Raw genomic sequence first — 71481 nt, forward strand, 5'->3', positions numbered from 1 at the left:
CAACTGTTCCCAAGCCTTTTTTCAGCTTCTTAACAATTCTGTGAATTCCTGATAGGCTTCTGGTAAATGCTCCTTTGCTGAAGTTAGCTGTAATGAACTTTTTTCATTGATCTCCAAACATACAGCCAGAATATATACACCAGGCACCATACAAAAGATTTTATTCCAAATAGTTTTAAGGTAGGTAATCAAATGAATACATTTTCAAATAGTTTGGGGGTAGTATGATGTTCATGCCTACTAATTAAATGTTCATGCCTACTAATTAAATGCGTCAAAAGTGACCCCCCCCCCTACGCTTTTCAACAAGTGTTTTCTCTTTGCATATGAACTGAATATTGGGCTAACCCTTCACCCCAAACTGCTCTTCCTTTTTATTGTGTGCCTTATGGTCAATCGCTTCGAGTACATTATATGAATAGAACACATTGGAATTCAGTTGCCAGGGGACGCACGGCAAGAACCTGAACCACTGGCTCACGCTGTGAATAACTTTGCTCCAGCACCACAAAATCGTTAGAACCAGATTTCACCTTCAATAAGAGAACAAGAACCAGATTGCACCTTGAATAAGAGAATAAGGAAAATTAGGAGACAGGATGAATGAGAGAGCACCAGGGTGGGGACTCATTAAGTAGATAATTGAAAGAGGAGACTCAATGACTACCATGTGAAGGTGTACATTTGGCATCTTGTCATTAATCTTTGCGACAACGGTGATAAAGGTGGTATTTCCATTTTACAGATGAGGGGGAATACGCGTGGAGGGTTTGTGCCTAGATGGAATCCAAGGGCACTTTTTTTTTTCTCCAAATGTCACTATGGTCATGATGTGGGAAACAAAGGCAAGTGAAAAATTAAATTTCCTTACTGTCTACAGCCCGTTGACAAGTCCTTGAAACAGGCAGAGTGACCTCCCTCTAGGAGCTTGATGATGACACTTTGCTGAGGGCAAAAGGCAATCTTAGCTTAACATTATCCTGACCTCAAGATCCTTTAGTCTACTTTAACATATAAAAATTCCTTTCCAAACTTCCTTTATTTCTACCCGCCCCCCGTTATGTTAGCAATCATCCTCCAAGCTTATGGCCTACTGATATACATCTGAAGGGTCTCATGACTGAGTTTTGACTAAATAGTAATAAATGAACTTTTCCTAACGATAGCTAGCCCCCTCCAGGTCCTGGAAACCTTGCTTCCAAAAATCCATAGAGACTTATGCTATTCCTAACCCCCTCATAATTTGAAGGTATATAATTAGTCACCCATCACAACCCTAGGGCAGCCTTTTCTGCCCACAGGTCCGTTCCCAAGGTTTTAATAAAACCACCTTTTTGCACTGAAGACATCTCAAGAATTCTTTCTTGGCCATGGGCTCTGAACTCCAACACTTCCACATCAGTCTTAATGGGAATCCAGTACGAAGAGGCCTTCCCCGTACATTACCCAGGATTGCAGCAGAATGTAAATGGGTAAGGCAAAGCTTTGATTCCTTCAGCGCAGGAATATACTACTTTTTGCCTATCCAGGCACTTTGAAATAGAGGCCAATTCTATCACCCTTTATGCTTTGTTTGTATCAAGTTATTAAATTCCAGTTAGTTAACATATAGCGTAATATTAGTTTCAGGAGTAGAATTTAGTGATACATCACTTACATATCACTCTTTATGCTTTTTCTTTTAATGTTTATTTTATGTACTTATTTTTTTAATATTTATTTATTTTGGGGAGCTAGAGAGACAGAGTGCAAGCAGGGGAGGGTTTGAGAGAGAGGAAGAAACAGAATCTGAAGCAGGCTCCAGGCTCCGAACTGTCAGCATACAGCCCTACGCGGGGCCTGGACCCACAAAGCTCAGGATCATGACCTGGGCGGAAGTCGGATGCTTAACCCACTGAGCCACCCAGGTGCCCCTTTTAATGTTTATTTTTGAGAGAGAGAGCCAGAGAAGGAGAGACTGAGCCAGCAGGGGAGGGGCAGAGAGAGAGAGAGGGAGTCAGAGGATCCGAAACCGGCTCAAACTTACAACCCAGGAGATCATGCCCTGAGCCAAAGTCCAATGCTTAACCAACTGAGCCACCCAGGCACCCCGCTCTTTATGGTTTCTAAGGCGAGTGATCTTTTTCTCCTTAATAGGGAAAAATACCAAGTTCAAGAAAAACAAAGAGCCATTACAGAAAACAATATCAAGAAGTGTAGGGGGTTTACGCTACAATTCAAACAAGATGAGTTGAGTGAGACTGGCAGGGACCCCGGAGGTGGAGGGGAGAGCCTGCATGTCTGAATTCAGGGTCCAGGTTCCTTCTCAGTCCCGGCCTCCTGAGAATACCAGGAAATGACCGCACATTTCTCTAGACTATCAATACAAGCCAAGTTTCCCTCTAGGATAACCTGGCGCCTGGCCCACGCCCACAAATGCCAGTCAGGCAAAGCGGCAGCGTCGCCACACCGCTAAACCTACCGGCCCCGCCCCTGCCCCGCCCCCTCAGCCCTGCCCGGCTCAGCCCGGTCCCGTCAGACGCCTTCGCACTGAAGCACAACCTTCGCGCCTGCGCAGACCGGACCTGCGGCAGTAAGGCGGAAGTCGTCGCGCGTGCGCTCAAGGGGAAAGGTGTTTCTTCCTCCCTCCCCTTTTTTTCTAAGACAGCTTAGCTAGGACTTGCTTCCGGGTCGAAGGATTTGCTTCCGGAGAGCGGGAAGGCTGAAACGCGGTGGTTAAGCTGGAGTCGAGTTGGCGAGCTTCTCGGTGGAGAAGGCTGTGGCCATGGACAGGTCAGTTGAGGTGGTGGTAATGGTTAAGCTAGGACACTTGCCCTTCCTGCTTGTAGGGCTGAACTAAATAGTCGAAGCCCGACTCCCACAGGAAGCCAGGAAGGCCCGGGTGCTAACCCCAGGACTCCTTCCCCGGGCTGGGAGTCTCTGCAGATGATGGAAGAAAGGCAGCTTGGGTCGGGAATGGATACGGACAGTGATCATCCCTTGCGTTTTCGCGGCAGCTGTGCCACCTGTTCTGCGTTTTGGGGCAACGTTTTTCATTGCTGGGGTGGGCGGAATAGGAGGTGGTCTGGCTTTCGACATGCCGACTGACTTGACCGAGATCACAAAGCCAGACAGTGACGGAACTGGGATCTCAGCCCAGACTTTCTGATACAAGTTCCAGCATCAGGTAGTTACAGAATTAAAGTCTTTCTATGACCCTGGCACTATGCTAGCCTCCTGCTATACAGGTGAGTTTTTCCTGTTCTTGGCCTCTGGGAATTAGTTGTAGTGGAGGAGACAATGGAGCAGTGCAAAATGATGTGTTTTAACTTTTCTGTGGGAAGAGAAAATGAGGATGCGATAAAAGTCTCTCTGCCACGGGATCTATCAGGAAGACTTCTCAAAGGAGGTAACTCTCTAGTTGGCCTGAATAATAGCTAACATTGAGTGCCTTAAATGCTTTGTTATTACCATATATATTGTATTAGCTAATTTAGTCTTCCTACAATCCTATGAGGATAGGTACTCTGATCCTCTTTTCATAGATTACACTGGGGCTAAAAGAGTTTAAGAACTTGGTGACAGTTAGGAAGCTAATAAGTAGAAGAACCAAGTTGCCCACCTGATATATGTGTCTCCAGACTCCAGGAGGCTCTTTGGTGAGTAAGTGTTCACCAGGTGGATGAGAGGGGCAAATGTAGGCTTCTGTAGAAGAAACATCTACAGGGTGCAAGAATATGAAAAGGAAGGCATTGTGTAGCTAAATGGTCACATGCAATGTATGTTTGTATGAGGATGTTTGTGGTTGAATATAAGACTGAACTGGTAAGTCGGGGGTTAGATTGTAAAAATAAAGGAAATTTGGACTTGATTCTATAGGCTTCAGAGCTATCTTAAGATTTTGAGTGGAGGAAAAAGCATGTTAGATTCTTGTCTCAAAATACAGGTCTTTTTTTTTGTTTTTAATGTTTATTCTTTTGTTAGAGAGAGAGACAGAGCATGAGTGGGGGAGGGTCAGAGAGAGAGGGAGACACAGAATCTGAAGCAGGCTTCTAGCTCTGAGCTGTCAGCGCAGAGCTGGACACAGGGCTCAAACTCACGAACCATGAGACTGTGACCTGAGCCGAAGTCAGATGCTTAATCGACTGAGCCACCGGGCGCCCCTCAAAATATAGGTTTTTTAATTCACACGATTTATTTTCTAGACCTTGAGCTGAGAACAACGGGAGATCAGGGCAACTGCAATAGTACTGAGACAGGAGATGCCATTAGTGTACTCTGGGGAGAAATAACTTGAAGAGTCATTTCTCCAATTTATTAGAATTCTTTTTTATTAATTTTTTTTTTCAATGTTTATTTATTTTTGGGACAGAGAGAGACAGAGCATGAACAGGGGAGGGGCAGAGAGAGAGGGAGACACAGAATCGGAAACAGGCTCCAGGCTCCGAGCCATCAGCCCAGAGCCCGATGCGGGGCTCGAACTCACAGACCGCGAGATCGTGACCTGGCTGAAGTCGGACGCTTAACCGACTGCGCCACCCAGGTGCCCCTAGAATTCTTTTTTAATTAGCTTCCCATCTCACCAGTCCCAACAACAGATTTTATTTTTCGTAGTACCCATGGTTTGAAGAATTTTGGGAACTGCGGAATATTCTTTTAAGAGATGGTTCCTGCAATTTCAGGGAACTCCTCAATTCAACCAAGGAAAGACCTGCCTTCATGAAGCAATTATGTAAAACAGTGCTATGATATAGATGCCAAGTGTTGAAATCATTCCATAGGTGAGAATAACATAGTGAGTGCTAGAAACTCAAAGATGCCTGTGCAGGAAAAATTTGAGAAGTGGACTTTGAGGGATAAGCAGGGTTTGGAATCAAAGAGCGCTGTTAACCAAAAGGTCAAAGACTTGGCTACTGGGATGATGTATGCTTTGACTGACCCAGGGTCTTTTGCTCCAGTCATGATAGAGTTCTTTGCAAATGGTACATTATCATTTCACTCACATGAACTTAATTATACTGTTTTAGGAGCGGCTATGGAGAGATGTCATCTCCTGTGATCCGAGAGGCAGAAGTGACTCGGACTGCACGGAAACAGAGTGCTCAAAAAAGAGTTTTAAGTATCCTTTACGTTGTAAGCATCATTATTCAAATTACAGCATGCTTGGAATCAGACTTATAGAATTTTCTTTTTATGAGAGATATTAGACATTCAGTATTATAATAAAATGATAGGGAAATTGTTAAAATTTGTGTTACCCTGAAAATAAGGACGTTCTTGCTATCCTGTTGTAGCTAGCTTCTGCTGAGATGAGATATCCTTTTTTTATTTGAAATCTAAGTACTCTTAGTTCAGTGTGTAGTAATATAAGACTGATATCTGAGAAATTAAGCGGTAGAGGGAGTGATTTACTCTTTGCATAGAAAAAGTGGTAGCCATCAAAATCTTGTTGAAAAGTGTATTCAAATATTTTATATAGGGTAAATATGGTTGATTCTAACTTTAATGGTGTTTTTTTTGTATGGAAAACTTTTCTTAACTCTTCCTATAGTTCGGCCATCCCAAGATGAAATTTTTGCTAATACTACACCAAGAAACCAGGTTATCCCTCGAACTCCCAGTTCGTTTCGACCACCTTGTAAGATTTTTTTTTGATTTTTTTTTTTTTTTTTTTTTTTTTTTTACTGTTTTATTTATTTTCAAGAGACAGTGTGAGCCGGGGAAGGGCAGAAAGAAAGGGAGATAAAGGATCCAAATTGGGCTCTGTGCTGACAGCAGCAAGCCTGATGCGGGGCTCTAACTCATGAACTGTGAGATCATGACCTGAGCTGAAGTGTGATGCTCAACTGACTGAGCCACCCAGGTGCCTCATAAGAATTTTTGCTTTTAAAGCATTTAATAATATAGTAATATATATTAATATGTACAAATATATAACAAGTATTTGTTATATATATAAATATTATGTACAATATATAATATATAGTTATATATATATAACAAGTATTTGTCATATATATTTATATATGTTAAATATACATAGTATTTAATAACATTAATATAATATTTAATAATAGTAATAGCTATATGTTAAAGCTTACAGTACACGTGATAATCTTTGGTTACAATATCAATAGTTAAGAACAAATAATAATGATTGCATTACTATTTGTTGAACCCTTACCATGTGTGAGGCACTATACTTTACATAAATACACAATAACTGTGATGTAGGTATTCTATCTCTATTTTACCAAAACTGAAATCGAGACGTGGAGAAGTTATTCAATGAGGATAGCATGGCTAAGCATATATGTAAGTGATGGAACCAAAATTCAGACAATGATCTGTTTACTTCAAAGCCTGTGCCCTTTACACTAAACTACCTCTTCAGTATTTGTAAAATTGGAATATGAATAATCCATGGACCCATTAGTGTCTTTCTTTTTTTACTACTTAGTCATGTTATAATGAAAGCATCGCTGTTTGCAGTAAAAGATTTTCCTGCTGGGCTCACTAGTACCAAAAGATCAAGTTTACAAAAATAAGTTAAATCTTCATATCATGGAAATGTTAATATTTAAAGGATTTACTTGGTTAGAATCTAAATAATTAGAAACAAAGTTATTTATTGGTGGTTTGATTGTTTTGTTTTCATGATCAATGTTCATGCACTTTGGATTCTTTTTCTAACCTCTTGTTTGTAGTTACTCCACCCAGCCGAAGCTTACTGAGGCATCCAGATGTTTCCTGCATTCTTGGAACAGGAGGGAGGTCTCCCCGGCTTACACAGTCTTCAGGGTTCTTGGGAAATCTGTCTATGGTATGTGGAAAAATGGGGTAAAAATTTCCCCCTTTTCATATAAGTAAGATATTGAGCTTAAAAGCCTTTAGTGAGGTTTGAAGTCATAGTCCTCAAAAGAGTTAACTAGGTAGGTTACGTAGATTGAAATTGTATTTTGGTTAGGCTTTCAGAAAACTGAAAACCTTAAGCATCTCCTGTCATAGTTGGAAACTGTAATACCAGCAACATTTGGGTGCAGATAGAATGTGTTAATCTGACAGTCTGCTCCTCTGAAGAAATACTTGATTGGTTGCTGACGAGCCCTGTTTTGAAGCATAGAAGAGTAGGAAGCCAAGAGAAATGGATGAAGAGTATCATAAGGAAGAGAGACAATGCATTAAAGGAAAGAAAAGAGAAAATGTTGGAAAAAGTAGATGAGACACTCTTTAGAAATCACTGTGTGGTACAGTATTGAAAATAGAAGAAATGTCATATAAACATACAGAATGACTAGGTGTTCAAAATACCCTATAAAAAAGAAAGGATTCAATCTAATAAGAGAAGGAAACAGAAGAGTTCTGTTGGAATAGTAGAGGATGATGGAAAATTTAGTGCTAAAAACAAAATAAAAACAGTTCTGTGTTTGGCTCTGTGCTTATTAAAAGGGCACAGCGATTTTTTTTTTAAGTTTATTTACATTGAGAGAGCAAGCAGAGGAGGGGCAGAGAAAGAATCCCAAGCAGGCTCCACACTTGTGAGTGCAGAGCCCGACATGGGCTCCATCTCACAAACTGCAGATCATGACCTGAGCCGAAATCAAGTCAAACACTTAATTGACTGAGCCACCCAGGCGCCCCAGAAAAGTCACAGGGATTTTTGCACACATTTGAAATTGTCCAGATTAGGTGTTTTCTGAAGAATGGTTTAGCTTGTTAAACCTCTCCTTAAAAGGATAAATTGATTTGTTAAATACTTCTTATTGTTTTACGGATTTTTAGAATGTTAATGTCTAACAATGATATAGTCATTGAATAATTTTACGCTGCTTTTGAATCTGGTTATGTTAGCAGCATTTATCTTATTTTGCTTAAAAACATGAGTGAATTGACTGCATCTGGGGTTAAACAAAAGAAGATGACTTATTATTTATTGCTTCAGAACTGCAAGATTAATAGTAAGATTTCTAGTCTCTTAAAGCCCAGGACAGAGTAAATTATTAATAATATGGGCATTATAAAATGTTTGGGTTTAAATAAACATTTTTATTGTTGCTTGTGCCTGGATTTTAATAAAGACAAATTTTTAAGCCTTCAGATAGCTTTCTCTGGCTTTCAGAAGATCTTAAATAAAGGTGATTTTAAATAAAGGTGAATTTAAAAAAATGTGGGGGCGCCTGGGTGGCTCAGTCGGTTGTGCGACTGACCGGCTCGGGTCATGATCTCACGGTTTGTGAGTTCGAGCCCCACGTCGGGCTCTGCTGACAGCTCAGAGCCTGGAGCCTGCTTCGGATTCTGTGTCTCCCTCTCTCTCTGCCCCTCCCCCCCTTCATGCTCTGTCTCTCTCTGTCTCAGAAATAAATAAACATAAAAAAAAATTTTTTTTAAATGTGTTTGCACACACTTCAGACACGTCCGGAAATAGAATAAGCCCTCATGTGCTCTTTGCCCAGTTATTAATATATGGCTGATCCTATTTCATCTACGCCCACAAGTGTTTCCCCTTTGTTACTTTACACCTCCCAGATTTCATACCATTTTACCCATAAATATTTTTGTGCATATCTCTGAGACATAAGACAATTCTTTCTTTAACACAATGCCATTAACACGTCTAACTTTCCACACACGCACATACGTACACACAGAGTAATTTGTTTATCATCTTAAATATCCATTTTGTGTATATATATGTTTTCATTATTGTATATATTTTACTAAGTGTTCACATTTCCTCGGCTGTGTCAAATTTTAAGTTGGTTTGTTTAAAATTTCCTCAGTTGTGTCATGTTTTCTCAAGTCGGTTTGTCTAAATCAGGATTCAGATAAGGTAAACACACTGCATTTGCTTGATGTGGCTCATCTTTTAATCTGTAAGTTCTTCCATCACCCTTTTTGTTAGCGTTTATATGTTGAAAAAACTGGATCATTTGTCCTGTACGTTTTCCCAATAGTGAAAAACCGATGTGAACTTAGAGCAGTATGACCGCTCTAAGAGCCTTAGAGACTTAGAGCCTTATTTTACATGTTAATATCAGCTTAAATGTTACAAAATGCAGTATTTATTGCCTTTAAAAAAAAGATATGGAGGGGCGCCTGGGTGGCGCAGTCGGTTAAGCGTCCGACTTCAGCCAGGTCATGATCTCGCGGTCCGTGAGTTCGAGCCCCGCGTCAGGCTCTGGGCTGATGGCTCGGAGCCTGGAGCCTGTTTCCGATTCTGTGTCTCCCTCTCTCTCTGCCCCTCCCCCGTTCATGCTCTGTGTCTCTCTCTGTCCCAAAAATAAATAAACGTTGAAAAAAAAAATTAAAAAAAAAAAAAAGATATGGAGTGGTACAGAGAAGAAAACAGTTTATACTGTTTTTGTTTCATAAGCTGTGATTTCCTTAACAAAATAGCCATTAATGTCTTTTTTTGTACTCAGTGGCAATAGCTCATTACTTTTCTGTATCTTCCTTTTTTTTTATAGGTAACTAATCTGGATGACAGTAATTGGGCTGCTGCATTCACATCACAGCGTTCAGGACTCCTCACAAGTACAGAGTCCCACAGTGTAACAGAGGATGTAACTCTCAGTGCCGTTATGTTACGTGAGGATGATCCTGGCGAAGCTGGTAAAATGGCGTTAACTCTTTAACAGTGTAGCCTGTTGGCTTTACTAAGACCCAGGAAACTATCTCCTATTCCTGAGTGTCATTATAAAATATTTTTCATTAAGCTGATTAGTTATGGTTATGGCTGAGCCATTTGATGTAGTAGCTCTGGAAGGTTGAGAATCTCACCTTCGTTCTCAGTTGGAGCGGCATCTTGCCACTTCGTTTTTCAGTTCAAATACCTTGTTAGGTTATTAGATAAGTCTCATATCTTCATTCTTTTCGTATTTCTGTTGAAAGGGCATCTCTTTTTCTCTAGGTTTAGTTTTTATCTAATATTGACATGTTTTCACCTGGATGCTAATGCTGTCTTTTTTTCAAATAGTATGAAGACCTTTCTAGTTTCAGGTTGGTTATTACCATTCCCCTTTGGAAAGAAAAGTTTGCTTTTCATGTGCCTGTATGTATTCATTACCACATGGGATCTTCATTTTATCATCATCGTCAGCTAACGTGCCAGAGTCCGTGTGCTTACCCCTGGGTGAACATTATCTTCTGTAGGGGTCCATTGAAGAGTTACAGTAGCTATTACCGTTAGAGGGGAAAGGGAACTGCTGCTCAGAATGGGTAGCTTGCGTAAGCTCACCTGGCTGGAAAGTGATGGCACCAGGATTTGAAACTAAGCAGTTTGATTATACAGCCCTTCTCTTAACACTGTGGTAACCACTGCTTCCTTATAGTATCTGCCAGTAATAAGTACTCAGATTTTGAGTGATTTAGATATCCTTTTTACTAAATAGATAAAATAGAAAGAAAAAAAGTTCATTTTTAGTGTGAACACTGGATGAGACCTTCAATATGATACAGTACTGTAGTGGAGTGTGTATGTTTTCCCTGAGTAGAATATATCATCTTAGTATCTGTTACAACTTTCTCAGCGACTTTGTTATATGTTTAAAATACAAATCAGATATTTTAAAATTTGGCTTATATTTTTGTAGTAATTGTTGACAGATTAATAGCCAACACATCCGTGTGCTCTTAAAAGACTTGTAGGTAACAAGAGAAAAAAATACATTGAACTACATCAAAATCTAAAATTTTCATGCATCAAAAGATACAGTAAGTAGAGTGAAAAGGCAGCCCACAGAATGGGAGAATGTATTTGCAAATCCTATGTCTGATAAAAGGGTAATATCTAGAATGTAGAAAGAACTATAACGTGGGGTGCCTGGGTGGCTCAGTGGGTTAAGCGTCTGACTTCAACTCAGGTCATGATCTCACAGTTCTTGAGTTTGAGTCAGACTTTTTGACTTTTGCTTTTCTTTCTTGTGCTTTTGGTGTCATATCCAAAAAGTTGTTACCAAGACCAATGTCAAGGAGCTCTTTGCCTATATCTTTTTCTAGGAGTTTTATGGTTTCAGGTCTTAAGTTTAAGTCTCCATTCCATTTCAAGTTAATTTTTTTTTAACATTTATTCATTTTTGAGAGACAGAGTACGTGAGCTGGGGAGGGGCAGAGAGAGAGGGATACACAGGATTTGAAGCAGGCTCCAGGCTCTGAGATGTCAGCACAGAGCCCGACGTGGGGCTTGAACCCATGAACTGTGAGATCATGACCTGAGCCAAAGTCGGATGCTTAACCAACTGAGCCACTCAGTCGCCCCTTTAAAAAAATTTTTTTAATGTTTATTTATTTTTGAGAGAAGCGGAGCACAAGTTGGGGAGAGGCAGAGAGAGAGGGAGACACCGAATCCAAAGCAGGCTCCAGGCTCTGAGCTGTCAGCACAGAGTCCGACACGGGAGTTTAAACCCACAAACCGTGAGATTATGACCTGAACCAAAGTCATATGCTTAACCGACTGAGCCACCCAGGTACCCCACAAGTTAATTTTTATGAGTGGTGTAATCTAGGGGGTCCAATTTCATTTTTCCATATATGATCATCAGTTTTTCTAGCACCATTTATTGAAAAGGCTGTTCTTTCCCCAGTGAGTATTCTTGGCTCCCCTGTCAAATATTAGTTGACTATACATGTGGGAGTTTGTTTCTGGACCCTATTCTGTTCCTTGATCTATGTGTCTGTTTTTATGCCTTATCATACTGTTTTTTTTTTTTTTTTAACTTTATTTATTTTGAGAGAGAGCATGTGCACATGAGAGTGGGGGAGGGGGCGGGGAAGAGGGAGGGGGAGAGAGAATCTTAAGCAGGCTCTGTGCTGCTTGATCTCAAGAACTGTGAGATCATGACCTGAGCCGTAATCAAGGGTTGGACACTTAACAAGCTGAGCCACCCCAGGCGCCTCTCATACTGTTTTAATTACTCAAGCTTTGTAGTATAGTTTGAAATCAGGAAGTATAGTACCTCCAGCTTTGTTCTTTCTTAGGATCGCTTTGGCTATCCTGAGTTGTAGTTTTGCAAGATGAAAAGAATTCTGTGGATGGATGGTAGCCCAGCATTGTGAATGTACTTAATGCCACTAACCTGTACACTTAAAAATGGTTAAGATGGTAAATTTTGTTATGTTTATCTTACCACAGTTACAATTTTTTTTAAGTTTAATTTATTTTGTTGGGGGGGTGGGGGAAGGACGGGGAGAGAGAGGGAGAGACAGAATTCCAAGCAGACTCCACACCACCAGCACGGAGCCTGATGTAGGGCTCCAACTCATGAACTGTGAGATCATGACCTGAGCCAAGATCAAGAGTCAGACACTTAACTGACTGAGCCACGCAGGCACCCCACCACTGTTGTAATTTTTTAGAAAATACAGCAGAAAAAAAAGAGATACGTAGCTGTGTTTTTAAGTTTTCATAGAAACATAATTACCTAGGAGTATGTCACTTAACTTTCTTGTTCCTTTTCTTTTTAATGTGTTCTAGCATCCATGAGTATGTTTTCTGATTTCCTGCAGTCTTACTTGAAGCACTCTTCAAATACGGTTTTTGACCTTGTAGAAGAATATGAAAACATCTGTAGTAGTCAGGTAAGTTACTTTCACTCCATTGTTGGTCAAACTTCAGTACTCTTAGTTTTTTGAACAGCATCAACCTGTGAATTTCCATACTGTATTTAAGGGGGGAGATGTCTTAAGGGTGTAGTGGCAGGGGTAGCATGGTTGGGAGGTAAGCCAGGGCAGCTCTGCTTTTTGCTTATTGAAGGTCCATATGAGTTTTCTTTGGGAAACTGAAGGATTCTGCTACTTAAAAAAAAGGAGAATCTAGAATATACAAAGAACTCTTTATTTAAAAAAAATTTTTTTTTAAACGTTTATTTATTTTTGAGATAGAGAGAGATAGAGCATGAACTGGGGAGGGTCAGAGAGAGAGGGAGACACAGAATCGGAAACAGGCTCCAGGCTCTGAGCTGTCAGCACAGAGCCCGACGCAGGGCTTGAACCCACGAACTGTGAGATCATGACCTGAGCTGAAGTCGGACGCTTAACCGACTGAGCCACCCAGGTGCCCCTACAAAGAACTCTTTAAACCCAATAATTAGAAAATGAACATCCAATTAAAAAAACAGACAAAACACATTAACAGACACCTCACCAGAGAAAATCTACAGATGGCAAAAAAGCATGTGAAAAGGTGTTCAACATCATATGTCATCGTGGAATTGCAAATTAAAATCATGAGATGTCATACGCCTAGTAGAATGGCAAAGGTCCCCAACACCTATCAATACCACACGCTGGCAAGGATGTGGAGCAGCAGTCAGTCTCATTCGTTGTTGGTGGGAATGCAAAACGGTAGAGTCACTTTGCAAGACACTTTCTCAGTTTCTTAGAAACCTGAACATAGTCTTATCATATGATTCCACAACATTCATACTGTGGTATTTACCAAAACGAGTTAAAAACTTAGGCCCACACAAAAACCTACATATAAATGTATGTAGCTTTTTTACATATAGCAGCTTTATTTGTCATTGCCTAAATTCAGAAGCAACCTGGTTGTCTTTTAGTAAGCGAATGGATAAATCAACTGTGTGTATCTAGACAATGGAATATTGTTTAATGCTAAAAAGAAATGAGCCATCAAGCCATGAAAAGACAAGGATGAACCCTAAGTGCATATCAGTAAGCTAAAGAAACCAATTCAAAAAGGCTACATATTACATGAATCCAACTAAACAATATTCTGGAAAAGGCAAAACTTTGGAGAGAGTGAAAAGATCAGTGGTTCCCAGAGGGTGGGGGAATATAAGGATGAAAAGTAGAACCTGGTAGATGTTTAGGGGAGTGAAACTGTATGAGATAATGGTGGTGGATACATGTCATTTATGTCAAAACCTGTAGAATATACAACACCAAGAATGAACCCTTATGTAAACTATGGACTTTGGATGATAATGACATGTCAGTGTAGGTTCATGGTTGTAACAAATGTTCCACTCTGGTGCTGGATCCTGATAGGCAGAAAGCGATGGGAACCTGTACTTTCCACTCAGTTTTGCTGTAAACCTAAATCTGCTCTAAAACATTAAGTCTGTTTTTTTAAAAAGGAAGAAGGAAGAGGAAGAGCATTTGGCTGGCTCAGTTGGAAAAGCATGTGACTCTTGATCCTTAGGGTCATGAGTTCAAGCCTCATGTTGGGTGTAGGGATTACTAAAAAAATAAGCAAATAAATAAATGGACTTTATTACATTCAAGAATGATTACAATATAATAGCCAACATTTCTTGATCGTTTAATATTGTTTCAATAACCAATCTCTGAATTGTTCCATTATAAAAGCAGTAACTTCATTAAATAACTGAAGCAGTAACGGTCACTTAGTGAATTACTAGAGTTAGGGTTCCAATAGAAAATAATGAGAAGTACTGATAACACTTTTATTAAACACTGGCCTTAAGACAAAAGTAACATTATTTTGTGAGTACTTTTTAAAGAGAGGGAAAAGGTGTTGTGGTGGTAATGATTCTTCATGTTCTGAATGAGAGCAATTCTGTGTCTGAATTTCACTTCAGAAGATTAAGAGGTACTGTTCAAAACCTTTGAGAAAGGTTTCCTTTACCCTGGATTCTTAAACCTTCTGATAAATAATTTTGTGTGTGTTTTTGGGGAGAACATCCGTGCTGTTCGTTAGATTTTCACATAATGCCTCAACCTGAAAAAGGTTAAGAACTCTGGTTTTAGAACAAGGAGGGGACTTCGGTTAAGTTGTGGTTAGCAATGACAGTGTTTTAGTACCAATCTTAAAATATTTTTCTTGATTTGATATATGTTATAAATTTTTCAGGCATAAATTGAAGATAACTTTATTTTCAATTTTCATTGCTATGCTGTTAGTCCATGTTATCATTTTGTCAGGAATAGGTTAGATTTGGTTTATCTTGTGGTTAGATATAGGTTAGATTTGTCAGGAATAGGTTAGATTTAGCTTATAAAAGAAGAAAAAAATGTGTCCATGGCTGTTCTTGTTTAATCTGAAATTTGGAGTATATTAAACTTTTACATATATACTCACATAAACACACCTTACTTCAAATTAAGACCATTTTGAGTGGGAATGTTATATTTCCATTCAATTTAAAAAAGGCAATAGATAGGAAAAATTCATACTCTAAATGTGTGTGTGTGTATATGTTTAGTTTTAGAGCTGTGCATTTGAAGAATACGCAGTTATGGCTCAGAATGATAGAAAACCTCTTTACATCTGTGTCTTTACGTTAGGTGAATATACTGAGTAAAATAGTGAGCCGAGCAACACCTGGACTTCAGAAGTTCTCAAAAACAGCCAGTATGCTCTGGCTTCTTCAACAGGAGATGGTCACATGGAGGCTGCTGGCTTCTCTGTATAGGTAAAGTTGTGTAGGCCTCATAAGTGAAATAAACACAAGGTAACCAATAGGCAAATTAATTTAAACATGGTTTGTCTTTTTAATGTTTATTTATTTTACAGGGGGAGAGAGAGAGAGAGAGAGAGAGAGAGAGAGAGAGAGAGAAATCCCAAGCAGGCTCCACGCTGTCAGCACAGAGCCTGACATGGGGCTCAGTCCTAAGAACTGTGAGATCATGACCTGAGCCACCCAGGCCCCCAAATAGGCAAATTAATTTAAAAGTTAGAGTAGGATGTGTGGAAATAGGTTCTACTATCTTTGGTACTTACTGTTTCTAACGCCTCATCATTAGATGATTATCAGGAGTGAGTTAGGAGGGAAGAGGGGAATATTAGATCAAAAAGCTGGTAGCTCCCAAAAATAAGATCAGGAAACTACTGAAAATACTGCAGTACTTAGGATAGACAAGAAAAAGAACTCTGCTTTGGATTCTGTGTCTCCCTCCCTCTCTGCCCCTCCCCTGCTCATTCTCTCTCTCTCTCTCAAAAATAAATTAACAGTAAACAATTTTAAAGAAAAGGAACTGAAAAATAGACTTCATATAAAGTGGCAGTTTGAAAGAAGTTAACCAAATATTCCTTCTCTCAGATGCTCAGTGGTTTTGCCTCTCATTCTGCTGCTTTCTCACTGTGATGAGAAAATCCCGAAAGAAAATTAGATTGTATAATTTTTGCCATGTGAAAACAATTATATTAGAAAGTTCAGTGTGTGCCTTAGCAGGTAGCCAGGAAAGACTTTGCAGTGTCTGTTTTTAGTAAATATCAGATTTGCTCAGATGTCAATATCCGATCCAGAAGGTACTTACTACTTGTATCTTTGTTTCAAAAGAATGATTAAGTTTATTGGAAGCTCAACTTGTTTATGCTGGAGAGAATGTAGGTTTGTGTATATATATAGTTTAAAAGGTGATTTCATATATTTATGCAATTTAAGCCTTTTTCATTTTGTTATTTTTCCTCAGAGACAGAATACAGTCTGCATTAGAAGATGAAAATATGTTTGTACTTAGTGTAAGTTTAAGATTAATTTTTTTCCTTTATAAATGTTTAAAACTTAAAATGGTTTTTAATAATAGGATTTGATTTCTGACCCTCCATCTTGAGTTTCTTCATTTAAAAAATTTTACAAGTAAAAGATACAATCTCATAAAGTAATCAAATATTAATTTATATTATAGGGTAAAAGGTAAAAGTCCTCTTTTATCCCTTACTGTTCTAACAATTTGCGACCAGACACTTTTCTGTGCATCTTTATATGTATATATACACACGGTTGTGTGTGTGTGTGTGTGTTTTAATGTTTACTTATTTTGAGAGAGTGTGTGCACACGAGAGGGAGAGAGTATGTGTGTGACAGGGGGGAGAGAGTATCTCAAGCATGCTGTCAGCACAGAGTTCCAGTTTGGGGCTCAAAATCAAGAGTCAGAGGCTTATCTGACTGAGCCACACAGGCGCCCCATGGGTTTGTTTTATTTTTTTAACATATAGTATGATTTCATTTATACATTATACTAAGAGTTTCTTTTTTAATCACCAATATTTGTTTTTTCTGTCAGTTCATGTAGGTTTACCTTATTTTTTCATAATATGCCAGAACTGAAATTTTTTTAGACATTCTGATAGACATATTTAGGTTGTTTCCACTATTTCTGCTGTAGCAATCAGTAAGGCAGTGAACATTCTAAATCGTATTTATCTATGTATTTCAATATTTCCTACATTTCTGGAAGTGAAATTGGGTCAAAATTTGATAGATTGTCATCTTGCCTTCCTAATGCAGTGTACTAACAATGGGTGAAAATGCTTCCTCTAACTCATTTGATGGTGCCAATTGGAGATTAGGTGTGTCACTTTAATGTGTATGTTATCGATTATTAGCAAGGTGGAGTGTTCTTCATTTTTAAAAAAACATTTTTTTTTTTAACGTTTATTTATTTTTGAGAGACCGAGTGCTAACAGGGGAGGGTCAGAGAGAGAGGGAGACACAGAATCTGAAGCAGGCTCCAGGCTCTGAACTGTCAGCACAGAGCCCGACACGGGGCTCAAACCCACGAACCATAAGATCTAGACCTGAGCTGAAGTCGGACGCTTCACCGACTGAGCCACCCAGGCACCCCTAGTATTCTTCATTCTTTAGCCTTAATATTCTTTTTTTTTTTTTTTCAACGTTTATTTATTTTTGGGACAGAGAGAGACAGAGCATGAACGGGGGAGGGGCAGAGAGAGAGGGAGACACAGAATCGGAAACAGGCTCCAGGCTCCGAGCCATCAGCCCAGAGCCCGACGCCGGGCTCGAACTCACGGACCGCGAGATCGTGACCTGGCTGAAGTCGGACGCTCAACCGACTGCGCCACCCAGGCGCCCCAAGCCTTAATATTCTTACATGAATTCTGTAATCATACACTTTGCTCATTTTCCAATTATTGTTTTCTCTTGTATGTGTTAAAGATAGTCCTCCTTTTACTTGTTCAGTTTTGTTTAAGGGGTCTTTGTCAAGTAGACATTCCCATTTTTATATGATCACATCTGTGAAGTTTTCCTTGATCATTCATTATCTTGTGTCTTGTTAAGGAAAGCCCTTGGATTGTAAAATTTTATTACCTATCAACTTCTGGTATGTAGAATGAAAGAGTTTCAAGTTTTTATTATTTTTTTCAAATTTTTATTTCAATTCTCCTTAGTTAACATATGGTGTAATAATTGTTTTCAGGAGTAGAATTGAGTGATTCATCACTTATGTATAATACCCAGTGCTCCACACAGTTTTGTCCTTAATGGCCAGCACCCATTTAGCCCAGCCCCACCCAAGAGTTTAGAAGTTTTTAAATGTTCACTTTCTGATAATGTCACATGATTGCATCCTGCCGTTTACTATGATTTTTTTTGCTTGTTTCATTTTGTTCTGTGTTTTGTTTTCCCTAAACATCTCTGAGGAAGTAGAGTTTTAAAATTCCACGAATAGCTAAAGAATGAAAGTATCAAGAACAGCTGCAGATTGATCTAGCAGTTTGAAATTCGCTTAAGAAAAATTTTCACACATGAATGTACAGATCTGCTGTGTGGTTAAATGTTTATGGGTAATTGAATACATGTCAGGTTCACCTTTTCCTTTCTATTAAAATAATATCCTTAGAACATCTTTTTTTTTTCTTTCTTTAAATAATTTTTTTAATAGGCTCTTAATGCCAGTGAGAAAGTGGTGGTGGAAACATTATTTCAGAGAGATCCACTTGTCCGACAAAGTCAGGTAAGATTAGAATTTTAAAATATTTTTTTATGAAGCATGGAGAAAAGGTAAATGACACACAAAGAACTGAAACCTTTTTAAATTTAAAACTTAAAAAAACTGTTTTTCTTTTTGATGTTTTTGCTTACAGTTAAAAGGAGTTAAGAACCTTGTTCTTCAGTTTTCAAATGAATAGCCCTAGCATTTCCAGGAATAGCTTTTTAAGAACTGTATTATTCCTATAGAACATTTCATTCTTTTGCTATACTTATGTATCTTAAAAAAGCAAAAATAGTGGTTGAAAAAATTGTTAGTTGGTATTTTTTAATCAGAAACATTTTGAATTAAGGATGGAAGTACCATTTCAAGTAAAACAGTAACAGATTTTATAGTTAATGGTCTTTTTTTTTTTTTTCCCTTTCCTAGCTGGTGGTGGATTGGCTAGAGAGCATTGCCAAAGATGAAATTGGAGATTTTTCTGATAACATTGAGTTTTATGCAAAATCAGTTTATTGGTAAGTTACTAAACACTTTTTCTTGAAGTCACTCAGTGTTGGTTTTGTTTGTTTATCTTTCAGCAAATATTTAAATTCAGTCTGTCAGCAAAGCAGACAAAAACCCTGCCTTTATGGGAGGGAGTTAGACCACAAATATTTAGACCACTCCTATTTAAGGGAGTTAGACCACAAATAAATATTTAGCCTGTTGGGCAATTAGAGCTTTGAAAAAAAGAGAGTTGATGGGTAGAAGATGACAGTGGGTACAACTTTAAATAGAAGAGTAATCAGAACAGGCCTCTTCTAAGGAAGTAACAGGTAATGAGTGAGAGGAGGCAAAACATGCAAAAATTTGGGAGACAAGTTGTTCCAGACAGGAACAGAAACTGCAAAGATCCTGAAAACAAACTATTTATGCAAGGAGGCCAGTCTGAACACAGCAAAGGAAAGTATGGTAGGAAATGAGATTGAAGAGAGTCAACTCATATGGGACTTTTATAGGCAGGCTAGGGTAAGGCTGTGGGACCTTATTTTAAATGTAATTTGATTATCAAGAAGATACTTCTGTTATGTTTCTAGCTACTTGGGCTTTTTTGAAAAACTTTGGTCACTACATCCTTTAATACTTCTAAATTATTTTAGGACCTTGAAACCAAAAAGCATCCCTAAGTTAAAGGGACAGTTTATATTAAGACTTGAAGAAACTGTTCAGATTGCATTTGAATTCAGTAACATTATGCCTGTACAAAGTCTGCAAGTCAATTCTTATATCTTTTCTGTGCTTAACTAGGAAATTAGTGCTATTTCAGTGGTTGTCAAAAATTAAATCTTGAGTAGTTGTGATTTTTCTGGGAGAAAGAAATTTTCATTTAAAATTGAAAAAGTTAAGGTAAATGTCTTCGCACATTTTTGATGAGTTAGTCTTTTCTTACTGATCAGTGTAACAGAATAGAACTGTAAAACAGACCCACACTTAGATGGTCAGTTAGTGTTCAATAAAGGCATCTAAGCAATCCAATGAGGGAATGAATGTCTTTTCAACAAACCTTGCAGAAAAATGAGATATCATGCAAAAAACACCTCCCTCACACCATACCCAATATTTAATTCAAGATGGATCATAAAAGCTAAAACCACAGAGCTTTTAGAGGAAAACATAGGATATCTTTGTGACTTGTGGATAGGCAAGAGTAAGAAAGATCATAGGAAGCAATAATTGGGAAAGATTGATTCGATTTCATAAAATGAAAAACTACTCATTAAAGACATCATTAAGAAATGAGAGAGGGCGAGCCACAGACTAGAAGAAAAGTGTAAGACTTGTAGCTGATAAGAGAACAACAACTCAATAATAAAAATATAATGTAGTAAAAGAAAAAAGGGCGGGGGACAAAGATTTGAACAGATAAGCTCACAAAAGCAGACAGATGAGTGGCCAATAAAGACATGAAAACATGTTTAGCATCGTTAGTCATCTGAGCTAAAATGCCTCTTAAAAAAATTTTTTTTAGGGGCGCCTGGGTGGCGCAGTCGGTTAAGCGTCCGACTTCAGCCAGGTCACGATCTCGCGGTCCGTGAGTTCGAGCCCCGCGTCGGGCTCTGGGCTGATGGCTCGGAGCCTGGAGCCTGTTTCCGATTCTGTGTCCCCCTCTCTCTCTGCCCCTCCCCCGTTCATGCTCTGTCTCTCTCTGTCCCAAAAATAAATAAACGTTGAAAAAAAAATTAAAAAAAAAAAAAATTTTTTTTTAAATATTTATTTATTTTGAGAGAGAGAGAGCAAGCAAGCATGAGTGGGGGAGGGGCAGAGAGAGAGAGAGAGGGAGACACAGCATCCGAAGCAGGCTCCAGGGTCTGAGCTGTCAGCACAGAGCCTGACATGGGGCTTGAACCCACGAACCTCAAGATCGTGACCTGAGCCGTAGTCGGTCGCTTATCCGACTGAGCCACCCAGGTGCCCCTAAAATGCCTCTTTATATTTAGCATTTTTGCCTGATTTTCTGAGTTTGTACTCTCTTTTTCTACTTTGACTTGATTTTATTTCCTTAAATAAACATATTAAAGTTACTCCTTTTAAAAATGTTATATTTTTTCTTGCAGGGAAAATACTCTGCATACCCTGAAGCAGCGGCAGCTGCCTTCTTACATAGGAAGTGTCCGTCCCCTTGTCACTGAATTGGTAAGTTTCTTTGAAATGAAAGTTGTCTTCAAGGTTTTGTGTTTGTTTTTATTTTTATTTTTATTTTTTTATTTATTTTGTGTGTGTGTGTGTTTGTTTTTTAAAGGCTGAGAATTTTCTTCATAGGGATCCTTGTTTTGGTTTCCTAAAGATTTGTATATACTGTTTACCACTAACTACTTGGTTGCCTTTGAATTTGATGGAATGTATTTGAACATTTGAACCTATTGCCTATGAATCATAAATTGTAAAAGAAGGTAGAGAAAGTGATTTGCCAGCTTTAAAAACAAATTAATTTTGGTCTTACAGTAAGGTTTGACTCTTCAACTTTAAAGTGATGACTCATGAAGCCTCTTACATATAAAAAGTGGCGGGGGGGGGCGGTGGGGGAGGAGAGGGGAGCGTTGCATAAGCTTGAGGTTAGAAAGGCCATTCTAGGATATGAGTAATAGGAATAACAATAGATTTGAAAAGAACAGGAGTCTAATTCTTGTAGAAATAAAGAAAGAGAGGTTTGTGACAGGTGGAAACATGTGCACTAAATGTTTATAATGAAAAGTAGGAGAAGTAAGTAACAGATGGAAAAATTGACAGAATTCTTTGGGAGCAAAAGTGGTTTTGATGAGAATTGTTTGGAGGCTACTGGAAGAACTTGAAATAAATCATAGCTAAATCACCCTGTAGCAAACAACTAAAAATCATTTACTTTTAACATGTGGAAAGTGGTGATTTCCTTTTTGCCAGAAAGAGACCATGTTCCAAAACTGAATGATTGTATCGGTCCACAAAATACTTGTGAAAGTAGCCATTTCACCTATAATGTACTTTATTTTCTGAATTGATATATTACCATACATAAGAGTAGCATTTAAAATAAGAGTCGCATTAAAATCGTTTTTCAGTTAGGGGCACCTGGCTCGCTCAGCTGGTTAAGCATCCGACTCTTGGTTTTAGCTCAGGTCATGATCTCACAGTTCGTGGGGTTGAGCCCTGCGTCAGGCTCTGTGCTGACAGCAAGGTGCCTGCTTGGGATTCTCTCCCTCTCTCTTTGCCCCTCCCCTGTTCGTGCATACGCGTGCTCTCTTTCTCAAAATAAATAAACGTTTTCAAAAACTAAAATAGTTTTTCATTTAAAATTCATCATGAAGACCACTTGTGATGTTTGCTGCAAAAGTGAGGACAATATGTTATCCCAAATGTTTAAAGGCACATTTCTTTATCCATGAAAAATAATAGGTGGGAATAAACTGTTGTAGGTAGATTTATTTATTAGAAATCTGTTCTTGAAAAATTATTTTATTGGACATCAGTGTGTTTTATATGGCCTTAATCCCACTATGGCTCTCCTCTCATGTGAGAAGCACTTTCAAGTCATAGAATGTATTACTCTTCCTTCAGTGTTTCCTCTGTGCTCATTCTCCATCTAGACCTAATTCTGTTTAGGATTAACTTGGAGGTACAGTTGCTACAACAGGCTACAGCTCATGTTGTAGCATTTTTAAGAGTTGCCTGGTTTGGCTGGCATTGTGTTTCTGCCTTGTCTGACCGAAGTATGTACCTTGGTGGGCCAACAGTCTTTTTTGAATGGGCAGCAGACAGTTCTATGGCTCTCTGGAATGCTTGTGTGATGCTTCACTCCCTTCGTTACTTAACTAAATTGTAAATAAACTTATTTCAGTATATAAACTCGAGAGTTTAATCATCTCTTGGGGATGTTTAAAATGTATGTGGGTACAAAGAATTTATTGTTATTTATTTATTTGTTTGTTTGTTTGTTCGATAGGACCCTGATGCTCCCATTAGACAGAAGATGCCCCTTGATGATCTGGATAGAGAAGATGAAGTCAGATTACTCAAATATCTTTTCACTCTAATCCGTGCTGGAATGACAGAAGAGGTAAGTCATATACACCCTGCTAGTTCAGTTTCAGAAGTCATAGACTCTTTCAGTTGGAAAGGACCTTTGTGACTACCTCATATGTCTCCTCGATGCTGTAATCTCTGCCACATTATTTCTGGATCTACTTTGTGTTTGAACATTTCCAGTGATAAGAAACACATTACTTCAGAAAGCAGTGCATTGTAGTTTATGCAACTCTAATAGAAAATCTTTTGTAACAAGTCAGACTTTGCCTTCCCAAATTGTACTGCATACCCTAGGCATATCCCCATTATTTTTAGTTCTGATTTTTAAGAGTTAAGAATGAGTCTGACCCTAATTGCTCTTCTAGGTGACACTGTTTACCTGTGAAAACTACAGTGGCCCTCAGACTTCTTCCTTTTAATTTCATGTTTTAAAATCTCTTTTATTGGGAGGGTGCCCGGATGGCTTAGTCAGTTAAGCATCTGACTTTTGGTTTAGGCTCAGGTCATGATCTTGTGGGTTTTTGAGTTCAGGCCCTATGTGCCGGGCTCTGCACTGGCAGCATGGAGCCTGCTTGGGATTCTCTCTCTCTGCCCCTCCCCACACTTGCATTATCTCTGTTTCTCTCAAAATAAATAAACTTAAAAAAAAAAAAAAAAAGATCTTTTGTGATAGTGAAGATCTTCTATAGAGAATGTTTAGTATCTAATTAGACAACATACTGGATGGCTTTGCTGACTCTTGAGGACATCCAATGCCTAGGAGCTCCAAGCTTACGGTAATAGGTTGTACCTATTTTGCAGTCTCTTTGGCAATGTTCTTTAGATAGACATATGTTCAAACTATTATAAGTTCTTGTAGTAATAAGTGGTAATAAGCATCATTCCTTTTTTTTTTTTTAATTTTTTTTTTTTTTAATTTTTTTTAACGTTTATTTATTTTTGAGACAGAGAGAGACAGAGCATGAATGGGGGAGGGGCAGAGAGAGAGGGAGACACAGAATTGGAAGCAGGCTCCAGGCTCTGAGCCATCAGCCCAGAGCCCGACACGGGGCTCGAACTCACGGACCGTAAGATCGTGACCTGAGCTGAAGTTGGACGCTTAACCGACTGAGCCACCCAGGCGCCCCTCTTTTTAATTTTTTAATGTTTATTTTTGAGAGAAAGAGAGACAGAACATGAGTTGGGTAGGGAAGAAAGAGAGGGAGACACAGAATCTGAAGCAGCCTCCAGGCTCTGAACTGTTTGTACAGAGCCTGACGCAGGGCTTGAACCTGCGAATCGTGAGATCATGACCTGAGCCAGAGTCAGACACTTAAATGACTGAGCCACCCAGGTGCCCCTCTTTTTTTTTTTTTTTCCAATTAAGAAAAGAAGTGTTTATTACATACTAATTTATTCAGAAAATAGTTAAGTTCCAGCCACTCTGCCAGGTGGTATGGAAAATAACTAGGAATCATGGTGGCAAATAGGGATGTATTTTAAAAAACAGAAAACAAAAATATGATCACATTACTGAAGGTTTGAAAAACAAAAACTTTCAAGGTCCCACTGCCTTTACAAAACCATAGATAATGGGGTTTTTCTTCTTATTTTTTACTTCTAGCATTCTTTTTTTTCTTAGAGCTAGAAAGAGCTTCAGTATAGTCCATGTTTTCCAGTGGTCTCATTTACAAGCAAACAGTAATACAACACTGAAACTTGGAGAAGTTTGGTGACTTTCAGTGTCACAGAATCAGTGAAATAATCAAGGCTGGAATCCAAGGCTGTGATCTCAGTTCAGTGCCTATTCTATTACAATGTGGTCACTCTGGCTGTACCACTCACTGTCTGTGTGTCCATGAGTAAGCTAATCACCTTTGTGCCACGATTTTCTCATCCATTGAACAGGCACAGAATTAGCACCTCTCTTTGGGTTCATATGAGAATCAAATGAGATAATTGCTGTGAAATATCTAGCACATTGTCTGGCTTACAGTAAATATTCAGTAAATGAGAACTTTCATTATTAACATTTTCATCTTACATATAATGAAAATTCTTTTTCTTTTTTCCTTTTTACCTTTTGACCCCCTTCATCCATTTCTCCCACTCCCAACCTCTAGCAACCACCAATCTGTTCTCTGTATTTATGATCATGTTTTGTTGTTTATTTTTTTAATTGCATGTATAATAAGAGAGGTCCTATGGTATTTGTCTTAGTCTGACTTCACTTAGCATAATGTCCTCTATGTTGTTGCAAATGGCAAGATTTCATTCTTCTTTGAAAGATATTCCATTGTGTATGTGTACTGGTATATGTATATATACCACATCTTTTTATCCATTCATCTGTCAGTGAACACTTATGTTGTTTCTATGTTTTGGCTACTGTAAATAATGCTGCAGTGAACATGAAGGTGTATATATCTCTTCAAGTTAGTGTTTCTATTTTCTTTGGATAAATACTAGAAGTGGAATTGCTGGGTTGTAGGGTAGCTCTATTTTTAACTTTTTGAGGAACCACCTCATTGGTTTTGGTGGGGTTTTTTTTGTTTTTTTTTTTATGTTTGTTTGTTTGTTTTTGAGAGAGAGAGGGAGCAAGTGAGCTAGGGGCAAAGAGAAAAGTGGGGCTCATCCCAAGCGGCGCTCATGTTATACCTGATGCGGGGCTCGTGCTCACTTGAAGCGGGACTCTAGTTCACCTGATACGGGACTTGAACTCATGAACCATGAGATCATGACCAGAGCTGAAGTCAGATGCTTAATGACTGAGTCACCCAGGTGCCCTCCTTATTGTTTTCCTCAGTGGCTGCACCAGTTTACGTTCCCACCAACAGTGCACAAGGGTTCCCTTTTCTTCACATCCTCACCAACACTTGTTATTTACTATCTTCTGACAAGACCTGTCTTTTATACCTCTTTTGAACATAACTGTAATCATAGTATACATTAAGGTTTTTTAAAAACTTTATTTAGATACAATTCACCTACCGTACAATACATCCATTTAAAATATACAATTCAGGTGCGCCTGGGTGGGTCAGTCAATTAAGCATTCAACTCCGGGTCAAGTCATGATCTCGCGACTTGTGGGTTTGAACCTCGCGTCGGGCTCTGTGCTGACAGCTCAGAGCCTGTAGCCTGCTTCGGATTCTGTGTCTCCCTCTGTCTCTCTGTCACTCCCCTGTTCACCCTCTGGCTGTTTCTCTGTCAAAAATAAAATAGACATTAAAAAAATTTTTTTAAATCTACAATTCAGTAGTTGGGCATATTGCATTATTCATTTTTTTTCTCTGTGGTAAAACATAGATAACACCATTTGTTGTTTTAACCATTTTTAGTGTACATTTCAGTGCCATTAATTGCATTTCCAGTTTTGTGAAACCATTACCACTATCTATTCCCAAAACCTTTTCATCACACCAGACAGAAACTCTGTAGCATTGTGTAATAACTCCCCGTTTCTCCCTTCCCTCAGCCCTTGATAACCTCTGATCTACTTTCTGTCTCTCTGAATTTGCCTATTCAAGCTATTTCATGCAAGTGGAGTCATGCAATATTTGTTCTTTTGTATCTAATTTATTTTACTTAGAAAAATGTTTTCAAGATTCTATATTCAGTTTTTATCCTTCCTTTTTTAGATAGCATATCAAAACATTTCCCCATGTTAATACATAGCTTTCATTATGTTTAATGGCTATAAATCCAGAATGATGTTTTGGGGTATGATATTCTTTAGTTACATTAATCGGGTTCTCTAGGTTCAAGTGGTAGAAGCCCAACTCAAGTTACTTACATGGGGAAGAATTGATTGGCTTGTGGAACAGGGAAGTCTGTGGGGTCATAATCTGGTTTTAAGCAGGATCCAGGGATGGTATTGGGACACTGTCTCTTTCCCAGGCTCTTGGCCCTGTCCTCCTTTCTGTGGCTTCATTCTCAAGAAGTCGCTCCTTGTGTCTCTGATGGCCCCCAGCAGCTCCAGACTTGCATCCTCCTGCCAGCTAGCAATTCCAGCAAAAGGAGTGTGTCCCTTTGCCAGTATTTCCAGCAAGAGTCCTAGGAGTGATTGTTCGATCACATGCCTAATCTTAGCGTTTGGAGGTGGGATCGTAGGATCTTGCCCAAACCATGTGAAGTAAATGACGAAGAGATGGTTCCTAAAGAGGTGGTCTCTCTATCTCACTGATGTATCTTGCTGGTTACTCTAAGTTCATCTGATTCATCACAGTGCACACAAATATCAGTGGGCTGAATGAGCACTAGCACCCTGTCGTTATAGAGACTGACTGTTTTTATAATACTTGAAGTCAAGGGTCATCAACCTCTTTAGCCCCATTTGTCTCTAGCAGAATTGAATGCCTGTGAGCCCCATGGGAGCCTCCTCTGCAAGCCCAGAACCAAAGAGCAAAGAGTAGCAAAGTGAAATGCCATGACTAGTTGTTAGTTGTCTGCATCTCCCTTTGAAGTATCATGCTTTAAGTTACCTAATCCTGATATGTATTGCTTGTACTTTTCTGTAAGGCACAGTGCTTTTCCAGTATCACACTTGGTTATAGGACTGACTGCTCTTTTTCTGTTTCTAAAGGCACAACGACTCTGTAAACGTTGTGGTCAGGCATGGAGAGCTGCGACACTTGAAGGCTGGAAACTCTATCATGACCCTAATGTTAATGGAGGTATTTTAGTAGATTTTATTCTGAGAATTTAATCTCTGGGTATGTATTTAGCTCTAAATGCCAATCTTTGTGAAGCACAGCTTTCGTTTTTAGAAATTGTTGAAGTAAGGAGTTCTATATTTTATACTATAAATTTTATTTCTTTTACTGTTTTATAGGAACAGAATTAGAACCTGTGGAAGGGAATCCATATAGAGTGATTTGGAAAATAAGTTGTTGGAGAATGGCAGAAGATGTAAGATATTTACTGATACTCATTTTTACTCTAATTAATTGAAGGCCTGCTGAAGGTGCTTTGAAACATTCCGAGTAGTGTAAGACTAAAGTTTCTGTTTTCAAAAAACTTCTGATCAAATTGAAGAATAGGGATGGTCAGGCTTAACTACTAATCAAACACTGATAAAAGATGAAAATATGAAAGAGGTACCAAATGAGTTCAGAGAATAAACATTTGGGCTAACCTGGCTTCCCAGGAGAGAGAACTGAATTGCACTTTAAAAAATTACTAGGATTTTGAGTTGTTGGGTGTGAAAAAAAGAGGAAGGAATTCTAGGTGGGATGTATAGGGTGGACAACTCAAGGGAGGTAGGTCTACTGGGTTGGAACAGAAGGCTCACAAAAGAATTACAGTCAGTCCTATTATGATATCACGTGACTTGTGCATTCCTAAAAAACCACTACAGCATGCAAAATCTTGCAAAAAATCCACAGGGCTTTTGGGGAAAATGGAGTTGAGAGCACAATACTAAAAAATTCTCAGTGATACATAAAAGGGTAAAAACTCAATAAAGCACTATTAAACAGGAAATACACAAATGCTACAATAACTACAGCATTTTACCTTGAAAAAGCACTGAAGTTTACTTGTGCAATTGAGGGTCAGAGGGTTGCAGCTTGTGAGTTACTGTGAAGTATAGAAGGAGGTCAGCTGAAATCAAACTGAAAATTGTCACACTCAATATGGATGGGTTTAGCTTATAACACATGTAATGAAGTGAGGTAGTAAGTAGATGTTTGAGGTATCTCAGTTTTGTGTAGTATTTCTAGGTGACATCATTCAACCAGGTGTAGTTTTCTGCATTCACCTAGTATTACTTTCGGATGAAATTGTATGTTATGGGAAATTTGCATCATGTTTAAATAGTTCCTTAATAGATCAGTTGCATTGGAACCAATTCACAGTTTCAAAACAAACATTGTAACAGGACTAATGGGAAAGGTGATTGAAAAGGGTAAATTAAGAACAGGCATTGGTGGTCCTCAAGTGTTGCTCTAAAGAATGAGTATATCACAGATAGCAGTGAACCATCAAAACCTCAAGGCACATGACAACAGTGTTTTCAGATTAGCATGACAGTGAAAAATAGGCTTAAAAATTGAATGGACTAGAGATGTCTGGCTGGCTCAGTCGGTGCAGCATGTGACTCTTCATCTTGGGTCATGGGTTTGAGCCCCCACGTTGAGTGTAGAGATTAACAAAAAAGTAAAAAAAATTAAAAAAAAAAATAAAATAAATGGAATGGCTAACGGCTGAGAAACTAGTTAGGAGCCTGTTAGAATTATTCAGACCCTAAGTAATAAGGGCCTGTCCTAGAATAATACTGATAATAGAAAGGAAGAGAGCAAGAATGGTCAAGAGGGTGATTGGAAACAAAGGCAGAGGACTCAGAAATATAGTGATAGTCTCTGAGGTCACTGGATAATAAGAAGACTGGAAATGCCATCAATAGAATGTGGTAGTGAAATGGGCTAATTTGCTGAATATAATTAATTCTACTTAGGAATTAGATGCAACCTGGTGCACGACAGGTTCCATCCAGGTGCCTTGCTTGATGTTTTCAGAGAAGGATCAGGTGGTGTTAGGTATTTAGAAACTTCTTAGGGGAAAATGCCTACACCGGTTCTGTCTGAAATAAAATTTGACAGTGATACATAATCAAAGCATCCGCTACAGTTGGATCTGCTTTCATCCTGTATTTGAAATTTAGATGGTTGATTTTTCCTGAAGTTTTCAGCACTGACTGTATCATCGAATTAAAGGGTCCTTCCCCTTTTTTGCCTCACTAGATTTTTCACTAAAGTTTACAGCTGTCAAGTGAGTAAGTTCAGTTTAGAAGACATTGTAAAATTTCAGATTATGAAAAAAATTGACAAGCTGAGGAAAACTGTAGTTCAAATTTATATTCTGTATTTCAGGAGCTTTTTAATAGATACGAGAGAGCAATTTATGCAGCTTTAAGTGGGAATCTCAAGCAGGTATGTAGTCTGTTTTAATTCTTTTTTCCCTGTGGAACAAAATCAGATAATATAAAATATTCTAATCATATAGAATAAATTTTATAAGCTTTTTTTTTTTTAATTTCTATCCAAGTAAGGATGTAGTGCAATAATGATTTCAGGTGAATTTTATAAGTTTAAGTTACTTTGTAAGAAGTAGCAGCAATAGCGATAATCGTGAAATGGGATAGTGACTTGAGCTGCTTAATTTCATGTATCCTGTACACCAAGTGATGTTTTAATACATGGAATCAGATTGTAATTTCTGAGAATTGTAAATTTAGTTGCAACACACTTTTTTTGCAATACACATTTATTGCTGACTTCTAGTGCCCATAGCTTTATACAGAAGTGTGCCCCTAATTTGAGGGATGTTATAATAATTAGTTGAAACACCATCTTATATCAACTTGGAAAATTGATGCTATTGTGAATTCAGTAGGAAAAAGTCTCAGTACTTCAAACTTTTTAGGGGCGCCAGGCTGGCTCGGTCAGCAGAGCATGCGACTTTTGATCTCAGGGTTGCGAGTTTGGGCCCCACGTTGGGTGTGGAACCTACTTTGAAAAAAAAAAAGTTAATAGTTCGAGCTTTTTAGAAGATGTGGGGGGGTGGGTAAAGGATTATTTGGTATGGTATGTTATAATCCACAGTGTTTTATGTTATTCTAATGATTTTATAGTCCATATCAATGGAAGTAACTGTTTTTCCCTTTTTTTTTTTTTCATTGACTGTGTGTATGTTTCTGGTTTGGAATGGGGGAAAAGCTGCTTCCTGTCTGTGACACCTGGGAAGACACAGTGTGGGCCTACTTTCGGGTGATGGTGGACAGTTTGGTAGAACAGGAAATCCGGACATCAGTACTGACTCTGGATGAAACTGAAGAACTCCCCAGGGAATATTTGGAAGTAAAGTGAGTTTATTGGTTTGGTTTTTGTCCTGGTAATTTGTAATACGCTCTGTAAAGTTTTATTTTGTAGCCCTTGTTCATATTATTAATACTGTTTTATCCCTTTCTTGTACTTTCTTTTTAAAGTTGGACCTTAGAAAAGGTATTTGAAGAACTTCAAGCTACTGATAAAAAGGTAAATATTGGTAGGAACATTTTAGGATAATTGGAATAGGAAACACTGAATGTTATGTTGGTGTGCACTGTAGCTGAAAGGCAAAAAAATTTATGAAACTGTTATATTCTCTTCTTTTCTTTACCTCTTATCCAAATGAGAGACAGTCTTGAAAAGGGAGAGACTTAATTGCATATTTAAATAATGTTTCATTTCTGTCTCTTTGGTTTAGGATTGGTTTTATCTAAAAATAAGAGTACGGAGGGGCTCCTGGGTGGCTCAGTTAGTTAAGCATCCAACTTCGGCTCAGGTCATGATCTGGCGGTTTGTGAGTTCGAGCCCCATGTTGGGCTCTATGCTGACAGCTCAGAGCCTGGAGCCTGCTTCAGATTCTGTGTCTCCCTGTCTGTCTCTACTCTTCCCCCGCTCACACTCTATCTTTCTGTCTCAAAAATAAAAATAAGCATTAAAAATAAGTGTATGCATGTAAGCTAATTTATCCCTTTCTTTTTGAAAAGTAAAAATATTAATGGGAAATTAACAAGACTTTTCCTAGATCTTAATCTAATATTTTTAAGTATTATTCGCCTAAAAAATTGTAAATAACTGAAGTATGTAACAAAATAATCCAAAAATATAAATAAGACCTATATAATAACTTCTTCCCAACCCCTTTATGGTTATTCTCATTCCCCAGAGATGATAAATATATAGCTCTGTATTCTTCTGTATCCTTCTCCATACCATTACAAATATGTGTAAATAATGTATATAGTTCAAGATAGGATTTTGATTTTTTAAACATTCCTCTTTTGATGGTATTTAGGTTGTTTCTTAGCACTGCAGTGAACATTCTTTCATTCTAAAGTTGCTGTTAAGCTTATATACATATATGCTTATCTACCAAGCCTGTTATAGGATAAGTGTCCTGAAAGCAGGGTTGCTGAGTTAAAGGGTAGATGTATAATTACCTGATTGTAGCACTTCACTCATATTCCTGTAAATAATTTATTAGTGTGGTCATTTCCCTGAATTCTCACCAGTCCCAAATGTCACACTTCTAATTTTTTTGCTAATCCAACAGGTTAGGTGGGAAATAGGAGCTCACTATTCTACTTTTATTTCCCTTCCTGTTCGTAAGGCTGAGCAAGTTTTCCTATGTTTATTGACCATTTGTGAATTCCCTGTTCAAATCTTTTACCTGTTGTTCTGTTGAGTTTTATTTTTTCCTTACTACTTTACTTTGTATAGTAAAGAAATTAGTGTTTCTTCTGTCAAGTATTCATTACCAGTCTGTTATTTTGGAGATTCCAGCTAATGAAAAATAAAGGAATAAATATAAATATTAGAAAGGGGGAATGTTTACAGATGATAAAAGTATAAATCTAGAAATTCAAGATTCAATAAGTTATTAAGATTAATAAAAGAATTAATAAGAATAAGAGAATGTTGGGGGCTCCTGGGTGGCTCAGTTTGTTGGGCATCTGACTTCAGCTCAGGTCATGATCTCACGGTTCGTGAGTTCGAGCCCCGCGTCTGGCTCTGTGCTGACCACTCAGAGCCTGGAGCCTGCTTCAGATTCTGTGTCTCCCTCTCTCTCTGCCCCTCCCCTGCTCATACTCTGTCTCTCTCTTTCAAAAATAAATAAACATTAAAAATTTTTTTAATTAAAAAAAAAAAAGAACAAGAGAATTTTTTAAGTATCTAAGTTCCAGACAAAGTTATCCCCCCCAAAAATCATAGCCTGTCTGTACTTTCTACAACTAATTAGAAAAGTCCCATTTAAATTATTGACCGAAACTATAAGACACATAGGAATAAAATTAACTGGGGTGTGAGGACCTTGGTAAAGAAACTATAGAATCTTATGGGAAGACTTGAATAGATATACCATGTTCCTGGATGAGAAGATTTGATGTAAATATTAGCTATTCAGAAATTAACATAGAAACTTCATACTTTCGGAAATTTTTCTGAACAGAAAAATTTACAAGTAAAATAAGTGAGAATGGCAAAAAAAAAATGGAAAAAAACAGTATTATGCTTGTCTTACTCGATAAAGCAGCATAAAGATACAAGAAAATAATATGCAGTTAGTATGGAATGAATAGATCAGTGAAGCACAGAAGTCCATATGACATCCAAGTATGTATTAGAACTTAATGACAGTGGTGATCATTTCAAAGGAAGAGAAATGGTTTATATACATACATGGTATGGGCATAATTGGCTTTCCATCTGGATGAAAACAAAGCTAAATCACTACCTCATGCCATGTTTTAAAATCAATTCAGGTGGAGCAAAGATTTGAATGTAAAAAAGAATAAATGTGGGGCACCTGGGTGTCTCAGTCAGTTGAGTGTCAGACTTTGGCTCAGGTCATGATCTCACACTTCATGAGTTCGAGCCGCACGTCAGGCTCTGTGCTGACAGCTCAAAGCCTGGAGCCTACTTCGGATTCTGTGTCTCCCTCTCACTGCCCCTCTGCCACTCGTGCTCCGTCTCTCTCTTAAAAATAAACATTAAAAAACAATAATAATAAATGCTGAAAGAAAATTCAGATAATGAAATAAAAATTAAAACATATTCAACAAAAAAGAAATAAACTCTGCTTCTAAACACTCTAACAGCAGGTTACTTGGTTTTTCTACTCTATCTAATCACTATTTTGGTGATTTCTGTTACGCTTGGTGCCATGTGCAGAAGAGAATACCCAAGGAATGCCTGCAGGAACTGCCGCTCAGGTTCAAAGGACTCGTAGGGTTTGTTTTGCTTAGGTTCCATGTGCCCTCCCTTTCTGGCTCACCGTGGAGTGCCAAGAAAAACAGTAGTAAAATATAAAAAGTAAAACTTTAATAATATTCATAGAGATTAAACCGTTTCGTCATAGTTCCCTGCTTTCTTCTTCTTCTTTTTTTTTTTTTTTTTTTTTTTTTTTTGATGTTAATTTTTGAGAGAGAGAGGGAGCACGAGCGAGCTAGGGAAGGGCAGAAAATATCCTTCTCATATTTTGTTTTGATCTCCTGAGACCCTTCATTAAAACTTTTTCTTTGTATATATTGTTTCAAAAGTTGACATTTTAGTTTGCCAGTGAATAATACTATAGAATGACCACTAGAAGATTTATGGAAAATGTAAACATTTTTTCAGAGAGTTCTGGAAGAGAATCAAGAACATTACCATATAGTTCAAAAATTCCTTATCCTGGGAGACATTGATGGTAAGATACTATACTTTTCATTTTAGTTGGTACGAATTCTTTTTTTCTTATGGCAATTTTGTAAAAAGTCAACAAAACAATGCATGACTCACCACATCTTTTAATCTTTATATTGAATGCAAGTATTGTTAAAAAATGGAGTTTGAAAAAAAAAATGGAGTTTGAATTTAATCCAGGATCTGTTTTATATGTCGCATATTAACAATGAGGTAGTGATTTAATAGCACTATAGGAATGCAGTAAATGTCTTTGATAATGTTTATTTCTCCTTTTGATTTTTATCCCTATTGTTGAATCTTTGCTTTGATGGCTTGTAGGTTTGATGGGTGAATTTAACAAATGGCTTTCCAAAAGCAGAAACAATCTACCTGGACACCTCCTCCGCTTCATGACTCACCTCATTTTGTTTTTTCGCACACTGGGACTACAGACCAAAGTAAATAAAAAAGAACAATTTACTCTTCTTTGCAAGGCTGATGCTATATGCCTCTCATCAGGAAAACACACTTATTTTTTTGTTGTTGTTTTCTAGAAATGGTGGTATGGGTGCAAAAGTGTTCTGTATAGTCTCTTATGGTCACTTGGTGATAACCCACTGCAGGTAACCATTTAGGGCTCTAGTCTGTGAATGTAGAATGCTGGTGGTTATGTGGTTTTTGATAAATTCAAGAACTTTATCCCCATCAGCACCCACCTCTAAATCAGTCAACTAATCTAACTGAACCAGACTCATTTTTGTGTGAGATTTAAAATTTTTGTTTTCTTTTTCTTTTTGTTACTTTTTTCCTAAATGATGATAACATTTTGGTCAGAGTACACGTAGAAGGCAGATGGTACAACAGTTGAAAGCTTGGGCTTTGGAGTAAGAATCCTGGGTTCATATCTCACTCGGCAGCTTCTAGCTGTGTAATTCTGGGTAAATAAAACCTCCCTCGTTCCTTAGTTTAGAAATTCTTAATTCCCTCCTTGGTAAATTGTGAACAATAATAGTAACCGCCTACGAAAAGCTATGGTAAGGTTAAATCAGGCAATACATGAACTTTGCTAAGCGCTTAGCGTATAGTGATTGCTCAGTGGTAAATATTAAAGTCATTAAATCATTTGATAGAATTTTTATTAGATATATTGCTGGTACACATAAACATAAACAGTTGTGTTTATAATTGGGTTGTATACTTTTTTTTCTATCAAGGAAGAAGTCTCCATTGAAGTTTTAAAGGCATACATCCAGGTAAACTTTGAGAGTCCACAATTTTATTTTTTTTCCCACCATTTTGATGAAAACACAAATCAGAACAGTAGTGTGTTAATGCTCAGTGGCAGGAGAGCCATCAGAATCCGTAAGAGATCTTTTAATTATTATAAGTACATTTTATTTGGAATTTTAAATTATCCTGTTTAGCAGCACAAATCCATGTCTATATGAATCTCTCATAAATATGTTTGAAATTTTGAAGTGAACTTTTTAAGAAACACTGTTGATTCCAGAACCTGTTTTATTATTAACATCCTTTGATTTTTTTTTCTGTTTTTTAGCTTTTAATAAATGAGAAACATACAAATCTGATTGCATTTTATACTTGTCACTTGCCTCAAGACCTAGCTATTGCCCAGTATGCGTTATTTTTGGAAGGTGTTACAGAATTTGAGCAGCGCCACCATTGCCTGGAGCTGGCTAAGGAAGCAGGTAAAAATGGTTGAGAACTTTATCTGTTGGGCTTTGTAGGCAAGTTACCATTTTGGCATCAGTAACATTTATCTTTCCAGGTTTAAATTTTATTGCTTTTGAGAGAAAAAAAATAAAAATTTTCATGGAATTCTGTTTTAGGAATAAAATTACTTACAACTTGTGTGTAAAATATCCTCATTTTGGCGTTTTCTTTTGTAACATCTTTCGTATTTTATGTGTTACATTTTTAAGGAAATTTTATCCCAGTTTACCAAATCATTGTGACCATTTAGAGAATATTAGTGTGAATGATTAGTTCTTATTTTTGTCTCTTAAAAAACATTCCTTAGATTTGGATATTGCGGCTATAACAAAGACTGTAGTTGAGAATACCCGAAAGAAAGATAATGGTGAATTCAGTCATCATGACGTGGCCCCAGCCCTAGATACTGGCACTACAGAGGTAATATGACTGGCAAGGGAGGTGTGTGTGTAACTCTGAATAATCCTTCATGTTGCTTTTTGGTCAACTTCCAACTTAGAATATTCTGGCGTCTTTTCTTTTTTTAAGAATTTTTCTTTGTCAGCCAAAACCTTTTAAATTATAAAAGCTGGCAGCAAAATGAAGGTCTTACGTAAGGGATTAAAATTACTTACAGTAGTAGTGTGTTAAAGGAAGCTTCTTTATTATTATTTTTTAATGTTTATTTTTTGAGAGATAGAGTGCAAGTGGGGGAGGGGGAGAGAGAGGGAGACACAGAATCCGAAGCAGGCTCCAGGCTCTGAGCTGTCAGGACAGAACCCGACGCAGGGCTTGAACACATGAACAGTGAAATCATGACCTGTGACCTTAGCCAAAGTGGGATGAGCCGACTGAGCCACCCAGGTGCCCCGGGAAGCTTCTTTAACAGAAAAAAGTGAGCTTTGGGTTTTTGCTCAGACTATTCTAGATACTTGATCAATCACTAACTCTTCAGTAGTTTACTTATCCTATTTTCAGACAGGACGCCTGGGTGTGTCTGTTGGTTAAGCATCTGACTCTTGATTTTGGCTCAGGTCATGATCTCATGGTTTGTGGGATTGAGCCCCAAGTTGGGCTCGGTGCTGCTATTGTAGAGTCTGCTTGGGATTCTCTCTCTCTCCCTTTCTTTCTGCCCTTCTCTTGCTCTCTCTTTCTCTCTCTCAAAATAAACATCTTTTTTAAAAGGGTTTTGTTTTGTTTTTAATTTTTTTTTTTAATGTTTATTTATTTTTGAGACAGAGAGAGACAGAGCATGAACGGGGGAGGGTCAGCGAGAGAGGGAGACACAGAATCTGAAGCAGGCTCCAGGCTCCGAACTGTCAGCACAGAGCCCGACGCGGGGCTCGAACCCACGGACCGTGAGATCATGACCTTAGCCGAAGTCGGACGCCCAACCGACCGAGCCACCCAGGCGCCCCTGTTTTGTTTTTTAAAAAAAATTTTTTTTTTTTCTACGTTTATTTATTTTTGGGACAGAGAGAGACAGAGCATGAACGGGGGAGGGGCAGAGAGAGAGGGAGACACAGAACCGGAAACAGGCTCCAGGCTCTGAGCCATCAGCCCAGAGCCAGACGCGGGGCTCGAACTCCCGGACCGCGAGATCGTGACCTGGCTGAAGTCGGACGCCCAACCGACTGCGCCACCCAGGCGCCCCTGTTTTGTTTTTTTAAAGAAAGTTTTTATCTAGGAAAGAAAAATGTTTTAGAATAACAGTTAAGTAATGACTTGGTTAAGTTGGTGGGACACAGAATATTTAATTCCAGATTCACACTCCAATAAGTTTTTTTGTAATTTAATAGAGAGCTATTAAATGTGAAAAGAAACTAAGGAAAGGTAGATTCTTTCATAATTCTGTATCACTTGGGGGAAAATCATGTTTACTAGAAGTGCAGATGTAAGTTAATTCTACTAATTTGCAAAATATCTTAGAAAAATACCAAAATTGATGTCTTTTTTCCAATTAAATAAATAGGAGGACCGCTTAAAAATTGACGTAATTGACTGGTTGGTATTTGACCCAGCACAGAGGGCAGAAGCACTAAAACAAGGCAATGCGATAATGAGAAAATTCTTGGGTATGCTTTATTTTAATACTTTTTAAAGTTTTTGTTTGAATCCATATATTCCTAAATTTAGTTTTAACTGGTTTTCTAACCCTTCCAATGGGCAGGGGAGGACAGATGACAAAACAGCCCTTCTAGTTTATCAAATCTGATGTTATGAAACAAAACATGTAACAATGGATTTTCATTGTCTAATCAATTTTTCATATAATCTCAAGGCTTTGAAAAATATAATTGCTTTAAGACACAAAAGTGGGTAAAAGCAACTGCATTTAATGTATCCTTTTGTGACTGTCACATTGGAATAAGGAAAATCCTGGTCATTAGGTAGAAAGATCCCCCACACCTTTAATAGAAGTACATTGGGACTGGAGATGCTTATAGCTGACTGTAAAAGTTGCAAACCAATGATTTGGCTCCTTTATAAACGATTATACAGAAATTCACATGTGTACCATCTTTTTCACAGCATCAAAAAAGCATGAAGCTGCAAAAGAGGTATTTTTGAAAATTCCTCAGGATTCGATAGCAGAAATCTATAATCAGTGGGAGGAACAAGGAATGGACAGTCCACTTCCTGCTGAAGATGATAATGCTATCAGAGAACATTTATGCATTAGAGCTTATTTGGTGAGATTGTAAAGAAAATCACAAATGTGCCTATCTTCCTGATGACTTTTCTGATTCACTCTCAGACTTTGAACTGTTTTTCAGAAGTGGTGACTGACTTATTATCTTATTTCTCTTGTGACTGTGGTACTGACTGATCCACAGGAACATTGAGATCGTGATCTGGCCTTCATTGCCTTAAGTATCTAATCAATGCCAACCAACCAAGAACATCTCATGCGGTAGTGTGTGTGATGTCTGAAACTTAGTTTTCTTAAGATTCTTTGAATGCTTGTATCAACTTTAATATTTCTTTTTCTCTTTCTCTTTTTTGGCAAAAACAGAAAAGCGAAATATTCTAGAGTCTTTATAACTAAAATAACAACATACTCATTTAAAATTCATTCAACAAATAACAAAGTAATTACATTGGGCTAAGTTCTAGAGCTACATCTGTGGATAGCAGTCTATCCTTGCCCTCTAGAAGCTAATGGGCTAGTCAAGAAGACAGACAAGTAAACATACGTACATCACAGAATGGTAAAGGTCAAGATATGTGTATGACCAGGTGCTGAGGTAGGAGTAGGTGCCAGAAAACACAATATATGCGTACCTTGCTGGTGTTTACGACTTGACAAAATATTTATTCACAATGATTTTTTTGTGTGCAAAAAATAAATATTGAACAGTTCTTGATGTTCTTGTTTCTTGATGCTGCAAAATTATTTCTAAGAACTAGATTGTAAATACTGTGTTGAACATATGGAAAACCTGTGGGTTTTTTTGTATTTTTCTGTTTTACATCTTAGGAAGCCCATGAAACCTTTAATGAGTGGTTTAAGCATATGAATTCAGCTCCACAAAAACCTACATTGATACATCAAGCAACTTTTACTGAGAAAGTGGCTCATGAACACAAAGAAAAGAAATATGAAGTAAGTTGAATATAGATAAGATGTATCTATTGCATCTTAAAAATACAGGTCATATGTTTCACATTTTTTAAAACAATTTAATTCCAGTATAGTCAACATACAGTGTTATGTTAGTTTCAGGTGTACAATATAGAAATTCAGTACTTTCATATATCCCCCTGTGCTCATCACAAGTGCGCTCCTTAATCCTCATCACCTACTTCCCCCATCCCCCCCCTCCCCATTCCCCTCTGGTAACCATCAGTATGTTCTCTGTAAGAGGTTAAGAGTGTCTCTTGGCTTGTCTCTCTTTTTTTTCTTTGCTTGTTTTGTTTCTTAAATCCCACATATAAGTGAAATCATATGGTATTTGTCTTTCTCTGACTTACTTCACTTAGTGTTACACTCTCTAGCTCCATCCCTGTCGTGGCAAATGGCAAGATTTCATTCTTTTTTATGGTTGAGTAATTTTCCATCATGCACACACACACACACACACACACACATTCACATCACATCTTTATTCATCTATCAATGGACATTTGTGCTGCTTCCATAATTTGGCTATTGTAAATAATGCTGCTGTAAACATAGGGATACTGCATGTATCTCTTTGAATTAGTGTTTTTTTATTTTTTGGGTAAATATCCAGTGGTGTGATTTTTGAGGAACCTTCATACCGTTTTCCACAGTGGCTGCCCCAGTTTGCTTACCCACCAATAGTGCACAAGGGTTCCTTTTTCTCTACATCCTCGCCAACACTTGTTGTTTCTAGTGTTTTTGATTTTAGCCATTCTCACAGGTGTGAGGTGATATCTCATTGGAGTTAAGTTTTGATTTGTATTTCCCTGATAAGGAGTGATGTTGACCATCTTTTCATGTGTCTGTTGGCCATCAGGATGTCTTCTTTGGAGAAATGTCTGTTCATTTCTTCTGCCCATTTTTTAATTGGATTATTTATTTCGAGGATATTATTTGTATAAGTTCTTTAATATATTTTGGATACTAGCCCTTTATCAGATGTGTCATTTGCAAATATCTGCTCCCATTCAGTGGGTTGCCTTTTAATTTTATTGATTGTTTCCTTCACTGTGCAGAAGCTTTTTATTTATTTGTTCGTTTATATTTTTATTTTGTCGTCTTTTTTCTTTTCTTTTTTTTTAATTTAAAATTTTTAAAAATTTACATCCAAATTAGCATATAGTGCAACAATGATTTCAGTAGATTCCTTAATGCCCTTTACCCATTTAGCCCATCCCCACTCCCACAACCCCTCCAGTAACCCTCTGTTCTCCATATTTAAGAGTCTCTTATGTTTTGTCCCCCTCCCTGTTTTTATACTATTTTTGCTTCCCTCCCCTTATGTTCATCTGTTTTGTCTCTGATATTTGTCTTTCTCTGACTAATTTCACTTAGCATAATACCCTCCAGTTCCATCCGCGTAGTTGCAAATGGCAAGATTTCATTCTTTTTGGTTGCCGAGTAATACTCCATTGTGTGTGTGTGTGTGTGTGTGTATACATACATACACACACATATATGTATACATACATATATATATGCACACACACATATACATACATACGTACACCACATCTTCTTTATCCATTAATCCATCGATAGACATTTGGGCTCTTTCCATACTTTCCATACTTCTGCAAGATTTCATTCTTTTTGATTGCCGAGTAATACTCCATTGTGTGTGTGTGTGTGTGTGTATATATATATATATATATATATATATACATACACACATACATACATATATATATGTATATATATATATACAGACACACACACACATATATATATATACGCACATACATACATACACCACATCTTCTTTATTCATTAATCCATCGATAGACATTTGGGCTCTTTCCATACTTCGGCTATTGTTGATAGTGCTGCTATAAACATGAGGATGCATGTGTCCCTTCACAACAGCACACCTATGTCCCTTGGATAAATGCCTAGTAGTGCAATTGCTGGGTTGTAGGGTAGTTCTGTTTTTAGTTTTTTGAGGAACCTCCATATTGTTTTCCAGAGTGGCTGCACCAGCTTGCATTCCCACAGAAGCTTTTTATTTTGATGTGGTCCCAATAGTTTATTTTTGGTTGTATATCTAGAAAAATGTTGCTACAGCCAATGTCAGAGATAATACCACTGCCTGTGCTGTCTTCTAGGATTCTTGTGGTGTCAGGTCTCACATTTAGGTCTTTGAATGAATTTATTTTTGTGTGTGGTCCAAGAAAATGGTCCAGTTTCATTCTTTTGCATGCTGTTGTCCAGTTTTCCCAACACCATTCATTGAAGAGACTTTTTCCATTTGATACTCTCTCCTGCTTTGTTGAAGATTAATTGACCATATAACTGTGTGTTTATCAGGTTATATATTTAAAGAAGCAGGTTTTTTGGCAGTTATATTCTTATTGTAATAGGTGATATTTCTGTTAATTTTCTTTGAAAAAAAAAAAGCCATGTGTTTAGTTACTTTTCTGTAGGTTATTAACCAAATGTGAAAAATGCCTTCAGATGACATTAGTGTTCAGTTTTAGTGTTTTACTTAACTACAGTCTGTTGATACTTATTTTTGTATTTGGCTGATTAAAGTCAACTCTTTTTTTTTTTTTTTTAAAGTTTTATTTATTCAAGTAAGTTCTACACCACACATAGGGCTCAAACTCAAGGTCCCAAGATCAAGAGTCATGTGTTCCTCTGTTAAGTCAACTCTTTAGAGTGATGTTCCATGTAAATATTCCTGTGTGTGCTTTAAAAATACATTATTTATTGGTTTTGGTCTGTTATATGTCTGCCCTTATGTTTGTTTTGCAGATGGATTATGTTATTTGGAAAGGGCATTTGGATGCCCTAACTGCTGACGTGAAGGAGAAAATGTACAATGTCTTGTTGTTTGTTGATGGAGGGTGGATGGTGGATGTTAGAGAGGTAAGCTTGTGCCTTGTGTACAGCTAAAAAAAAGTCTTTTTTCAAAAGGTTCTTTCTCTGAATAGGAGCACCTACAGATCTTATATAACTGTTGTACTTATAACAGAACATCCCATAATTGAAACCTAAACTGAAAATACTAGCTAGGGAATAGAAATCTTGACTCTTGGATAAACTTTCTTCAGATTTAATATGTTCATTCAGGATACTAAAATCTAATTTTTTAAAATTCTGGACCTAAAAATTTAATTATATGTCATATTCAACTCAATTTAAGGATATGAAGGTAGGTCTAATAACCGTGGCTCTCACCTCTGAGCTATTCATGTAAATGACTTGGGGAGCTTTTCAAAAATGGGGTGCAGCCTCAGAGATTCTGGTTTGATTGGTCAGAGGTAGGTCAGGAGAGGGTGGTTGTTTTCTGTTTGTTTTTTTTTAATCTGGCATGAGAGCTTAGATGTGTATCCTGGGTTGAGAACCAGTTACAAAAGTACTAAATGTCATAACAAAGCACAGGTTAAGTATTTTGTGAGTTCAGAAAAAGAAAAGGTTGCTTCTCACTGGAAGAGGTCTAGATAGGATGCTTGAAATGTGTAGCATTTGACTGATTCCTGAATGAATGGGGTAGAATCTGGATGAGTTGAGATAGGAGAAAGGAGGCATACTGCAGGTAACTATTCACGTGAGTGGAAGACGCTGAGGCCTGATCCTAGAGCGTAAAAGAAACCAGGAGTGACCAGCTTTGCCTCTACACACCTCATGATCTAAGGGGAAGTGGAAATGCTGGATTTTTGGATGAACAGAAAACCATAGAAGCATTCTCAGTATCTTTCCCTCTGCTCTTCTCCATATCTTGATATATTATTCCCCCCCCCCTTTTTTTAAGATACTATATTTTTCTAGCTCCTCTAGCTCCCCTTTTCTGACCAGAAGCAAAAAAATGATAGGTTATAAGGCTAGATTAGAGCCCCTATTTACTACTATTCCTGATACTGTAGTTACTTAAAATTCTCCCTGAAGTTCATAATAGAACTCTGCTGATTTCTTACATGGTTTTGAACCTTCAGTAGGTTGCTTGGGCTAAATTTTTCTCTTCAGATTCATGCTGGTATTCATGAAGATAAAATTTTAATGTTGCAAAATGCTACTTAAGTATTTAAATTTTGAAAAGACTTGAGTATTTATACATAAATCTTTGTTCTAAATTATTAATTTTAGTAGGTTAGATGATGAAAGTTACAAAATGGACGGTCTGGAGTATTGTAAAAATAGAGTTGACAAGAGTCACTGGTTCTGAGTGATTGGGTCACTCGCATCTTTGCCCCTGCAGCCTTGGGGACAGACGGCACGGGAGCACAGATAGCAGTCACTCAGAAGGAAGCAGGCTTCTCATTCTTAGCAGGCTCCAGCTGCTCATTTGACTTATGAGTAAGACCTTGATTTTAAATCCCCCTCTGAGAGTAGGGAGTGCCTATTTGAGGAAAGAAATGAAAGTGCTTTCCCTTTTAAAGCTAAGAAAGCATGAGGTATGCATTTTAATATTTACCGTTCTATATTTCTATCTCAAAACAAGACTAAAAGATTGATAGTAATGTTTCCTGTGTGTGGAAACCTGACCTAGGTCAGCATCAGTCAGTACAATTATTCATTGGTAGAATTACCACATTACATTTTATTGCTTCCTGCCACCACGTACATCTACCTTTGAAAAATGCTTTAGCAACTTAATACTCTAGTCTGTCACACGAAGATACTTTCACTGATTAATACAAGTGGTCCTAAAGGAAGAAAAATCCAAATTCTAAGAAGATTCTGCCTTTAAAAAAATTAGGTTTTTTAAAAAAAGTTTTTTTAATTTTTAAAAATTAGGTATTTTATTAGGCTTTTCTAAAGATCATTTATTTAGCTTGCCCTTTTTTTTTTTTTTTTTTTTTAAGTTTATTTTGAGAGAGAGTGAGAGCCAGGAAGGGGCAGAGAGAGAGAGAGGGAGAGAGAGAAACCCAAGCAGGCTCCGTGCTATCAGTGCAGAGGCCAGTGTGGGGCTCGATCTCCTGAGCCGAGACCCAGAGTTCGGACGCTTAACTGACTGAACCACCTAGGAGCCCCTAGTTTGTCTTGTTTTCTGTTTTATCTTACACTATGAATTCTGTGGATTTCCTTCCTATATTTAAGATTATTTCATACATTTTAAAGTTGGATACTTTATTATTATTTTAATGATTCTAGTTTTCAAATCTGTTATGACAAAATGCCTTGGATATATTTCTGTACTCTTACTGCCCACATAATTTTTAGAAGATCCACGTATATTTAGAAATGCTAATTGTTTTCTCTACATTAAGTTTTCCTCATATATCTGTTCTCTCATTAATGGTATTTTTCAAATTTATAGTTTTTTTTTTAGTTATATATATGTATATATATAGATAGATGTTTATTTTTGAGAGAGAGAGAGGGGAGACAGAGTGTGAGCGGGGGAGGGGGAGAGAGAGGGAGACACTGTATCCGAAGCAGGCTCCAGGCTCTGAGCTGTCAGCACAGAGCCCTACCTGGGGCTCGAACTCACGAACCATGAGATCATGACCTGAGTCAAAGTCAGACACTTAACCGACTTGAGACAGGCAGGCGCCCCTAGTTTTTATATTTTTGAAAAATTATACAAAGGAATCCTAAATTCACATTGCTTAAAAACAAAGTTTTTGTCCTTCTGTGTATGCCTCTCCCCACCTTCCCCCACCCCCATCATGACCTTTCTCCCCAGCAGCAATCACCACTGTCAGTTTGGTGTCCTTTCTGGATGTTTTTCCATCTGTACACATACATCCAGGGGAAAGGGGCTTATTTTCTGTTCTGATTTTTGTTCTAGCAATAATTAGTCTCTAACTCTTACTGTTTTAAGCATTTTTTTTTTTTTAATGTTTATGAGAGAGTGACAGAGAGTGAGTCAGGGAGGAGCAAGAGAGGGGGAGACACAGAATCTGAAGCAGGCTCCAGGTTCTGAGCTGTCAGCACAGAGCCCGATGCGGGGCTCAAACCCACGAACCTCAAGATCATGACCTGAGCCAAAGTCAGACGTTTAACCAACTAGCCACCCCAGGCGCCCCTAAGTATGTTTTTATTCAAGACATAATTATTAGACATACAAATTCAGAAGCATTTTGTTTTCATTATCAGACCTGGGGCTCCTCTAATATATTTTGTTTACCTTCATGCTTTTTTACCAAAAAATGGTGTCTCTAGCTATCATGATTAAAATCCTGCCTTGTTTTATTTTGTTTTTAATGGGCATCACAAGCTTTAGAGAAACCCCATTAGGTTCTACCTGTTACATTTTGGTTTTGATTTAGTACTTGATTTTTTTTTTTGTGACACTACTTAGCTTAAACTTGTTAAGATGACAACTTGATGTCTGTCTATAGGATGCTGAAGAAGACCATGAAAGAACACATCAAATGGTTTTACTGAGAAAGCTTTGTCTGCCCATGTTGTGTTTTCTGCTTCATACCATATTGCATAGTACCGGCCAGTATCAGGAATGCTTGCAGTTAGCAGACATGGTATCCTCTGAGCGCCACAAACTGTATCTGGTAAGTTCTAGAGCATTTGCAGTTTTAAATTTTAGTGATTTGAGAAGCTATGTAGTAATATTTGATTTTGCAAGATGTGTCTACATTTTTTAGATGTTCTTAGATTTTCTTAAAGTAATGGTCCAGTTCTAATGTTTGTTCTTTTCTCCAAAAATATGTACATATTCGTAAGCAGTTAGAAGTAAATAAATTGGCTCAAAGGAATAGCTTTGAAGTTCTTGGACCATGCTAACATACCGGCCTCCAGCTACATAAATCGTTTTAAAGAGGAATTTCTTCTTACATTAAGCTAATCTGGTTGATTAGGTGACTCCAAGTTCATAGATTCTTCCTTGTTCTCATTCTCTTTTTCCTTTTCTTAAAATCAGGTATTTTCTAAGGAAGAACTGAGGAAATTGCTACAGAAGTTAAGAGAATCCTCTCTAATGCTCCTAGACGAGGGACTTGATCCATTAGGATATGAAATTCAGTCATAATCCATCCACTCTTTGTGATCTCGCTAATTTCCATGATAAATGGACTTTTCTGTAAAATATACATATTTGTAACTACTGGGTTTTTTTCTTTTGCATTGTCCTGGGGAAAATGCTTGAAAATTTAGACATTTGAATTTTGTATTTTTTGGAATATTATGGTGATACTTTGAAATTTTAATGTATTATGTCAGTATTTCCCTGTGTTTATTAATAAAATTATGTAAAAATTAAAATTTTCTGTTCTTACAAGTTCCAGGATTGTCTATTATGTAATGAATGAGAAGTTAAATTTCTTATTATCATATTTTTCTTCTGTGATCATAAGTATTCTAATATCTCAAAATTATAAAGAGGATGAAAAGTAGATACATTTCTAAGCCAATTATGTAATTGCTCATAAAACGTAATACTTTTTAAATACTACAGGTAAAATGAATATAGCAAGACTTTTGTCTAATATTATGCTCTTGTTTATTTTGAAAACATTTTTATTAACCTCTCAGCAAACTGGCTACTAAAATAAGTGGGATCTTGCAAAGACTTAATGTAGTATCTGGTACATAGAAAGCACTGAATAAACTAGGAAATACAAAATGAGTGGAATCTAGTCCAGCCCTTCTAGTAGGGGAAATAAAACAAATACATTTTTAAAACACCGTCAAAAAATGCAAGTAATCTGGGGCACCTGCGTGGCTAAGTTGATTAAGTCTCCAACTCTTGGTTTTAGCTCAGGTCATGATCTCGTAGTTCGTGGGTTTGAGTCCTGCATCGGGCTTCATGTTGACAGTGTAGAGTCTGCTTGGGATTCTTTCTGTCTTCTCTCTGCCCTTCTCCCCCCCCCCCCCAAATAAATAAATAAACTTTAAAAAAAAATGCAAGTAATCTGAGCAGGAAGAAACTACTTCCAGCTAAGACATCTCTGAGGACAAAGCACTGGAGTTGCCGTTCGAGTAATGCACTGAATTTGCAAAGGCAAAGATACGGCCCAAGAAGGGTGAGGCACTGCATGTTGGGAAATCAGTATGTGCAAGGCCCAGAAATGGTGCTGCCTGTTTATGAATCGGCAAATATGCCAAATTGACAAGAGCGTAGGAGTTACAAGGGGGAATAACTAAGATAATGTGACTCTAAAAGAAAACATGGTCCAGATTAGTAACTCCTAAAGCTGGCTGAACATCTGAGTTACCTGAGGAATTTCTTAAATACATATTTATAGATGCCACCTCTACAGATGTCTGGCAACGGGGCCTGGGATAGTGTCTTAGAACTTGTACTTTTAAGTAGAATATGCCGTAGGTGATTCTAATTAGTTTGGGATATTCTGGCTTAAATGATCCTCCCCTTGTACCCACAGCAGACAGCAGTAGTTGTCCCAACATTGTTCTGTCATCAGCTGGGGAAAGGTGGAGAAGCAGTGGACTCTGCCTCAAGTTTTTACTGATGCTAGTGAAACTGACCCAAAGATGAAATATTTACTTCCCCAAACCTCTTTCATTTTTAGACATTAAAAAAATGAGATGGGGCACCTGGGTGGTTCAGTAGGTTAAGCGTCCGACTCTTGGTTTTGGCTCAGGTCATGATCTTGCAGCATCATGGGTTCAAGCCCTATGTCGGGGTCTGTGCTGACAATGCGGAGCCTGCTTGGGATTCTCTCTCTCCCTCTCTCTCTCCCCCCCCCCCCACTCGTGCTCTGTCTTTCTCAAAATAAATAAATAAAATTTTTAAAAATTAGAGCATTATGAACGGACTTGAAAATCTAAATCTTAAACTATGTATAAGACTTGTCTGCTAAAAACTACAAAATACTGATAAAGGAAATGGAAGAAGATCAAAATAAATGGAGAGGCACACCATGTTCATTAAATGGAAGACTCAACATAGTGAAGATGTCATTTCTCCCCAAATTGATAATCAGGTTTAACACAGTTCTTATCAATATTTCAGCAAGAAAATAGATTGTATATTAGTTGCTGTGCTTGAATTAATTTTCTTAGGTGTGATTGTTGTATTGGGGCCAGATAGGAGAGCATCCTTATTTTTTTTTTTTTAATGTTTATTCTTGAGAGAGAGAGAGACAGAGCATGAGCAGGGGAAGGGCAGAGAGAGAGAGGGAGACACAGAATCCGAAGCAGACTCCAGGCTCCAAGCTGTCAGCCCAGAGCCCGACATGGGGCTCAAACCCACGGACCACAAGATCATGACCTGGACTGAAGTCAGACGCTTAACCGACTGAACCACCCAGGCGCCCTGAGAGTATCCTTATTAAGAGATACACACTAAACTATTTAGAGATGAAAGGTCGTGAAGTCTGCATTTTACTTTAAAATGGCTTAGCTTTAAAATAAAAGTCTACATGGGGCGCCTGGGTGGCGCAGTCGGTTAAGCGTCCGACTTCAGCCAGGTCACGATCTCGCGGTCCGTGAGTTCGAGCCCCGCGTCGGGCTCTGGGCTGATGGCTCAGAGCCTGGAGCCTGTTTCCGATTCTGTGTCTCCCTCTCTCTGCCCCTCCCCCGTTCATGCTCTGTCTCTCTCTGTCCCAAAATAAATAAAAAACATTGAAAAAAAAATTAAAAAAAAAAAAATAAAAGTCTACACTGGGGCGCCTGGGTGGCTCAGTCAGTAAGCGTCCAACTTCAGCTCAGGTCATGATCTCGTGGTTTGTGGGTTCGAGCCCCGCGTCGGGCTCTATGCTGACAGCTCGGAGCCTGGAGCTTGCTTCAGATTCTGTGTCTCCCTCTCTTCTGCCCCTCCCCCACTTGTGCTCTCTGTCTCTCAAAAATGAATAAACGTAAAAAAAAAATTAAAAAGAAATAAAAGTCTACACAGATAAATATGTCAAAATATTAACTAGGGTCTCTGTGAAGGGCACAGGAGTGTTTATTATACTAATCTTTCAACTTTTCTGTAGATTTAAAAATCTTCAAAATAGAAGATTTGGGTGGAGTTAAATAATGACAGGACAACTGAATATCCATATGGAAAAGAACTGTGACCCCCACTTTATACCATTAACAAAAATTAGAGATGGATTATAAAGCTCAATATTAAAGCTAAAACTAAAGCTTTGAAGAAAAGGAATACCTTTATGACCTGCAGATAGGCAAAGATTTCCTATACAAGAAAAAAATGACAGAAAGCCATAAGCATAAAGAAAAAATGTAATCCTTAGACTTCACCAAAATACAAAACCACTCATCAAAGACCCCGTTATGAAAATAAATAAGGTAGACACAGACTAGGAGAATATATTTGCAAAAATATATCAGATCTTTGGGCAGAAAAAACTCCCACTCAATATATAAAGAAATCTTACAACTCAATAAAGCAAAAAGTGGGCCAAAGAATAGATGATTCATAAAGGAAGATAATGTGCATAACCAATAAGCCCACGAAAAAGTGCTCAAATCAATGGAGAATGCAAATGAAAACCATAATGAGATATCACCACACATCCATCAAAATGGCTAAAATCAAAAAAGACTGACACAACCAAATTGTGAGGTTGTGGAACAGCTGTGATACACCTGCTGGGGGAATATAAAATGGTACAATCTTTGGGGAAAGTTTTGGCTTTCCTATAACCACCTATCCTTTAACCTAGAAATTTCACTCCTCTGTACTTATCCAAGAAAATGAAAATAAATTCTACGAAAACATGATGCACACATATTCATAGCAGCATTATTTATAATAGTCCAAAACTGGAAATGCCCCAAGTGTCCATCAATAGGATATCTATAAACAAATTGTGGAATGTTCATACAAAACAATACTACTCAGCAATATGAAAATGGAAAAACCGATATACTCAACAAAAGAACCTAGGGGCGCCTGGCTGGCTGAATTGGAAGAGCATGGGAGTCTTAATTACAGGGTTGTGAGTTTGAGCCCCATGTTGGGTGTAGAGATTACTAAAAAAATAAATAATTTAAAAAAATATTTTGAGAGAGAGCAAGCAGGGGAGGGGCAGAGAGAGAGAGAGAGAGAGAAAATCACAAGCAGGCTCTGCACTGTGCCTGACACGGGGCTCGAACTCACAAACCGTGAGATCATGCCCTGAGCCGAAAATCAAGAGTCAGACACTTAACTGGCAAAAAAACAAAAACAAAAACAAAAACCTAGATACAGGGGCACCTGGGTGGCTCAGTCGGTTAAGTGTCCAACTTCAGCTCAGGTCATGATCTCGCAGTTCGTGAGTTCATGCCCCACACTGGTTTCACTGCTGTCAGCCTGTCAGCGCAGAGCCGGCTTTGGATCCTCTGTCCCGTCTCTCTGCCTGCCCGCCCCCCCCAAAAACACACAAAAACAAAACCTAGATGCCAAAAGTACATACTGTATGATCCATTTATGTGAAGTTCTAGAACAGTCAGAACTATGGTGAAGAAAAAATGAGAACAGTGGTTTCTTCGGGCGTTGGGGAGTGGGGATTTTCTAGGGAATTTTGTGAGGTGATGGATATGTACTGTATCTTGACAGGGGTGTGGGTTACATAGGTGCATCCACATCACAAAATGTACAGTTTATTGCATTTGAATGAATGCAAATTTGCTTTTGAAAGATCAAATGGAGCAGTGAAGGGACGCCTGGGTGGCTCAGTTGCTTAAGCATCTGACTTCCGGCTCTGGTTATGATCTCTTGGCTCTCATGGATTCCAGCCTCCCAGTCGGGCTCTGTGCTGACAGCACAGACAGAGCCTGAAGCCTGCTTCTGATTCTGTGACTCCCTCTCTCTTTGCACTTCCCCTGCTCACACTTTATCTCTCGCTCCCCAAAATAAATAAGCAGCAACAACAACAACAAATGGAGACGTGAAGAGCAGGTACACATGAAAATGGCATTTGGTGAAACCAGGTGATGGGTACAGGAGGGTTCACAATGCTATTTTAACTTTGCACAAGTTTTCAATTCTCCACAGTTAAAAGAAGGGGCAGTGGTCCCAGAGCCAGAGAAATTGGGGTTGGAATCTTACTCTCATCCCATTCTAGCTGCAAGGTAACAGCCACAAACCTCTATAGTCAACATCTGTAAATGAGCAATAAGGCTAATAATCACATTTCAGGACAAGTAAGGATTAGGACTCCTGTGCTTTGGTAGAGAAAGCCACTTAACCAATTAAATCAGTCTGGAGAAGGGCAGGTTCCAGAACAGCAGAAAACTGGTTGAATGGCAAAGATGGAGTCAGACTCAGGAAGGTCTTGAATGGCAGGATTAGTAACCCTAACCCAACAACAGACAGTTGGAATCCACTAGATGCTATTATATCTTAACCCGAAGTTCAGAGTTCATATTGTAACTATTTTCAAATATTGCAAGAGAAATAGATGAATGATAAAAAGATAATTTATCATCCATGCTAAGATTATCAGTCCAAATCTACAACCACAAGAAGACAATGAATTGAATAGACTAAATGAAGACAGGGTGCCACAGCTCTTCAGCGGGGACCAGCTGAGGGTTAACGTTGTAAATCATTGACCAGGCAGTTCTGTAGGTCCAAACTGGACCAGAGGATGGCAATATAAACATACAATGGAAAAGGCACGCAGTATGGTAAGAATCAGTAGAATTTGGTAGCATGATAGGAAGAAAAGCTTATCAGGAAGACTATGTTAGGAAAACTAGACTGTAGACTTTGCCTTATTAACTTCTACTCATTGGCAAATCTTCACAGTCATTTCCTTGGGGAAGCCCTTGACTGCCTTGCTCTCCCTAAGTTTAGGTCTGATTCTTTTATCATACGTTCACAGGACCCCATTTTGTTACTTTGGAGAAGTAGACAAATTACTGGCAGCCTAATCAAGGGACAAAGAAAACCCAAATGCATAGCTTTTAGAATAAGTGATAGAACAACAGATGAAATAAATTTCAAATATGTTAGATTACTATATAAAACTCTAACCAAGTATATTAGGACATTTAAGCTAAACGGGCAGTTTTCTAGAACAATTAAAAGGCCAAACATTGATTCAAAAAGAAGAAAATCTTAATAGTGTACTAACCATGAGTTTACGAGAGTTCATCATACTGTCTACTTTTTTGTATGTTTTGATTTTTAAAATAAAATGTTTAAAAACATGCTTTCAAAAAGTAATGCTTTCCCCTCTCTGGCCATGACTACGTTTGCTCAGCACCTGTCTCATACGTAAACCGGCCGATAGCGTGTGCACTCCACTAACTTGAGAGCAGCTGTCTAGCAAGTAAATCAAATGACACACAGGAAATGTCCAACACCAAGAGAGAGGTCCCATATTCACCCAACCAGAGTCCAAGTTAAGCGACCAAGCAAGTAAGGGACCTAGAAAGCAATTTTCCCTCACGCAGAGCCCAGCGCGCCTGCGCAGGGTAGAGACTGCTCCGCCCACACCTCGGGGACGGAAGCACTGGAGCCCCGAACCACGTGGTCGCGAGCGGAGGTGGGCGGGGCGCGCGGGACGTGCTGCCGCGTCGTCACCAGCTGAATGGGCGGCGGCGGAGCATGTGTGTGTGTGGCTGAGGCTGCTGCTCACCAGGGACGCAGAGAGTGCATGCCTCTCCCGGGTCGGACCGTGAAGCCGGCGAGGACGTGGAGGCAGCGGAGGAGGGGAAGAGCAGCCGGAGACAGACTGGCATCCCTCTCGGGAGCTTAAGGGCCCCGGCTCGGCCGGGGTTATGGCATCGCTTGCGGACCGAATGCGAGGCAACGGGCGCATCGCCGCTGGGCTCCTGCTTAACCTGCTGGTGTCCATCTGCATCGTGTTCCTAAACAAATGGATCTATGTGCACCACGGCTTCCCTAACATGAGCCTGACCCTGGTGCACTTCGTGGTCACCTGGCTGGGCTTGTACATCTGCCAGAAACTGGACATCTTTGCCCCCAAGAGTCTGCCGCCTTCCAAACTCCTCCTCCTGGCCCTCAGCTTCTGTGGCTTCGTGGTCTTCACCAATCTCTCTCTGCAGAACAACACCATAGGCACCTATCAGCTGGCCAAGGCCATGACCACGCCGGTCATCATAGTCATCCAGACCCTGTGCTACAAGAAAACCTTCTCTACCAAAATACAGCTCACGCTGGTGAGTAGCTTTAGCTTCGCAAGGCGCACCTCTAGCAACCTACCTCCTGGATCGTCTTTCTCCCCGGGAAATTTGAATGTTTAACCTTGCGCCAAGCTCTTTCCAGTCATCTTGAAATGCATAGATGAGTCATCTGTGAGTTTGTGAACTTCAGGCTTATTTGGGAGAGGTGAAAAAAGTCATCTTGGCACTCTGTTGGGCTCTTAGCCCAGAAGAGTGTGCTTGTGTGAGCTTTAGTAACTGCTGTTTGATGGAAATCCTTAAATGCTGTGATTGGTAAGAAAAGAACGCTGCATTACATTATGCAATTCAGTGTATTGGAATATCTGCAAAATCTCAAACTGAAAAACGGCCCTCCTTCGACCCAGGGGATTCAAACCATGTATGAATTAACGTTAAGGGTTCAGCATAAAACATGTCTCCGAATATGTCTGCAGCGAGATACTGCAGAGGTTTCTGTGTCTTTAAATAAGAGAAGATACTTTTAGCACTTAATGACTTACAGTGTTTAAATTCTTAATGCTTTTGCTATACGTTCATGCTTATATTTTGTTTAGACGCTAGTTTTGGGGGTCTGTTTACTCCTATGTGCATGCACGTTGTATGCCTTTGTTGCAATTTGCAATGTATTGATTCATTTTACCCGGAATTTTAAATAGAATTAAATAGGAACATAAATATAGAATTCACATATTTCACTTGGAGGAAATCGGTTTAACTGTTTTTTTCAGATGGAAAAAAAAAATTATAGAGGTGGTTTCCCAGTGATGCTTTTATGATTAACTTTGTAAGACAACATGAAAGGAATACTAAATTTGTGTCTCATGAATTTAATCTGAACATTTACCTCTTTTTCTTTACAGATTCCTATAACTTTAGGTGTAATCCTAAATTCTTATTACGATGTGAAGTTTAATTTCCTTGGAATGGTGTTTGCTGCTCTTGGTGTTTTAGTTACATCCCTTTATCAAGTGGTTGGTAATTTTTTTTTTCTTTATGTGCCTTTTTAGCAGATTTCATAAATTTTGAAGCTGTATCCCAAGGTTTAGAAAATACAGTATAGAGACAATAGACTGTTGGGAAGAAAGCCTAATTGCATAAATTGGCTCAAGGTGAAGAGAAGAAAGGAGACAGAGAAACTTGGGTGTGATGCTCACCAAATACCTACCTACCTGGTGTAAGTGTATAATACCCATGCTTGACAGTGTGAGTTTGGGGTGATGCTATACTATCATCTGGGAAATCTTTACAAAATGAGTAGGAAGACTTTGTTCTTGAGACCGAGATCATTGGTTAAATTTATGATTGGCTCTTTAATTATTAAGGTTGCTGTGAAGGAATGAGTGCATTTCTGAAATTTGAGCAGGAGAGGAAAATTTCAGATTTATGAATCTTTGTCTCAGAACATACGCTGCTGTTACAACTTGTATATCAGCTTCCAATAATTTGTCTCTCTCAGTATTTTATAGCAATGGGTATTTCACTTCTTGTACTATAGCAGCACAGCGCGTTGCCTTTAGCAGGCGTTCATTAAAAATGTGTGCATGGATTCACTTACTTCATTACCACAAAGTCTCAACAAGTATGTTTTTTGTTTCTTGTACAGTGGGGAAAAATAACTTGGTGTAGGGCTCAGTGAAACAGTATTTTCTCTATACTGGAAACCTTGGCCTGGAGATTCTGGGTGAGCCTGCATGGGGAGTCAGAGCCAAAATGTGTAACCGGTTTAACCTTTTTCACGTATGTCTGCTGGTTATAAACTAAGGCATTTCTTGTTATGAATGTTGGAAGTTTACTAACACAGCCTTAGCATATGAAGCTTTCTAGTACTGATCATTTCAGAAATACCGTTATGTGAAAATTCTGGGGTTGAGGACATTTGTAAGTGGCAAGAAGCAGTGTTAACAAGAGACCAGTGGCACGAAAGGAAAGAGCACCCACTCAGTGCTGTCACTGGTCGCCAGGGTACTGTGTCTTTCACTACAGAGAGTAATCAGAGGAAGTTCGGCTTTGTGCTCTAAGAAGGTTGTATTTAGGTATACTTGAGTGAGTTTAAATTTTGTTACTAGAAACAGTGAACATTCCTATTCATCCTTTTTGTTAAACTGATTTTGTTTGGCCCAGGAAGGATTAAATGTTTATTAAATATAGCAAGCAATTTTATTTATCGAACATCAGAATTTCTTACATTCCTCGTATGTAATTTCAGTTCAGGGTATTAAGTGTCCCTGCCAATATGACCATTTTTGTTCCCACAAGTCTCAAAATTGCTACAGATTAGAACCAAAGGATTCTGTATCCCTCAGGCGCATATTTGAAATGGGATTGACCAAGGAATGATTGTTCACAGACTAATAGGCAGCGTTTTCTATTATTAGTAAACAGTACATGTACTGTTACGGAATAGGTATATTCCCCCAGAAATTCATTTTTTTTAAACATTTATTTTTTTTTTCAACGTTTATTTACTTTTGGGACAGAGAGAGACAGAGCATGAACGGGGGAGGGGCAGAGAGAGAGGGAGACACAGAATCGGAAACAGGCTCCAGGCTCTAAGCCATCAGCCCAGAGCCGGACGCGGGGCTCGAACTCACGGACCGCGAGATCGTGACCTGGCTGAAGTCGGACGCTTAACCGACTGCGCCACCCAGGCGCCCCCCCCCCCCCCCGAAATTCATTTTAAAGAAAGTTGTCGTTTCCCCTTGTATCCAGGTGTAATCTCTAAGCTATTTCTGCCTTTACTGCTAGGGCATTGGAGTTAAAAGGGGCATAGGAGTTAAAAGATGAGTGATTGGGTATTAGCTTTAGTTGCGGAAAGGCTCACTTATTCAGCACACATTTCTTTTGCTTGTTGCTCGAAGATAACAAAGATGAAAAACAGCTGTAATGCAGCATGGTGGAAACACATGTAGACAGCTGATCGCAAGTAGGATAACTCAGGATGTGAGGAAGGTTCTGAGGAACACCAGAGAGGAAGTGGCTGTTCTTCAAGGGGGTGGTGAGGTAAGACTTTATGGACAAGGTAACGATTGAAATGGAAGGGCCCACAGGAATCTGCTGAGCAGAGAAATACAGCAGAGGTCTTTCTTTGCGGTGATGTGTGAAAGTACAGAGCATTTTTGGAGAACTTGATTTATTTGGTGAGACTCTTGTTGCGTTGTGGAAGGACAAGGTCTAGGGGCGGATGAGACCAGATGGCACAGTCTTGAATGTCATGCGCTTTATCCTGCAGGGGCCAGGAAAGGGGCTTAGATAGGGGAGTGACTTGATCGTCCCCTGTGCTTGAGAAAATTAACTCTGGTGGCAGTGAAGGGTGAGTAGGAGGGGGACAAAGGGTGAAGGCAGAGCAATTAGGAAGCTCTTCGTGGCTCAGGAGGAAGACAGGAAGGCGCTGAACAGACAGTGGTCGTTGATAGAGACCCCAGAAGCCTTTTGGAGAAGGAATCAGCAGGACCTGACCGAATGTGGAATGACGAAAGTAAGGAGTCTCATCCTTGGGGGAGATTATGTCTTTAATTATGGGAGCAACACAGGAGGAGCTAATTTGGGGAAGTGAGTACTGAGCTGCTTTGAAAACAGTCCCTGCAGATTGTGTGAGTTAAGGCGTCCAGCAAGCTGTGGAAGTTTGAGCACGCCCTGAGGAGGAGGTCAGAGCTGGAGAGGTCTTCGGGTGTCAGTGACGTCAGTCAGGGAGATAAAAGAGAAAAAAGGCCAGACATCTACCTTAAAAATAGTCAATGGAGGAAGAGGTAAGTGAGTGCAAACCAGAAGTCAAGTTCTTCCACGAGAAACCTGTCAGGTCTGTCGAGAGCCCCCACAGGAAGAAGGCAGAGGGGTGGCCACTGGGTGTGGCTGTTGGAGGTGACGGTGCCCTTTGGGAGAGCAGTTTCATTCACGGTGGGCAGAAGCCAGGGTGCACTGCAGTGAGGGAAAGTGGAGGCCCTGAGAGTTGCCACCCTTCCAGGCGGTTCAACGTCAGAGACGTGCAGCTGCCTCGTGAGGTTGCTGAAAGAACCGAGGAGCGGGCATCCATGCTCTGCACTCATTTTTGCTCTCTGCAGCACCCCCGGGAGCGGGCAGCAGAAGAATCGATTCTTTGTCCTTCATATTCACAGAAGACTCTTAGTTGAGGCTGGCAGGGGTATGTTTCAAATTTCCTGCTCTTCTATTTTTGTCTTGGTGAATTTCTATAGACTTCGCGTTTGTGTAACAGGATACCCAGATCTACAGGAAAAAGAATTATGTAGGAGTAGTTATTCAAAAGCCTGGCTGTTCTCTGCCAGATCTTATTCAAACGGTCTGGTCAAGCTTTCTTGAAAGTCTCCTTTTGATTCATATTTGTGCAACATTTTGAGGGCTGATGGGATCTGAGGTTTCGAGGTGTTGGTTCTCCTGAATGATGTAGTCTTGGAAAAGGGTTTGTGACTATATAATTTCTTCCAGGGCATCAGTGCGAGATTAGCCACAGAAAAATCAGTCATCAAGAGGAAAATTCCTTCTGCCATTGATTGGGTTTTCTAAAGTGGATGAAAAGACCTCACATACTTTTCTAGCTACACACACTGGCAGCCACCTGGGACAGCTGAGGTTTCTGTCAATCCCTAGTTAGTCTGCCCTGCCCACCCCCCATCTTCTCTTGCCTGGGGTGGGGGGGGGGGTAGTTTTAGAAACAAATGAAGTCTAACACTGTATTTCTGGTTCCTGCTAATCACCTAAATCTCCATTCCCGTCTCTTTCCCAAGATCTCTGATACTCCTGGGCCCCTGCGTGCATTCTTTGATTCCCCCCATTTACTAGGGCCAGCAGGGAAGAGAGGACTCTTTTTTCTCTCTCTTCAAAGCTGAGAAGAAAACAGATTGTCACGTATTGAATTTGTAAAGCTCCTTTCATCCAGGGTGCTTAAAGGACATTCGTATATATTATTGATCTTTGGCATCAAGTAGAATAATCAGGGGTTTCCTCTTCCCCCCACCCCCGAGCACTCCCCCCAACCCGCCCCGCCAGGTCCCCATCCTTGTGACTAGAGTTGCATCATTTGTTTACTAAGTGATGCTATTTTTTTCTATCTAACTTGTTTTGTCTCCTAATTTTCAGTGGGTAGGAGCCAAACAGCATGAATTGCAAGTGAACTCAATGCAGCTGTTGTACTACCAGGCTCCGATGTCCTCCGCCATGTTACTGGTGGCCGTGCCCTTCTTTGAGCCCGTGTTTGGAGAAGGGGGAATATTTGGCCCCTGGTCAGTTTCTGCTTTGGTAAGTTGTAATTGTTATGGTGCCTAAGAACCAAGATAATCCTCCCTTTGCTATTAAGTGTGATTTTTAGTTTTCAGAGCATGATCTCAGATCCGTTCATTTATCTGTATAATCACCCTTTAAGGGAAGCAAGCTAAGGATTATTTTTTAGATGAAGAAACCAAGGCACTGTGTGTGCGTGTTCATATACATGGTTATCATGGATTCCTTCTCGCCAGCCCTCCTCCCCGTACACATTCCACACTTCATTCCTGGTCCCTGCCCCTTGAGGTGAGTCAGGTTAACATTCTAGTGTGTGTTCTTCCGTATTTTTCTTTGTGTTGTACATACCCATGTAAACACAATACACACACACCTGTATAAACATAAATTACACATTTGTTTCTTTTACAAAAGTGGGATCATAACATAAATAATTTTCTGCATCTTGCCTTTTCACTTAATATCTCATGCAAATCTCTCCAGCTCATTCTTTTCAGTGTCTACAAAATAGATCTAGTTCCAGGGGCGCCTGGGTGGCTCGGTCGGCTAAGCGTCCGACTTCAGCTCAGGTCACGATCTCGCGGTCCGTGAGTTCGAGCCCCGCGTCGGGCTCTGGGCTGATGGCTCAGAGCCTGGAGCCTGCTTCCGATTCTGTGTCTCCCTCTCTCTGACCCTCCCCCGTTCATGCTCTGTCTCTCTCTGTCTCAAAAATAAATAAACGTTAAGAAAAAAAAAAAAATTCAAAATAGATCTAGTTCTTGACCACTATGAACAGTGTTGTAGTAAACATCCTTACACGTATGTCTTCAGGAACTGGTACTTTTTCCCTTTGGAATAGAGTCCCAAGAGGAGAATTGCCAGATCAAAGGGATATGCACTTTGGGGACATTTTAAGTTAGAAAGTATAATCTCCCTGCTTAGGGAAGGAATTTCTGCCTCCCACAACTTTAACCTTTGGAACACTGTCAGTGGAAAAGTCTTGTTTGTTGGTGCTGGTAATTTATCAAACTTGGATAGCCCTTACTCTGTTCCAAGAACTATTCCAACACTTTGCTAATATTAACTTATTTAATCCTCACATTTTATTTTGTGAATCTACTTTATTAGTTGGATACTATTATTATCCTCATATTTAGGATATAGGATGAGGAAGCTGAGGGACAGAGTTAAGGAGCTGACTCAAGATCCCACAGCCAGTAAGCGGAGCCAGAGCCTGAGTCCAGGCATGCTAGCTCCAGAACCCCTGTTCTTAAGTGCTCTGCTTTGCTCCCTGTGAGCAGAATGGCAGTTATTTCAAGTGCGTAGACTCCGGCATATAAACTTTCTTCCACAGTAGAAATCCCTTGACCGTCCCTCAGATAATATTTCCTTTTAATTTGGTTCTAGCCATCTTGGTTACCTGCTCTTCAAATTTAGTGCAGCTTAGAGACCTTAAACTAGAAGGAGGGGGTTTTATGCACTAGACCCTCTGACAGATTCAAAACAGAGAAAAGCAGCAGGAAGTCCCTCCCTCCCCAAAAGTCAGAGGCACTAAGACCATAGCAGTTGCAGTCCATTTAATATGAAAAAGTCACTTTCATTCCTTACTGTCCTTAGAAGGCATCATTGCCGCAAAGTAAAGCATGTAATTGTGTTTTTAATGATATGCCAAGTCATCAAGAATTATGAAACATTCTGTCAACTCAATAAAATTAACAGTGGTATATTTCTAGAAGGATTTTTTAAGAAGCCCTAGTAGCCTAATGGATGAGGCATTGGCCTCCTAGAAACAGTTTTTTAAATCTTTAGTGAACAAGGTCCTCTTAGTTGAAAATGTAACAGACCTCACTGTTGTAAAACTAATGAGGTATTACTGTTTGTACCTAAATAGGACACAAATCCAGCTCCTTTAGTCCTGACCGCAGTGATCTAAAAACTGATAAAAGCCCCAGGGGACAGAAGGAATCTTCAAATACGACATGTTTTCTTTGGAATGTAGATTTCTTACATTCCACAGAAAATGTTTTATCTAAATTCTCTTATTTTAGAAATAGAAAATGACTTTATAACTCTTTGAATACAGTTGTGGGAAAGGTTTGGACAGATGTCCTATGTGCATACAGTGGTACAGCCACTTTGTCCCCCGTCCTCAGCCGGGTTGGCTTATTCACATCCCATGCACAGCCTTGTGTTCTCATGCCTCTGTGCTTTGGCCCCTACTGTTCCCTCTGCTTGGGACCCTACCACTACTTCTGCCTCTAATCTGTACGTACATTCAAGATCCAAACAGTCGTTCCCTATCCCAGCCCCAAATGACATCTGTCTAGAGATTCACTTAAAACCTGTCGTGTGTTTGCCTGGCAACGGTCAAGACTTTTCTATTTCCGGAGCTCACTCTCTTTCATGTGGTTATAGAGGTAGCCTAGCAGAGTCGGTTACCAACAGAGACTTTAGAATCAGGCTGCCCTGGGCTTAAATCTCAGCCCTACCACTTACTGTCTGTGTGATCGAAGGCCAATCACTTTTCTTCTCTGTGTTCATCTGTAAAAAGGGATGGTATTTACTACCTCATGGGCATTTGTGAGGGTTAAATGAATTAATATATGTAAAACACTTAGGACAATTCTTGGCATGTAGTGAGTACTATGTAAGCGTGAGCTATGATTATCATGGTTTTTATTATGTCCTCAAGTGGTTTCTGAGCTCTTTGAAGACAAGACCCTACTCTGTTCCTCAGAAGGTGTGGCCTAGCTTCATAGATACTCAATGAATCCTTAGCGATTTAATTTAAATAAGAATATATATGAGCAATTAACTAGAAAAATCTCTGGAAAGGATATGTGCAAAGGTATTAACAGTGGTGGGTAGTGAGGATTGTACGAAGTCCTTATGTGCTTTTTGCTTATCTTTGTTTTCTGATTCTTCTATAAGCAGTCTGTATTACTTTTATAACTAGAAATTATTACAGAATAATTTTTCTTCAGATGGATAAGAAAAATGAACCTGGAAATTCACATTCAGAGGCAGGATGTTACTGGAGAATTTTCCATTGCATTTTGTAGACAAAATTACATTTCTGCATACTATTCATTCTGCGATTTTACCCTCCGTTCTTGTTGTCTCCAAAATGGATTCTTTTAAAAATCTTGTTCTAATGGTTGTCATTTACGTTTTTAGAAATGCCTAACAAAGTGTATTTTTACTTGGTGACTATAATGATTGCAACTGCTGTACATGAATAATTCTTTGGGTTTGTTTGTAGCTTATGGTGCTGCTGTCTGGAGTAATAGCTTTCATGGTGAACTTATCAATTTATTGGATCATTGGGAACACTTCACCAGTCACGTATCCTTTTCCTAGTAACTTACAAATGCATCATCTTCTATTTTCTAAAACTCTGTCGCATTCGTTTCCTTCCAGGAGTCTTGCACTAACTATCGCGTGGCCTACTTTGAGTAGATAGACTTATCTTTAGTCTTTTACCGTATCTTTCCACTCTGGACTCTATGGAAACTTAAAGAAATGTGAGCTGGGGAAATGTGTTAGTTTTCTGTATCATGAATGCTTTTGAATTTTCTTAAGTAGTAAGTGACCTTTTCCCTTATCAAAATTAACGTGGAGCACCAATCCTTGCACATAGTGGAGTTAAATAAATATTTGTTGAGTGAATAATGGACTGGACACCAGGTTTTAAAATCACTTTTCAGTCTCTTTGGTAATAAAGTAGGGGTACAGCTAATCCAAAAACAAAAGATAATTTCAGACCATTGACATCTGACTTTGGAACCTGTTTTTGTACTTACTTGGATATTGGTGTGCCTATTTTTCTCAATATTACTTTCAATCAAGAAATGAATCAGGCCTTGAAGAAGTGAATCTGAATGACTAGCATTTTGCTTGTAGTTCTGTTTCTCTTCTCATTTATCTCTGCCTCCACTCTTTTTTTTTAATTTTTTTTTTAATGTGTGGTTTTTTGTTTTTTGGGTTTTTTTTGAGAGAGAGAGAGACAGAGCAAGCAGGGGAGGGACAGAGACAGAGGGAGACACTGAATCAGAAGCAGGCTTCAGGCTTTGAGCTATCAGCACAGAGCCTGACGTGGGGCTCGAACCCACAGACCACGAGATCATGACCTGAGCTGAAGTCGGCCGCTCAACCAACTGAGCCACCCTGGCGCCTCCCTCTGCCTCCACTCTTAAGCAGATGCAAAGAAAGATTTCCCCAGGGGCACCTGGGTCACTCAGTCAGTGAAGCATCTGACTCTTGATTTCTGCTCAGGTCATGATCTCACAGTTTGTCACTTCGAGCCCCATGTCAGGCTCTGCACTGACAGTGCAGAGCCGGTTTGGGATTCTATCCCTCCCTCTCTCTGTGCCTCTCCACCATGTTCTCTGTCTCTCTCAAGAAATAAACTTTTAAAAAAGTCTTAAAAAACAATTTACTGAAAAAAAAAAAAAAGGATTTCCCCAAATGAGAGAGGGAGTTTAGTAACATTATGTCCAAGTGTGCTGATTGATTTAAATGAGTGAACACTGAGATGCCAGCAAAGTAAAAAAGCAACATATTTGCCAACTATCAATAAATACCAACAAGTTATAATAAGAATTATATTTTTATTTTCATTTTAATGTTTTATTTGTTTTTGAGAGCACTCAAGCGGGGGAGGCACAGAGAGAGAGGGAGACAGAAGATCCAAAGTGGGGTCTGCACTGATAGCAGAGAGCCTGATGCGGGGCTCGAACTCATGAACCGTGACATCATGACCTAAGCCGAAGTCAGATGCTCAACCGACTGAGCCACCTAGGTGCCCTAAGAATAATATTTTTGAAGAACCAACACTAAATATTTCTTTGTACCAGGCACTGTTAGAAAGAAACACCTAAGGTGTATCAGGCATCACACTCTCAAAGCAGCTCAGTGAGTTAAATTCTATCATTTTATGTTGTAAAGGCGGAAACGGAGGTGCAGAGAGGTTAAATAACTCACTGACAGTCATATGTGTAGTATTCAGATTTGAACCCATGGCAGTCTAGTCCCAGAACTTGTGCACCATGCTGCCAAATCAAGGCATTCGATGATGTGCCCTGGTTAAGAACATTCATTCAACAAATATTTATTGAACAATTCACTGTAAACCATGCATTGACTTAATAAGTATTTACATGATGGCATATGTACTCTGTGTTCGGCACTGGAGGTACTGTGGTGAACCAAATAGACAAAACTCTTTGTTCTCACAGGTTTCAATTCTGGCGAGGAAGACTATAAACAAGAAAATGTTTAACATACCCATCTAGAGCGTTAGATTGTGCTAAGTGCCGAGGAGAAAAAGTAGAGCCGGCAAGAGGATCCAAAATGCTGGGGAGTGGGTTGAAACCTCGGAGGGGGTAGTCAGGAAGGCATCTGCAGAAAGGGGACTTGTAAATGAAAACCCGAAGGAAGTGAAGTCGCCCCATGCAGATTGGGATGAAGAGTGTTCCCGGTGGTGAGAGGCCCTGGGGAAACAAGGAAGCCTTGTAGAGTTGCAGCAGGAAGAGTACAGGGCGGAGAATAGTAAGGCTCTGAGAGGAACCGGGCGCCGGGCTGAGCAGAGCTTTTACATACAGACCGTGACTCCGGGTGAGATGGGAAGCTGTGGGCGCTTGGAGCAGGAAAATGACGTGATTTTACTTATGTTCTAATAGGATCAGTCTGGGATGCTGTGTTGAGAACGGACTGAAGCACGGTTTTTCAGACTCAGTGCTGTTGACCTTGGGGGTTGGACAGTCCTTTGTGGCAGAGGCCTGTCCTACACATTGTAAGATGTCTAGCAGCGTCCTGGCTTCTACCCGCTAGATGCCCCGAGTATGACGGCCGAAAACGTGTCCGGACCTTTCTGGTGGCAAAATCACCCCGGTTGAGAACCGCTGCACTAAAAAAGGCAGGAGAAGAAGGGAGCCCAGAGAAAAAATGGTGGTTTGGTACCAGGATGGTAGCAGTGGATATAGTGAGAAGTGATTGGATTCTGGGCATATTTTCCAGTGGCACCAGTAGGTTTTGCTGACAAATTGTGGACAGTATATTGGAGAGGGAGCAGGTTGGCTCACATGGTTTTGGCCCGAGTACCTGGTAGAATGGCGCTGCCATCAGCTGAAATCGGACAGCCCTAAGGAAGCTTTGGGGTAGGGAGCTGCGGGTAGAACAAGTCTGAGCGTCCAGGATCGAGGTTCTCAGATGCAGATATTCCAGACAGAGTTGTGTGTCGCGTGTAGATGTTTAAAGCAGTCGGGCTGGTTGAGATTAGCAAGCAAACAAGCAGAAGAAGAGCCGCCCAAAGATGGAGTCCCTGGTCGTGTCAGCATTTACTCCTCCACAGATGAGAGGAGCTGCCAGCAGAGGCCGAGGAGGAGCAACCGAAGGAGGGGAGGGAAGTGATTCAGACCCCACGTAAGGAGAAGGGGTCAGCTGCGCCGACAGGCCAAGTCAGGGAAGGCCGGGAATTGAGGAGGGGGCTTGGTAAGGAGGGGGTGCGGACATTCTGACGAGAGCTGAGTGTCAAGGTGAAAGCCTGACCGGAGCAGAGAGCAGAATTAGAGAGGGGAGTTGGAGATACCAGGTATAGACTGTTCCTTTTTGATTTAATTGAATGTATTATTATTATTTTTTTTTTTTACCTCACTGAAGAATTTCTTTAAATTCGCCTCCCCTCCAGTATAAACATCTTCCACACATCGTGAACTCCTTAAAAAGAGAGGCTGTGGCATAAGGCAACACTGAGCGTGTTAGAGCCACTGCACTTTGAGATCGTTCATAATGGGCAACGAAGCATGTGTTGTGGTGGTTACAACTAATGTCCTGGGGAAGACCCTCTGCCCTCCAGGATATCACTTCTAGTGGCTCAGGCAGCTGCAGGTACCCCGGTGTGCGGCCTGCGCCCTCCTGCCCAGAAGGAGCTTCCAGGCTGCTTGGTTGGCCCCACAACGGGGGCCAGAGCCCGGGTTTCGAGGTCAGACAGCTCGAGGGCTGCACGCCCGGGCCCACCGCTCCCTGTGCACCTGAGCCGCCTGTGAGTGCTGTCGGCTGTCACCGCCCTCTCTTAGGAATCGGGGCGGGGTGGGGGGGACGACGACACATCTACAGCGTCGGGCTGCTGGGAGTGTTTGAGAGGATACGCGCCAAGCACCTGGCAGATGTTGACTCTGCATCAGCACTGCTGTTGACAGCTGCTAACACGTGTGGGGCTTGCCACGTGCTGGAAAGTTTGCACACACTCTCTAGTTCGTCCCCTCAGTAGCACTGTGAGGGAGCTTTTATCCATTTCCGTCCTATAGACTCGGAAACTGAGGCACAGAGCATTGGCTGCTTCTGTTAGCATTATCCGAAGAGTCGCGGGGTACACATCAAACCTCTGAGCAAATAGTCGTAAAATACGGTAAGAATAACTTTTAAAGGAGTGAGGTGTGTGTGTGTGTAGTCTGTTTTTTAAGAACAGTGATTTGGAAACCCCTAACCCAGCAGCACTTTACTGCTGGCCACGCACCAGACTAGAACAGGGGCTTGGAGTTAAATAGACCCGTCCGTGTTTGGACTCCAGCTCTGCCACTTACTAACTCTGTGATCTAAGTTACTTGAAGTCCTTGGGCCCCGACAGTTACAGGACGGGAAGAGTGATACTGTGGTGAAGGTAAATGTCATGCTTAATACAGTGGGGTGACCCACACATCTAGCATAGCGCCTAGCATGTCGTTGGTGCTGTGTCTTACTCCCTATACTGTCCCTGTTTCCCTCTTAAACTTAAGCATACCGGATGTGTTCACCTTGAGTCTGGTCTCCGGGGCCGCACACACCTCCCCTCATGTGCCAAGGGAAGTTTATTAGACATAGCACTAGGAAATATAAGTGGCTCAGCAAAATATCTTCTCTGTACCTTGTTCTGAATTCCTTTTCCAACCTTATCGTATAGCCCCTTTTCTTTTCTTTTCTTTTCTTTTCTTTTCTTTTCTTTTCTTTTCTTTTCTTTTCTTTTCTTTTCTTTTCTTTTGGGAGAGAAAGAGTTGAGGCGCTCTCCTGTCACTGTTGCTGAAGTCTACTGAAGGAACTAGGATTGATCCAGATTGAAGTTCTCGTTTCTCAGGTGGGGGGGGGGGGGGCAATTCAATCCATGCTCCATGAGGCTCTTCCAGCCACAGGAAGGCTTTGCTTCGTATGTACGTGTGTGCGTGTGTGTGAATATGACATCTAGCTTGCTTTTCCTTCTGTGTGTGTGTGCGTATGTGAATAGAACAGTCTAGCTTGTTGGGTTTTTTATCCTTATCCACAAACTTCAGCTATAACATGTTCGGACACTTCAAGTTCTGCATCACTTTATTTGGAGGATATGTTTTATTTAAGGATCCATTGTCAGTTAATCAGGGTCTTGGCATGTTATGCACGTTATTTGGCATTCTCGCTTATACCCATTTTAAACTCAGTGAACAGGAAGGAAGTAAGAGCAAATTGGTACAGCGTCCTTAATTGGGTTTTGGTGGAGAAAAGAAAGCCACCCCAAGAAGATAAAAGACGTTAAGTGTGCAAGTTACCTTCAAAGAAGAAGAAAAAATTACACTGCCAAATTTGTTGAATGATGGTTTTCAAGAAGTAACACAAAGGAAATTTTGTTCATAAATATAACTTTCTCTTTTAAAGTACCTCTAAAACAATGGCTCGTGCTTCTTTTCAAGGATTGGTTATATGAAGTCTGTAGGATGGTTTGGTTATACCAAATGAAATACGGGAAATTAAAATTCTATAATAGTGACAAAGGAATCCATATCACTGTACTACAGAGGTGTCATGGTTTTTAAGTGTTCCAGCCCTTCTGAGGAAGGACACAGAGGACTCCTCTCCTTGCTCGTAGGTGGCCTGCAGTGTGCGCTCTTTTAGAATTTCAGCCAAAATGTGCAAGTCAGAAGTTAAATTCAGCATTTCTGTTTTAGTTGGTTTAGTATAACCTCCTGATTATTTAACTTACAGAAATGAAGTATCATTTATAGAAAACAAAGTGTAGGAAAGAAGACCATCAGACAAAATCCAATTCTAAAAGCGCTATATTTCTGGTAGAAAATAGATATAAGAAGTTATATGTTATCCAGAAAACCACAGTTGCCACAGGTATTCTCTTATTTCTGAGCTCTCTGTGAGCTCTAGAGACACTATGGGAAGTTAAAAAACAAAACAGCTCCGTGTTGAAACAGTCCAAAGAGAAGATGATGGATGGAATTGAGCAGGTGTCTTCTCCCATTCTCCTGGCCTCTTTGAGCATTTCACGTTGGTAATTTCCTAATACCACCTCCCTGCTATCACCCCCTACCTACCACATTGGAGGCATCCGTAGAGCTTCCGTTGGCCTTGAACGATTTGCAGTGAACTACGTTCGATCTTTCTAAGGTGGCTGAGGAAAATTTTCAGGCAACAAGTCCGGGCAAATAGTGTCCAAACATTTGGCAGAAACTTGGTGAAAATATGAGGAAAGGTTTTAAAGAGAAGCAGAAGAATAATCAATATTTAGGGAGTTCTGCTAGTTTTTAAAGGGATAATTTTCTAAAAAATTAGGTTGCAGGGGAAGTACAGGGTTTCCACTTAAGGAAATACAGTGCTACATATTTACTTGGAAAGCGTCTTTCTGCCTTCCAGCTTCTTGACATTGGAGGGTTAAAAGCTGTCATTAATAATGTCTCACAAGAAATTGACTGAGACAGATAACCCCTCTTGTAATAAATGGTTCTTTTAAAAAATATTACTTATAAACGTTAAATGAAAAAACAACTCTTAAGAGGACAAAGAGCCACGTGAATAAAATGTACCTTCTAAGATTTTTTTTTTTTCCCCTGGCCTGTTTGAAATGAAAAGCCTCACTGAAAATCTATTTTGACAGAATTTTAGTGTATCGGTCCATTAGTTGTGTGACTGGTACGTATGATTTTCTGTTTTTGTTTTAAATATTCTTTGGTTCTGGGGCTCAGTCAGTTGAGCGTTGACTCGTGAGTTCGGCTCAGGTCATGATCCCAGGGTCATGGGATTGAGCCATGTGTTGGGCTCTGTGCTGAGTGTGGAATCTGCTTGAGAGTCTCTCTCTTCCTCTGCCCCTCTCCCCAGCTTGCATTCTCTCTCTGTCCAAAAATATAAATAAATGAATGAATGAATAGTAAATATTCTTTGGTTCTCAGTTTCTAAAGATATATTTTATCGTGCTAAGAATTACAAAGCAATTTGTCTTACCAGATGAGCCTTAGGCATTATGTTTGTCTAAGAAATGTTGTCTGTGTGTGTTCAAACCAACATACAATTATTTCCCCAAAGCTGGAGAAAAATATTTCAGCGCCGTGAGGATTATGTGACTTCTGTACACTGACAGCTGAGTTGATTTGTGCTATGCGCAAATTCTTTTTCATTGTAAACACTTGGGGCATAGTAAATGTCGGGGGAGGGCTATAATAAACGACTGATGTCAGGAATGCAATGAGAAGGTTGTCTCAAGATCGAGTAGGGGTACGTGTATATAGAAGTGAATAAAATATGTACTACTGGAACCAGAGTCTGATAAACATTTTTTGCCCTGAAAATGATCTTCCCATTGAAAAGGAAATTCCTGGGGAAATGAGGAGGCCCGACCACAGAAACAAACCAGAAACACAGTGCTGTGGACGAACGCCCACTGTCCTTTCGTTACAGATGTAACTACACTTGTTTTTAATCTTGTGTTAAATGGCTGAACTTCAGTTTTATCTGTTACAAATAAAGAGAACCTGTTATTTTTACTTTCCTGTTGTGTGTCAGAACTTACTAGAACCAGTGGAAAAAGGATGGCATGCGTGTGTATATGCATTGGTAATGCTGGACAAAAATGCAGAATCTAATAAAGTAAAATTTTTAAATAACACAGGGGCGTCTGTCTGGCTCAGTTGGTGGTGCATGCGACTCTTGATCTTGGGGTTTTGCGTTCGAGCCCCATGTTGGGTATAAACATTACTTAAAAATAAAATCTTTTTTTTTTTTTTTAATTTTTTTTTCAACATTTATTTATTTTTTTGGGACAGAGAGAGACAGAGTATGAACAGGGGAGGGGCAGAGAGAGAGGGAGACACAGAATCGGAAATAGGCTCCAGGCTCTGAGCCATCATCCCAGAGCCCGACGCAGGGCTCGAACTCACGGACCGCGAGATCGTGACCTGGCTGAAGTCGGAGGCTTAACCGACTGCGCCACCCAGGCGCCCCAAAATAAAATCTTAAATGACATAAAGGAGAAATCTGTCTCTGAAATGAGGCAAGCTTTCTCCTGTTTCATTTTTAAAATGCTTTTTAAACCTTGCCGTTTTTAAGTCTTAGCTGTCTTTTTAATTTATTTAAAAGCAGCAGCATTAATCAGGCACTGCACATTGACTCCATCAGTAAACAGTTGTTGGGTGAATTCGTGTACAGAATGGCCAAAGGTGAAAGTCTGAGTAAAAGAATGGAGACCAGATTTATTAGATGTATTCTGTTTTGCATTTCTGTTTCTAAACTTGAACTGGGTTTTACTTGCCAACCTCAGGAATATGATGATCATTTTATTCACTCGGCAGAAGTTTATTGAACATATGTGCCAGATACTCTAGGAGGCACTGTGCAAAGGTAGTCCTTTTATGCCAAAACAGTCTTGTGTTCCCTATGATCTTAAACTTCTGTCGAGCAGAAAAGATAGACATTAAATAAAAACAGAGTGAATTTATGATTACAAATTACAGGTAAATGCGAAAAACCTAGTTCTCTAGAGCATATAGCAAGAATCTGGCGCAGGTTGGCGGTCCGTGAAGGTGTCCGTGAAGAAAAGATGACTGAGATGGGATGTGATGAATTTATGGAAGTTAGGTAAGTGGAGAGAGGGGATCACATTCTCGTAAAAAGGGAAGGCACATTCAAAGACCCATTGGTTGGAGGAATTATAATGAGTCTAAAGAACTGCAAACAGGATGGACTATAAAGGCTACATTTCAAGGAGGAAAGAAGGTAAGGTGGAACATGAGACTGGAAAGGAAGGCCGTCCTCAGACCATGGGACACCTTGCAGGCTATGTTAGGAATGTAGTACGAGCAAAGGGGAGTGTTCTGAGTGTTTTCGCAGGCAACCCCTTTGTCTTGAAACTAATGGAGGAGAACCAGAGGGATGCTGGGAGACAATGTACAGAGATATGATAGCTTGAGAGGGAGGAGTGGCGGTGAGATGTTAGAGCGGGACAGTCCAAGAGAATTTAATAGATGGCATCAACCGGGCTTGAGATGGACTGGAAATGGAGGGCACGGAGGAGGTGACGTCGGGAATCACATGTGTCTGGTGTAGCTGGAGAGAGAATGGTGCCATTCGTGAAATAAACACAAGACGGGGTGTGACATGGGAAGGAGGAAGATTATGAGTTCGTACATAGCCATCCAGATTTTGAGGTGTCTTTGAGACATCCAGTTAAAAATGGAAGGTCTAGAAGGCAGGAAGTTTTTTAGTTGGAGTGGAGATAACACATGGGGAGTTCACAGAGTGTGCCTGATACGG

The 71481-nt window shown here is 39.4% G+C and overlaps 2 protein-coding genes across 4 annotated transcripts; both read left to right on the forward strand.

Annotated features, from left to right (window-relative positions):
- The first annotated feature begins 2579 nt into the window (after window positions 1-2579).
- NUP107 (nucleoporin 107) lies at window positions 2580-46974 on the forward strand. 3 transcript variants are annotated; one of them, XM_043564927.1, is made up of 28 exons: window positions 2580-2772; window positions 5007-5098; window positions 5531-5617; window positions 6687-6802; window positions 9447-9591; window positions 12452-12555; window positions 15247-15374; window positions 16375-16423; window positions 18589-18660; window positions 19066-19154; window positions 21234-21312; window positions 23096-23209; window positions 27743-27833; window positions 27992-28068; window positions 30030-30089; window positions 30876-31021; window positions 31145-31193; window positions 34323-34392; window positions 34710-34828; window positions 35585-35623; window positions 35929-36079; window positions 36412-36524; window positions 38056-38158; window positions 38616-38776; window positions 39565-39690; window positions 42505-42618; window positions 46038-46205; window positions 46574-46974. In XM_043564927.1, the coding sequence occupies exons 1-28, from the start codon at window positions 2765-2767 to the stop codon at window positions 46679-46681; spliced, it is 2778 nt and encodes a 925-aa protein (XP_043420862.1). In that variant the 5' UTR covers window positions 2580-2764; the 3' UTR covers window positions 46682-46974. The 3 variants fall into 3 exon arrangements, with proteins under 3 accessions (XP_043420862.1, XP_043420864.1, XP_043420863.1); XM_043564929.1 differs by lacking the exons at window positions 2580-2772; window positions 5007-5098 and having other exon boundaries at window positions 5546-5621; window positions 6663-6802; XM_043564928.1 differs by lacking the exons at window positions 2580-2772; window positions 5007-5098; window positions 5531-5617; window positions 6687-6802 and having other exon boundaries at window positions 9465-9591; window positions 12484-12555.
- Window positions 46975-53067: 6093 nt separating this feature from the next.
- On the forward strand, window positions 53068-69838 carry SLC35E3 (solute carrier family 35 member E3). Its single transcript, XM_043564930.1, has 5 exons — window positions 53068-53730; window positions 54594-54704; window positions 58825-58983; window positions 62207-62289; window positions 67248-69838. The coding sequence occupies exons 1-5, from the start codon at window positions 53329-53331 to the stop codon at window positions 67432-67434; spliced, it is 942 nt and encodes a 313-aa protein (XP_043420865.1). The 5' UTR covers window positions 53068-53328; the 3' UTR covers window positions 67435-69838.
- Window positions 69839-71481: the final 1643 nt, after the last annotated feature.

Source organism: Prionailurus bengalensis, chromosome B4 (genome assembly GCF_016509475.1).
Source record: "Prionailurus bengalensis isolate Pbe53 chromosome B4, Fcat_Pben_1.1_paternal_pri, whole genome shotgun sequence".
NCBI classification, from domain to species: Eukaryota; Metazoa; Chordata; class Mammalia; order Carnivora; family Felidae; genus Prionailurus; species Prionailurus bengalensis.

What these genes read in the sequence shown, in the direction of transcription:
- NUP107 (XM_043564927.1), top strand. An exon ending in AAAACATCTGTAGTAGTCAG is followed by an intron (nt 12,556 to 15,246) that starts GTAAGTTACTTT and finishes TCTTTACGTTAG; the next exon opens with GTGAATATACTGAGTAAAAT. An exon ending in TATGCATTAGAGCTTATTTG is followed by an intron (nt 38,777 to 39,564) that starts GTGAGATTGTAA and finishes TTTACATCTTAG; the next exon opens with GAAGCCCATGAAACCTTTAA.
- SLC35E3 (XM_043564930.1), top strand. Translation starts at nt 53,329, where the DNA reads ATGGCATCGCTTGCGGACCGAATGCGAGGCAACGGGCGCATCGCCGCT. An exon ending in TTACATCCCTTTATCAAGTG is followed by an intron (nt 54,705 to 58,824) that starts GTTGGTAATTTT and finishes CCTAATTTTCAG; the next exon opens with TGGGTAGGAGCCAAACAGCA. An exon ending in GGGAACACTTCACCAGTCAC is followed by an intron (nt 62,290 to 67,247) that starts GTATCCTTTTCC and finishes CACAAACTTCAG; the next exon opens with CTATAACATGTTCGGACACT.